Source organism: Meleagris gallopavo, chromosome 1 (genome assembly GCF_905368555.1).
Source record: "Meleagris gallopavo chromosome 1, MGAL_WU_HG_1.1, whole genome shotgun sequence".
NCBI lineage: Eukaryota > Metazoa > Chordata > Aves > Galliformes > Phasianidae > Meleagris > Meleagris gallopavo.
The window spans coordinates 119,902,384-119,971,689 of NC_139404.1; the positions used below are offsets into that span (position 1 = coordinate 119,902,384).

General features: G+C 37.8%; 2 protein-coding genes across 2 annotated transcripts in view; one reads left to right on the plus strand and one right to left on the minus strand.

Moving 5' to 3' along the window:
- ACE2 (angiotensin converting enzyme 2) overlaps positions 1-959 on the plus strand; it is a 22,084-nt gene extending 21,125 nt beyond the window's left edge. The window contains exon 18 of the mRNA XM_085211698.1: positions 187-959. Coding sequence (XP_085067824.1) covers positions 187-304 — 118 coding nt within the window. The 3' untranslated portion in view covers positions 305-959. The remainder of the gene's footprint in view (positions 1-186) is intronic.
- Positions 960-2,828: 1,869 nt separating this feature from the next.
- Positions 2,829-30,234, minus strand: BMX (BMX non-receptor tyrosine kinase). The gene is made up of 19 exons (XM_031557169.2): positions 30,135-30,234; positions 29,351-29,497; positions 28,284-28,388; positions 26,132-26,213; positions 24,790-24,909; positions 22,994-23,055; positions 17,569-17,747; positions 15,533-15,595; positions 14,443-14,499; positions 13,496-13,550; positions 12,561-12,640; positions 11,738-11,865; positions 11,238-11,312; positions 10,521-10,692; positions 9,423-9,639; positions 7,769-7,833; positions 6,802-6,920; positions 4,647-4,804; positions 2,829-3,948 (listed from the first exon to the last, which is right to left on the minus strand). Exons 2-19 carry the CDS (start codon positions 29,486-29,488, stop codon positions 3,874-3,876), a joined length of 1,950 nt encoding a protein of 649 aa, XP_031413029.2. The 5' UTR covers positions 29,489-29,497; positions 30,135-30,234; the 3' UTR covers positions 2,829-3,873.
- Positions 30,235-69,306: the final 39,072 nt, after the last annotated feature.

Here is a 69,306-nt window from a genome sequence, read left to right on the forward strand (position 1 = left end):
TCTGTTAATGGGATTTCTGAGAATGTAAGTTGGCTTGCTAGAGTTCCCCTTAAAACAAACACAAAATCACTTTTGGTATAAATATACCCAGTTAAGAATTGTATTATTTACAATAGCCTATTCTGTGAATCCGGAAGGACTTGAGCAGCACAAGGGCTTGTAATATAAAAACAATTTTCCTTACAGGAAAGCAAGAGAAAGAGCAAATGAAGCAGGATCAAACTGTGAAGTGAACCCTTACGATGAAGATGGAAGAAGCAACAAGGGTTTTGAGCTATCTGAAGAGACACAAACATCCTTTTAGAAGACATGCTAGCTTGTTTTTGTTTTGTTTTGTTTTTCATTTCACTTGTAAGAGTGGTGTCTAGCAAGGACCAAAAAACTATGGATGTCGTCAGACACAATGACTTTGGGTGGGCAATGGTTATTTAATCTGCTGCTTATGTGGTAACTAGAAAACATGCAAAAATGCAAGACCTTCATGTCCTGTGGCTTTTCTATGAATTGTTTTCATGATAGTACACACTATCTGTGCTACTTTTCATAGGTGTGCTACATCCCATTTATCTTTGTTTCCTCTGTAATGAGATAGAAAATCTTGAAGTATAGAGTTGCATATAGCTGAAGACAGATGAGAGTAACTCACATACTTGTGATGCCCCTGAGGAATATCTTGCCAGATGAAGAGCTCAGAAGTCTATCTAACAGACAAGAGAAAAAAAAAATGGCCACCAGAAGAATCTTGGTGATGAACTCAGTTTGGTATGAATTAAGAGCAGTTTTTGCACCTTCAGGAATCTGTGTCAACGTATAATGCATGCTGAATGATGACTAGCAAGCACTGGAACTTTGTTAAGAGGCTGTAACGTAAGTTATTTTTTTTAACTAGTTGCTGGGTAAGTACTGTAAAAGCCAAATAGTGTACGTTCCCTCATAAATAAATAAATATATAAATAATCTGTGTTATGTTTGCATTGAAACATGAAATAAATTTCCTTTATACTAAATGATTAGGAAGTCTGCTATTGCCTCCATGATACCAAATACTGCATTACAAATATGGCATATTACAAATATAAATTGTACAATTACATAGATACTATTACTATAGTAAATTTACTATATTTACAGTATATTATAATTCATTATTATTTGCACTACAGTGTAATTATTATTACAAATGAGTATTTCACAGATATAATAGCAGTATAGGATATCTTGAATTGGAAGGGACCCAAAAGGGTCATGAAATGCTGTCACATAATTTTATATAATAGTTTTGGGAGTATATTTTTTAAAAATGTATGTATGCATGTGCAGACATATGCTCATATATGCAAATATATACAAAAGTAGGAGAAACCAGGCCTGGAGCTGGGCAGAAAATAAGAACTCTACTTCATGGAAGAGTTTCTACATTTCATCATTTTGCATTGTTACAAAGTTAAGAGCTTCCAAAATGCATGAAGAAGGCAACCAAGAAAAAAGACACCTTCACCTTACTTTCACTGCCTCTATCAGGAACTTCAAAAAGCGCTGATTTCTACATTGAATGCCTAATTCATATGCTTGAAGTTAGATAAATGAATCCCCTGTAGTATTTTATCAAGTAGCATATCATGACTTTGTCTCTTGTCCTGGGTTCCCCATTGGATATCACTGCACGCAATAACATTGTCCCGCACATGTCTCTAGCCTTCACTTTCATCAGCCCATGTATTTTATGTAGAATCTCAGATATGTCTCACGCACTTCACAAAAGAATTAAGAAGAGGCAGGTTGCAAACAGGCAATCTTAGCACCGTGCTCTCACGACATATAAAATAAATATTATTAGTGTTACATGTTACCCTTGGCCTTCCTATGGTATCCTTGGCTCCATCAGAGGAGGTGTGAACATTAGGGACAGGGAGGTGACTGTCTCTTGCTACTCTGCCCTCTGCCATAAGATTACCTAGCCCAACTACCAACCCATCACGCCATGCCCATTAACCATGTCTCACAGTGCCACATCCACATGGTTCTTGAACACATGCAGGGACGGTAACTCCACCACCTCCCTGGGCACGTGGAAGAGGGAACAGTTCCCCCAGGAAATAACCAGAGACCTTGGGTGGTGATTAGGTAGCTATAGATAGACATTGAACTGTGTGATACCCTGTCAACTCCAGCTGCTCTTGTGGTGGTGGCATCAGAAGGAGTAGATACACAGCAGAAACAAACAGCAGAGCTTCAGTCTAGAGGGACATGAATAAACTTGAGGATTGGGCCAGCAGAAACCTTGTGAAAACAAAGAAGTGCAAAGTTCTGCATTTGGTTTGAAATATGTAGTGTGGCAGCAGACTGAGGCTTGGGAGGGTCAGCCTGAATCTAGAAAAGTAAAGCTATTTGTGAGGAGGGTGTTACAGGGCTGGAACAGGCTGCCTGTTCCATGCTATGACAGAGGCTGTGGAATCTCCATCCTGGGAAGTGTTCAAGGCTTAAGGAGACAAAGACATGGCTGGTAGAGTGGTGAGGACAAGAGGCAATTGAAGATGATTCAAAATGCTAGGTAGATGAAAGAAGTAGTTGCAAACTGTGCAGGCATATAAAGTTGTCTATGCCACATATCAGATTGCCAAAATATCCTCAAATCTTAGTACTTAGCTAGACTTTAAGATAAATAAAGATACATTATTAAAATAAATAATTCAACTGTACGTGTTTTACCCACTTACAGTACATCAACAAAAACAAGGAATGACAAAAGAGGAAACAATGTAATTAGGCATAACAGCCACCCTCAGATCTGTTTTCAAGATTAACATTTTCATTACAGCAAAGCATCCATTTCAAAGGAGAGAAGTTTTTCAAAAATTACTTTATTTCACAACCTCTGCATTTTTTTGTATATATTAGATTTTACAAATGTCAGTATGTAACTTTAGATTCTGTTACAGTGATGAAACTTCAAGTGTATTTGGTATATCCAGATGGAATGAAGTTGCCCTTAATTAGCATAGTGCTATGCACGTTTGAATGTTGGGTGTTCTTATTTAACAGTACAGTATTAATATCAATAGAGAATGTTCTGCTGCTCAGTAGTAAAATACCTAGCTAAGCAACTATGGTGTTTTAAGTTTTGTTCAAATTTTTACTATTTTATTTTTACTATTTTATACAGATCTGCCAAATTTAACATTGTTGCAATGACACATAAAAAAAAATGAAAAGAGAAAAAAAGTGTGGAAAGAAGCAATAGCTCTCTAAGGATCTTCCTGTATGTAGCATAGTTGCAAATATCTTAGATACACAGCTTAGAATAAATTCAAAATCAGACATACACCCCAAGGGCCAAAATTATAGTCAATACTACTAGTAAACAAACTGATGTAATATTTTACTAATAGCAATTTCTAAGTAATTGAAAATGAAGTGATAACTACTTATGTTATTATTACTTGCAGCAGTTCTGCATTTGACCTGAAGCATCAGCTTCAGGGAATTACAAAGGAACAATGCATTCAGATGAGTTGTGATAATCATAAAGCCTAACTAGCATGTATTTCCTTGTTTATATTTCCAGCTAAGGCCAAACAGTGACAGCTTGGAAACATGAAAGAAGTGTATACAGTTGCCATATATCTCAGTGTCTGAGGAGTCCTTTGAGACAAGGTGGACAGAATGAATTACATTCTTCCACAGCATCCTTCTAGGTACTGTCACCTGCAGAGTATCATAAAAGCTTTCCCCGTATACTTCTTGGTCAAATCCCTAATTAAATTAGAAACTAATAGGTGGCTCATGTCAGGAAGAGTTCAGATTTCACTCTCTCACAGAAGACAGATGATATGGAACAAGTATGCACAGTCATCTGTATGTGAATCTTCTTTTTCAAGGCCTGCTGTCTTCTCTCAGCACCTCGAAAAATGACAGGAGCTGATGAAAGGCAGGACGCTTTTCTGGCAGCTGGATGAGGCAAAGATGATGGATAAAGTTATTTAGTTACAAATGCATACAGAAATTCGCAGAGACAGTGGTGATTAAGGGACAAAGAAAAAAATTATATTTTTTTATATTTCTTCTGTTGCAATAATTTATTCTTCTTTCTTTGCATTAATGTTTTTCCCAAATTTCTGCCAATAATATTTAAAAAGTCTGTAATCACTGTCATTTCATGGTATCACCAACAATATGCCAAATGGTTCTTTGCTGTGGGAGAGGGACAAGTCATGGTCCATAGACAACAGACTAAAATTTAGTTGAAGAGAAACAATAAATCAGGATAGTTCTTGGCACGGCAGACACATCTCTGAAGATAACATCAGCATGATCAGCATTTGACTCCTGGAAGACTCACAGATGGGATAACTTACTCCTTCCATTTTAAGGGTGTTTTTTTTTCATGCAACTTCAGCTATCTAAAGAGGTAGAGGTCACCTCCAAATTAATTAAGATACTTATATATAAATAGAAATAACACATATTCTATGGTGGCTAAAATAGATGGGAAAAATGGTCATGGGGAGGTACGACTAGTCATTCTGTAGTCATAGGAATTTAACTCAGAATTCAAATTTTAAACCAATAAATTTGTGAGAAGAATCTTACCCTGTGTCCTACACTGACATTGAAGTGCATTTTAATGTACATGCAGATACACATACCTCATGCCAGCAGTTGTACATTATCTGGTAGGTGATGTCTGAAACCAGTTGCGGTCTATAAAGTCTGTATCCTTGAGAAACTTTCTCAATCACCTGCATGTTATCGTACAGCTCGTAGGGCTGCTTTCCCAAAGTGAACACCTCCCACATTAAGATACCTGCAGAAGTATTCACAGCAATGGAAGGCAAGAAACAGAAGATAAGAAATGAAAACCAAGAAATGCAAGAGAATCCTTCCTTCCCAAAACAAGATTCACATGCAATACATAACTGACTCCATGGAGAGTAATGTCCAAAAATACAAACATCCCCTTATGTAAATGTGTATGTATGCACAGTGTTAGAGAAGGAAAAAGAAATTCACTGTTACAGTTATGCATATTTTTATAGAGTAAATCATAATGCATTTTTTAATGATCATTCGAGTGTTTGAGTGAGACATAAACTTCTTTGGCATCAGAAAGATTCCCAAATGCTTTGTGGTCTCTACTACACATACATATAAAAAGTGGAATTTACTGAAGCAATAGAAACACTGGATAGTATAATAATAATTAATTCACAAAGACTCCTTTGCTTGAAACTATTTTTCTTGAAACTAAACAGATTGATAGTTAAAAAAAAAAAAAAAAGTGAAATATTTATTATTCACAATATAGAATCATAGAATAATGAAGGTTGGAAAAGATCACAAGTATCATCTAATCCAACCAGCAGCCCATCACACCATGCTGGCTAACCATGTCCCTCGTGCCACATCCACACGGTTCTTGAACACCTCCAGGGATGGTGACTCCACCACCTCCTTGAGCAGTCTGTGCCACTGCATCACCACTCTTTCCAAGCAGAAATTTTTTCTAACATCCAAATTTATTATTAATAGTGGAATTATTATTTTTTTCAAAGAGAAATGTACTGGATCTTTAACTTCCCTCCAGCTTCAAGATCGGAGCTTTGCAGTGTCACAATGGGATCAGAATAAAATACCTGAATCTCACCTTTCCCTGACGAGAACATGAAACAGCCAAGATTATTTGTCCTCAGACATCTGCTTCTGGGATGTGAGTACATTGGTTCAGTTCTTTAGCCCTTCAAAGACTCACTAATTTAAAGCAGTCAAACCAAGACTGACAGATCCATGTCTCCCCTTGCTTCCACTGCATCAGTGGAGAGTGGTAAAATGAGAAGAGACCCTCTGAGGGAAAACAGTGTTTTCCATTGAAGTTAGTGCTGATATTGAAGTTAATGACAATAATGCCTGGAGTCAGGATTTCATCCGTAAGAACAAAAAGAAAATTTATTGCCAGAAAATCCATCCTTTGATTTAATTGCGTATATTATAAAAACCTTGTGAAGAGCACAATTGAGTTGTTTATCCGCTAGACACGTTAACAATATTGGGAGACTAGCTAAAGTTAAAGATAAAAAAGAAGTATTGCATTTTGGAGGCACTTTCATCTGCTTTATTCACCACTGTTCAATCTCAAGAACAATGGGTTGCCAAACTTCCATCAAATCATCCGCTGCTAACATCATCCTACTGAAGGAGCAAACCCATGTAAGTGGATTTAAGGCCGCTCACAAATGGCTCCCCTTTCTTTGCTGCTTTTTTTCGGACTTTTAGAAACACTGAACAGACCCTGAGGATTTTTAAATCATATCTTGAAAACCACTGAAGTAGAAGTTCAAATGTTTGAAATTCCTGCATAGAAAGTGATCTGCAAATGCATTTTATTTTTTTTCCAAGATGCAGTGACCCAGATCCTCTGGCACATCTGGCCCATGCACACTATCCATTCTGACCTCTTGGACTAATAGAACAGCTCTTTGATTTGGCAGCTAAGATTTATGTTCTACAGTCAAAGACACTTTTTGATCTCCAGTGCCAACATTTCCCGTTAGTGCAGCATATAAAACACATATAAAGCACCTGGGGAGTGGTCAAGGTTTCTGTATGCCTAGAAGAAAAAACATTGGGCTAAAAATTCCAAAAATTCCTATTTTTGATTCATAAAAATATTAAATGAGAGCATAAGCTGTAATTGCTTTATGTATTATTTCAGCATGCATGTAGTATTTTCGTATACTAAGATAAATAAATTCAAACATGATAACATATACACATAAGCATTTATACACAAAATTCCATACATACCGAAGGCCCATACATCAGACTTGCTGCTAAATTTGGTGTAATGAAAAACTTCTGGTGCTGACCACTTCACTGGAAACTTGGTTCCTAGAGAACTTACATACAGATCATCCAGGATATACCTAAAATGGAAGAAATGAACTTGGTTGTGGCTAGTTGAAGGAAAATTCTGGCCAGGAAAATCCCAGATGGAATCCCAAACTTCCAAAGGATATGTGGTAGAGACATCAGCTGTAGTCAATAGATCAGATAATTGTTATCAACATATTAGAGAAATAGTCATAGAATCATAGAACTATAGAACGGCTTGGGTTGAAAGGAATGTCAAAGATCGTCTAGATCCAACCCTTCTGCTCTGGAGGTTTGTACTGTGTCCCAGTGCTTCCTGTTGCACTGTCACCTTGTGAAATACCTTATGTTCTTCAAGCTTGAACTTTCTGAGCTGCAGTATGTGGCCATTTCCCATCGTTGTAACATCTGACACTGATAAGGTTTACTTTGCTTCATCAGCTTTGCAACTGCAAGCAGCCACAGTCAGCTTTTAGGTATTTCTTATCCTCCTCATCTTCACCAGACTAAGCAGTGCCTGTCCCCTCAGCCTATCCCCAGAGGACTTGAGGCTGCTCATCCTCTCCCACTTCCTTCTACTGAGGCTGCTGATGCAGGTGTTTAGCCCATTGGTCGAGTGCATATCTTCTAGAAAAAGCAAACTGAGATTTCCTTAACAAATATGAGTGGTGAAATTTCTCAGCTGTGCCTAACCTTTAAGCATTGAGTTTTTGAGACAGAAAAGTGTCTTTATTGTAACTCCATAATAGTTTAGAAACTACTTTATGGATAGGAAACACAAAAAGATGTAACACACTGTGACTTAACTTTACTAATTGCCTGTTCTTAGCTGATCACTACCAGTAAACTATAAGATATACTAAAACTGCAGCTCCACAAGGCTATCAGTTCTCTTACTTACCTTGTCATCCCGAAGTCAGATAGCTTCACGGTAAGATTGCTGTCAACCAAACAGTTCCTAGCAGCCTTTAGTAGAAAAATTAGAAGATAGATGAGTAGAAGAAGACTAAAGTGGAGGAAATAATGTCACGTCTAAATTTCTATCCACTAACATTTCAAAGAGTAATGAAATGCTTTGATTGAAGCAGTTAAGTTGGAAACTGTAAGGGATTAGTAAGTAACTCTCTTATTTGGCTTGACTACTGATTGAAAAACATTGTTTATCATTACCTCAGCTTTACAAATGAGGATGATGAGAGATGAGTAAACAGAGGTGAGAAACTCACATTCACCTGGACGGACAGCAACAGATCTAGAAAGTAAACTCTGTCTTGCAAAGTGCATCCTACTACAGGGTCTTAGCATTTACCAAGGCATCAAAAGCAAGAAGGAAAACATTGATTTGCTTATCCACAATACATTATAAGCAGAGTAAAACAATAAAAATTGATATAAACAGTCTGGCTTATGAAAGTTTCAGTAAGAAAACAGTTCTACAAATGGTCACCAGGGAACACTTATCTAAAGTTGTATTTTGTGTCTCTTCATGCTCATAAATTTTTGTGATACACTTTGAATCTACAGCTTGAAATCAAACTCATGTTTAATCTCTGTCTTCCCATGGCATACAGACGGTTTTCAGAGACTGACTTCATATTTACTACTTGAACACTGTTAACCACATTGTCTGTCATTCCTCATTTCTGAAGGAGAGTGTGAAAATTAGTGATGTATGGATTGAACAACTTTGTTTGCAAATAGAAACAAATTTTTGAAAGCATCATCAAGACAGCATTTAAAATAGTACCTGAGGAGATGAGATCCCTATTGGAAAATTAATCAAGTCTATAACATAAATCATTACCAAATATTCCAATGTATTTCTGCCTGGAGTTAGAAGGCAAAATACTGCTACTGACTCTGAAGTTTGTGTTTGTTCACTTTTAACAGGCTCAAAAATAACTGCTTATTTCCCCAAAGACTTATGCTACCATTTTTTATAACTACGTTTTGCATTAACTTTGGGTCCAGGACCTTGAAATGACTGAACCTCACATTGAGAGCAACTTGAAATACAGTGACTTATACATGCATTTAAAAGAGAAGGCAACTCCAGACTTTCAAGTTCTGTTCCTGCTTGCAGTGTGCAAGAATAAACTCCCATTTATCCTAATAACATTCGTACTTGTTAAAAGAGAAAAGGTTCCCAATTAGATAAATTAGAGATTTATTTAACAGTGCCCCTCATCTTTAATGCTGCACCTCTATCTCCTGGAGGACTGAATCATCAGTTCAGATTGAACTTTTTGCTTTACTGATGCTACAGTTGTGCTGCAAAGTGCTCATAAATCCCTAAACCTAGAGCCCATGCATGCAGGCAGCACAGTATGCAGTGCTGGGGACCTGCTAGCACAGAAAGTTTAGCTTGTGGGCAATACTGTCTACATGTGGCTATAAAGCTCCTAGCCCAGAGGTACCTTGTACTGAACCAACCAGGTGTCTCTGCTTTGTAGACCATGACACTTTTCAGGTGAGCACCAGTGCAGCTGTACCTGAACTACGGGTCAGAACTGTGTCGGTCTTTCCCATTTCACTTCTCCTGTGGGATAGCTTACCAAATTTCTATGTATGAGCTGACAGCTCTCCAGAAAAGCCATAGCATCACAAACGTCATAGCAGATTTCCAGAAGCTGAAGGGGCTGTAATTCCTTCCCATGAATCTGTAGATAACTGAGCAAACTGCCATTTGGCATATATTCCATCACCAGGTAGATGGGATACAGTTTTGAGCATACTCCATACAGTCTAACAAGTTTGGGATGATTAAGTTTCCTGAAATAAATGCAAATAAAACGGTAAGAGACAGAATAGATATGATTACTACATACTAATGCAGCATTCTCTGAGAAATTCTTGAGAATGAATGCAGTCTTATCTTAGACTTGCAAGAATTCATTTTCAAGAGGAATTGAGACTCCTGCTCATTACTGTGAACCTCAGTATTGATTACAACCAAAAGAAGTATTGATGAAATGTCAACTTCATAGTCAAAATCTCAAATAGAATTTAGCGGAGAAAATGTGCAGCCTTATTGGTGGGAGAAAATGGAACTGAGCGGGTAGGGTGGTCCCTATACCTGAAAGTTTTCTACTAAAACTATGCTGCAAAATTTTTGGATTCAGAATGGTGATTGTATCAGCTAGTTGACAGCAAGGTAACGCATACCTTCAGGACATGAGATAACAGAAATGTTCTTGAATTCATGTGCTTAATATCACTTAATGGAATTTCACTGGATATTCTAATACAATTATCTCTTTAGATTCAGAAACTAATACTTCAAATCACATCTTTATATTATTGATATTTCCCAGTCATTCACTGCATTCCTATCTGCAGGATGGCAACAATGACCTTCTAATCATTTCTGTATATGTGCTAAGGAAAGTAGTTTTAAGTGACATATGTGGAACCTCTAATGTTTTGGAAGAGATGCTAGCTGAAACTTTTTGTAGGTGATCCCATCAGTTTGTGTGAAATTATTTTGTTAATACTCCAAATGTTCTACATGGCTACCTATTTAGCCCATGTCTAATGTACTCAACATTATTTAAAGCTATTTTTAAGAGGAAATCCTTTTTCCGGTGTCTGCTTTGCATCACTGATTAATGTTTGGAGAAATCATTGTTTCCAAATACGTAAGCAAAGCTTACATCATGGTCTGAGCTTCTGCTATGAATTCATCTTCTGACATTACTCCCCCTTTAATCATCTTTACAGCCACATCATATTGTCCCTTCCACTTTCCCAGATGCACTGCTCCAAACTGACCACTTCCCAGCTCTCTCAATGGCACAATTTCCTCTCGCTTCAGCTCCCAGATTCCTAGCAGGACAAAGAAATTCTCTTAAGCAAAACAAACAAACAAACAAAAAAAGCAAATGCAAGCATAATGTCTGTCAGGTGCAATGCTGTTGTTTTCTCTGAAGGGCTACAAAATCATGGTGCACTGATGTAACATACCTGTCTCTCATCTCAGCTTTATGTTTGAAGGACACTAAACTTCCTACAAGTATTTTTTGCTACTGCTTAGGTTTAAGCCTTATAAGTAGTTTTGAGAAAGATTTATGCATCAAATGATAAATATTCCTGTAAGGGATTGGAAAACAAGCATGATTGTGCCAGTTAATATTGCAAAGGGGAAAAAAAAAATGGGAAACTCACATGATCTTTCATGTTCAATATAACATTTGACATAGAGTGTCTTAAAAAGGCATAACATCATTGTTATGTGGGCAAACTAAAATGGCCACAAAACAATGAGTTCAAAGATTCTGCAATCTTCCACAAGCCTGAAAGAAGTAAATCATGATTTTCTTGTCTTGATTTCATTGATGGCCATGTCTGACATTATAAAATTATTTTCCTACCATTTCCCAATGAAGCTGTGGCTGGGACTTTATTTATTTGTGTTGATACCACATGCCGGAGCCTTGGCACCATACCTACAAACAAAACCCATTAAAGCTCTCAATATATAAATAACTCCTCTGGATCAAGTAACATACAGGAAATTAATGCACAAACACAAAAACACACACCATCCAGGTAAAGACAACAATTTTTAGCAGCTTCATCATTTCACAAGACTAGGCACTTCAGGGTTTTCTAAACAGTTTTTTTAAACAATTTTTTCTTTGCAATACCTTCAGCAGAAGTATTGCAAGAAGAGCCAGTAAATTATCAAAAAGTTCTGTACAGAAAGCAAAGCAACTATTTTGATTATGAATATGATAGCTCAAGTCCCACCCAAATTCTCCCAAAAGATGTCTCAAAATTTAGAACATTCAGCATTGGAAGTGGTTTGTGTTAACTCTGCAAAGCGCAGAAGACAAAGCCAGAGCCAAGTAGAAAGAACACATAGGATTACCTGCTGAGTTGTGTTGGTGGTGGTATATCAGTTTGGGAATTGTTTCAAAACAGTGATTTTCAGTAAGGTAATACTTATTCTCAGGGGTTTTGTGCACGTGGTAGTGTTTGACTATTCCTTTTTTACTTCTGAAAAACACAACGAAGTGCTGTGTATGTTAGAGCCTTGCAAAGTGCCTTCCAGCCCATGCATTAATAGATTAGTTAGCTGTGAGACAAACTACAACATTCCAACCAAATAACTAAATAAATAGCAGATCTGTTCAGGGAGACTGTTACGTTTTCCTCTGTCATATTTATCCACCCTTTACATCTGCTGGCTATTTAGAACAGACTGAAGCATATTACAGAGTTTTGCTGTGTACTACAATATAGCCTGTATTTGTTTCTCAACATTGTCATCCAAAGTCAATAGCTTTCATGTACTGCCCTCACAATGGCTCTACATCTAATTCTGGACACCTATGAATAAAAGGGCCACAGTTAGAATTAGTTCTAGTCTGCCCCAGAAGTCAACATTTCCACCTCTTCTTCTGCTTTCCAACTTCTACCGAGCCCTTCCCTTCCCTTCCCTTCCCTTCCCTTCCCTTCCCTTCCCTTCCCTTCCCTTCCCTTCCCTTCCCTTCCCTTCCCTTCCCTTCCCTTCCCTTCCCTTCCCTTCCCTTCCCTTCCCTTCCTTCCCTGAGTCAGTTCAAATAACCAATATGACCTGAAAGTGCCTGGGGTTCATCTTCAACACAAGAGATTTTGTTGGAGACAACTTACACCAAATATAATTTCCCTTGCATGCTCATAGAAAGGATATTCATTCTTTGAATACTCACTCATGAAATTTACTGAGTACAGACACAGTATAAATTCCTGCCTGGCTAGATTTCCGCACCACAAAAGCACCTTCTTTTCCCTAAATGAAAAGAAAAAAAAAAAAGAAAAAAAAAGATAAAATTACAAGAATCTATGAGGTTGGGATTCACCTCATTGAACTTTAGAATTTTACACTGGAATGTCCATAGATAAGAAAAGATGTGATTTATCTGACGTCCTTTAAGAACTACTTTAAGACAAGACAAACTTTGCCTCCGAATTATTTATTTCTCCCCATAAAGGAGGTCTAGATAATTGGTTGTGGTACCCCAGTGTAGATGTTTAGAGTTAGGTGAATTGTACACCATCCCAGACATGAAACGAATAGTGTGCCATTTTGGTTTGATGCAGGCACAGATTAACTGCAAGGTAGACAGAAAGTAGTTAAACTTCTCCTCCCTCCTATCCCTTCCAGAGGCTCCATACATTCCTTGTGAATAAGTTCTTTCTCTGCTATACTCAGTAGTTTCACATAATTCATTAGACAAATGTCATTTTTTCTTGCCAAGGTATTTTTGAATGGTAGAATAGCTAAAAAGATTTTCATTGCATATTAATATATTTGGAATATTTATTTATGTTTGGTGGTATTCCAGTCCTAACTTTCACTCCTCACTTTTACTTCTGTGAAAACAGCTTACCACTCTAAATTAGATACTCTGTTTTTCAGAGTTCGTTTTTGAAGTGTATAATCTGCTCATCTGTACAAGAGAAACAATGCATCCAGACATTTTTTGGAGATCTGTTTTTCAATTCTAATGGAGTACAAGAGTTTCTAGCAATGTGTTATGCAACAGCTATTTGAAGAGCATCAGCATCCTCTAGCTACATACTACGGCAAAGACAGAAACTTCTCCTTGACTGTTCATATACAAGCAATAGGGGTATGTAGTACCTTCTGATGGAGCAGCTGCTCAGATTGGGCACGGGAGATACCAGCAGCATACCAACTGTAAGAGAAGTATTAGGCTCGTTACTGACAGGCTGATTTCTGAGTAAGGCACAGCAGACTCATGAAAAATGCCATACATCTAAATATTTTTGAAAATGTTTCTAAAAGGTAGAGTTGGGACTTGTCCTGCATGTGTAATTTTAGGCTGTAAAAAGAGAGAAACCACTAGTTCCATCTGCTTCCAATGGACTTCTATACCTTGAGATATCTGGGCCCATGCTGTGATGCTGGCTTTTTATAGTAAATCCTTACAGGAAGATCCTGCAGTCTTGGAGCTCTACCAGAAGTAGCTTGTTTGTCCTGGATCAGGACATGTCCATCTCCTTAACAGCTATGAGTTGCATAATTTCTCCTCTAATCTTTTGTTTTTCACAATATTTGAGCAAAGTGAGAAGTACCCCATGGTGGAAACAAGACAAACATACTATGTCAGATCATTTTGGGGAGTTCATGTAAAGCCTTTTTAACAAAAGTTCGTTTCATGAAGGATCCTTTTATAAGTGTAGGAGACTGATTTGTCCAAACACTTGTCTTTTTCCTTTCCAAAACCAAATTCATATCTATTGTTGGAAGTCTGTGACCAGTGATCTTACTGATGACCTCAAAGCTGATGGCCCAGAGAGGTGGTGGATGCCCCGTCCTTGGAGACATCTGAGGTCAGGATGGACATGGCTCTGAGCACCCTGATCTGGCTGTAGGTGTCCCTGTTCATTGCAGGGGAGATGGACTAGGTGATCTTTAATGATTCGACAATTTTATATATCTAATTGTTACTATTAATATAACATAAGTATATGGAATGCCATTGTTCTTTGTACATGCAGAATGGAAATAAAACTTCTATATAAAGAATCTCTCAGTTCTCATGAAGATATATCCTACATACTCACTCATGCTGAGCCATGCTCTGTTCTTCTGCTGTCTGCTCACTGACACTTGAGTTTTCCCTACAAAGACAAAACAATACACTGAAATGATGAAAAACTAGTCATGAAAATTGTTAAATGCCACACTGCATATATTTTTGAGTAATTGTTTCTATTGTGCCATGTTCCAAGGTGAATATTAAAAAAAATGAGATATATTTACTTCTCTAGATTTTTCTCTGACTTGCTAAACACTTACACAATGCCACTGTACAATGTGTTGGAAAGAGAAATATGTTCTGTGTGTTCTGCAGCAAGCAATGAAACTACGTCTTTACTGAATTTACTCAAAGATTGCATCTACCACTTCAAAATTTACATGGAAGATTTCCAAAACTGTACAACCCTAAACTTCCCAAATAAATATTTTTAGCATGACAGTCAATGGAAAGAATTCTAAAACAATTTATTGTGCAAAAATAACAGAACAGTGATTATGATGTCTTTTACTGAATATTAATAGAATAGTGGCTTTTTTATTGTTGGTTGGTTGGTTGGGTTTTTTGTTTGTTTGTTTTGGCTTGTTGTTGTTTTTAAAGTAAACCTCTGGATCCTATCTAGTGTGGTTTACTATAAGAAAATTTGTGAAGTTTCTGTAAGGTTTTCATTCAAACACTTTGACATACACTTAATGCTTACAATGTCATAGCATCTTGCCATCTTGCCATAAAGAAAATTTGAGACTGATTTATAATAGAGTTGAACTCACTCTGTAGTGGAATGCTTACATACATACAAATGCATGAGCATGCTAGCAAGGCTGACATTTTAAAACTGAAATAAAAGTATAAAGACTGAAATCCCAGCATATTGAAGACAGTGGCAAAACCCTACTGATTTAAATGAAAACAGGTGATGGGGAAAAACTGATGTTTTTTGCATTAATGTATGAGTCAAGAAGACAAATTGCATTTGATTCTACACCTTGCAGTAAATTATATGCTTAGTACTCAGAAGGTTACTTAAGAAGAAAAATATTCCAAAAAATTTGCCCAATCTTTTCTTGAGTGGTGAGGAGAACATTTAAGCAGTGGATGGCTGCATATTGATTCACCTTGGCTCATCCTCATTCAAGAATAACTTTCTCAAGTAAGTGCTTGGTACAAAGCCTTCATTCCTGCAAAATAAACAGTTCACAGTTCAGCTATCACATATGATTGCATCTTAAAATTGGTCACTTAAAATAGGAAAAGGGATTAATCAGACAGACACTTGTTAGAATGCCACTAACAGAAATGCTCATGGTTAAAACATTTCTGTACACGACATGGAGAAAATGCAGAGGTAATTTGTTTTAGAAGACTATATTTCAATGAATTATGCTTTTCACTAGTCACTGAAATGGCTTATTTCTCAGTGATTGACATCAATATATGGGAGATTGGAGCAGCTGTTCAACAATATCATTACATGCCATCTCCATTGCTGTGATGAAGGATGCAAGTGACTAATAGGTGCCAGCAGAGTATCCAAGGTCAGACACAGAAAGTCAGCAGGTAGGCTCAGCACTCTTTCCCACACAGTGCCACATGCAGTTGAGAAGCTAAGCTAAGTGAGTATGGGCAGCTGAGCTAGCATATGAAGCAGCTGGCAGCATGGCATGTTGGACTAAGTTATGAGGACCCATAGTCATCTTTAGCGGTAAGGGAATGGGCTGTATGCTGTGCCCACCAGAAAAATAAACTGGGGGAGTAAGGTGTATATTTGCCTATGAATTGAGACAGAAAGGAAGGGTTTCTTCACCACAGATCTCAGTAGAGTGAGAAGAAATCCAAGAATGCATGAAATCTGAAACAGGTAACTGCCAGCTGTTTGTTCCTACTACATTCAGAACTCCAAGATCTTTGAAGTTTCCAAGAAGAACTTTAAGATTTTGCTATGCTATATATGGAGTTTTTCCTTGCAGAATCAGTGCTGCAAAAGCCTCAGATTCACAAACCAGAGAAAAAACTATAAATGCTCCCCATTCTCTTGATTTTGTTTTGCTCCTTCATTCATCTCAGAGCCCTCTGCTCAGGCTCTATTAGCAGAGCTGCCTATATTATATGCTTTTGCATAGCCATCAAGTTTTCAGTGATGACATTTAGCAGCGAATCTCAGCTTACTGATTTATCATTGTCTTTGAATTGCTGGGGTTGTGTGCTGCTTTCTTAATCCAAACAGCATGCCACTCCTGTCAGCTATAAAATACAGACACTTTGACTTAAGGTTGATTTATTTGTTTGCTCACTTGCAGATGTAAACTTAATCAATGAGTTATGAGTGAATCAACTAATTCCATTCTGTTCCAAACCAGTTTGGATATCCTCTTGCTTAAAAATTCTTCCCTTCCACATTTCTGTCATGTACATGAAATCAAATTCAGAGAGTATCCATCATGAGACAGACAAGAAGTCGTATCTCTTCTAGGCAGCTCCTGTTTGTTGTGTTGCCTTTGTCTCCAACATACTCTGAAAGCTGTTTCTTATTTAATGACTTGGGAAGCAATTTTCTTTTCTGCCCCAGCTGGATGTTAATGAAAAATTTTGTATTTTAAGCAGTCAAAGGGGATTCTTCCAGTTGTGAACCTCAAAGAGAATAATTTAATGCTTCTGTTCAATGCTGGATGGAAGTGTTTCAACAGTTCTCACTGGTCTCCAGTGCTGTCACTGCTATTGCAATAGTGACGCTGTTGGTCTAAAGATGATTTGTGCATACATGAGAGGCAAAGTCTGTGAGGAGAGATGTTATCTTCTTATTCACTGAGACTAAATAGTTGGAAATAAATGGCCGGCTTCAGAGTGCACAAGCCCTTCCTCAGGCACATGACAGAATTAAAGCCATTGGATATTATTTTTGCTGGCACACAGGCAGTGACTATAGTAAATCTATAACCCAGTCTGGCAGCCAAGGATGATAATGAATGTGGAGCTGTACAGAACACAATGAGGCTTCTTTAAAAAGGTTTAAAAGCTACTAACATAGTTCCAAGCTAATGCTAGCTCTATAGATCCTGTAAGGCACTGGGACTGCCTGCGATGCTGTCTATGAGGATGAGACACATAGAAGATCACGATCATGGAAAAGAAGTATAGTGCAGTGCATACTTACCCTTCCAAATCTCTTACTTTCCACCAGGCAAAATCTTCCTCTTGCAATACATGGTATTTATTGCTTTTGACAAGACGGATAGCTGAATTTCCTGAGGGTTCATAGTTGCATTGGGCCACAGCCATATTTAGAATTCCCTTGTTTGATGATACAACCTGAGGCAGGCTTCTACGTCTCAACTTTTGAAGACAGAAAAAATAAAATGATAAAGAGATAGAGCACAGAATAAAGTAAGAAAAGAAAAGCGACATACATGATCATATATATCTTCAAAATGGATAACAATGTAAGAAAATTAATCAAAGCTAAGAAGATGGGCACAGGAAAGCACCTTTTTTTCTCATTCGTGTAGAAGGACATTCCAGAAACTGTTGTCCATATTTGTGACACGGGTGAAAACAGAGCCAAGTTCCATCATAATGACACCCAAAGCATTACCTGGAGTGCAGGCTGACACAGCTGTCATAGTAAGCTCTCATTAACAAGATGACATAATAGACTGTACTCATACTAAAAGCCTAACATCATCTGAAGCTGATAGAGTTTACTGAGCAATTGCAATTCATGTGCATTAGACACCATGTGAACAAACAGTTTTACTATAACTAAGTGCAATGACATCATATTGTATCAGAAAACTCTAACACAGCATCACACTATTGTAACCTACATATATATGTTTTAATGACTGTTGATCAATAATTAATGATTACTAATAATCATTAATTACCATAATAATTACCATAAAGCACAAGAGATATTCATCAGTCGTTTCTACTAATCTCTGAAAGAAAAAGCTACGTGATTCTAAATTGTCCCCTTTCCTTATAACATTTTATTGACCACATTGGATGTTTCTTTGTTAAACTTATTAGATATAAGGAACTCCACTTGGTTCCTTCTCTGTGCAGATTTAAACAAGTATAGGAATGTAACTATAGGATTTCTCTTTGACCCACATCTTCAGGTGAAATGTGTCTTCCTACATAAGTTTCTACCTATCACCGCTATTTGTTTAGGAGGTCTACAAAAATAACTTGGGTGAGAAGCCCGACTTTAAAGTTAGTTTACAAGAATCTAAGCATAGGCAAAAAGGCATCTTAGATTTAGGCACTGAAATGTATTTAGAAATTGGAGAAATGTCATAACTGAGAAAATCAAGGCATTCAAATTCTGTAATAGTAGGGAAAACTACATGTGAAACACTGACAGCAAAAGATGGGGAGAAATAACAAAGACTTGGGATAAGAGGCTCCAAGTGCCAACTATTTATCTTATGCAATCATTTTATATTGAAAAGCACTGTAATGAAATACTGGGTAAGAATGCCAAGTGTTCTGAAGCAGGCTGTGATTCCTTTAAACAAATCTTAGCAACCACGGCATTGTGTGCTTGCTTGTTTCATCTTCATTGATATTTCTTTACTTAATTTAAGCAAAGAGAAACCAAGAAGCCAACTGATTGACACTGTGGATCCAGAAGACATGCAGGATCTTTTCCAGTAAACACAATGAGCCTCAATCTGATCTCACTGAGTTCCCATGGCGATGCTCATCTGTAAAGAACAGAATACCCATTTGCCTAGACTTAGACCTGTTATTCATCAAGCGTTACTGCTTCAGCACAGGAAGTCTGGTTCCAGTTGGCCATGCCTGACTTCAGTGGAAGGGAGCTTTTAGCTTGAAGGCCTTTGTTAAGCATGATCCAAGCCTTAGGCTGTCTGTTTTGTGGATAATGTCAGAAATAGAGTGGCCTGAAGCTACTAGAAAGATGGAGAAAATTATAATGCATTTTCATAAAAGCATCTAGTAATATTAGAGCAAGTAAATCTTTAGTGAATGTATTTATGGGCTGATTTGTATCTCTGAGATATGGCTTTGGTAATTTTTTGAGATTTAACTGTTCTTTCTTAATCCTCCGTTTTGTTTATGGAATGATCAGGGTGTCATGCTTTGAGGAAGCTTTCATCTTTTTGTGAAACAGGAGAAAGTGCAAAGTGTTGGCCAAAGTAAATGGCGGAAATAATTATGATCAAATAAAGAAGCTTTGTTTTGTCCAACCAGACAGGGGAAAGATCCAGCCAAAGATGAGCACATCAGATTTGCATCTCTTTGGGTTTTACTGTTGGATTTGTACTTGTCTTTTGCAATATTTCTGGATGGACTTCTGTGTAACCTGGTACAGATTAATGTTTTGGTTTGTGTCCTTACATAATGCTTTCCATATCCAGCACTGGTTGAAAGCCCTAAAGCCTATACTTTCCTAATAGTAATTGAATACACCTTGTTACTTCCCTTATGCTAGCAATGATATTATTGTGATTTCCATGTTGATGACTTTATCAACCATCTAGAGAGAGCTTTAGGTGACAAGCTGAGATTTAGGTGTGATGGGCAAATGTAGTATACCTACCATCTGCAAAACCGTGTTCCCACGGTACAACTGGAGGTATGTGTTGCTTCATTTACTCTTCTAAAAAAACTTGTCAAAAAAATTAGCATGAGGAGATATATGTGTGCACTCAGTGGACTTCTACCTGACCTACAGAAAGTATTTGACATTGCAAAGACAGTGCCTGACAGGCACCAGCAGAGATGAAAGTGTTTCTAAGACAGGAAGATCCTGCTTATCAAAGCACAGAGGAAATGCCTACTGGTCCCTCTGAAGGCATGGTGTCACCTATACTCTCTGTAATAGTATCACTCTTTAGGAACTAGCTCTCCTGTGGAAATGGTGTAATGTTCAACTGATGAAAGGGACAGAGACATCAAAGGTGTAAGCTGTAAAGAGAAGAACTAGTGCTTCTGGTCAATGGAGGAAGGAGAAAAGAAACAAGACTCGCCGGGATTGGAGAGGTGAGGGATATGAAATGGGGATATGAAATGGGAGGTAGATGGAAGGAAGACTGGCAGTTCAGTTGTGCCTTTGATGATCAGTCTGAGTAGGTGAAATGACAAAATAGAATGTGCTGAAAGCTTATAGAAGTAGCTCTGGATCTAAATATAGATTGCTGACTACTCCTCGCCATGAAAACTCAGTATTAGCCTTATAAGTCTGATCTGTATGATACAGCTTGGGGAAATGAAGTCAAATTGTTCTAGCCAGATGTGGTACTTATTATATCTGCATTTACTGAAACTGTTTTAGAAATATCAACCTTAATATTGTCACATTCCTGCATTTTAAACTTCCCTTCCAAAATAACACCTTTGAAATCAAGCAGATAATGAAAATAAATCATAAAGACCTAGCAGAAGCCAGCATGTTCAGCAGAACATTTGCATGACTGATGATCTCTCCAGATAGACAAAGCATCTCTTGATGGAAGCCAGGCAAGCAGACCGCAGAATTCAAAACAAGTTATGCTGCTGCATGTTCACAATGCCATTACTTTCAAGTATTATTAACAGAAAAAATATATCAAAAGCTTCTTTGATCATAGCCTGTTTTCAAGGCTTTATTATTATTTTTGGAGCTCCATTTTATACCTCATGGTTTTGTCTTGTTTCTTGATGCAAATCTTAAAGCCCTAGTTGTTATGTCAATTGTATACATAAGAATTCAAGCTTTTCTTCTTTTTTTTTTTAGTTTCTTTCTGATCAACAGAGAGAAGCAGGGAAATGGGCCCAGAATGCATCCTAAAGATACAAACCACAAACCAGAAGACAAATGAAAAGAAGGCAGGAGACATAATTTTTTAAAAAAATCTCATGATTTTTTAAATCTAGTTTACTTTTGGAGGAGGTTAGACTAGCGATCTGAGAATACGCAGACCATTCTGCTAGCCATTTCTTAAATACATGAAGATCAAACAACGCTGTTCTCTTCTATTTCCTTGTCAGCTTTACCTTCACCTCACAAAACTTAGTAACTTGGCTGGGCAATGAAATTAAGGTCAAAAATAGTAGAATAGCCCTTACATTTGTATGAGAGGAGAAACATAGGTTACTCTGAAAGTAATACCTCCTATTTATTGTCATGGAAACTAGAACAGTTACAAAGAACACAATAACGCTGTTTGAGAGTGACACTTCTGTGCCAGTTTGTCAGGCTGCCCCTCTGCTACCATCTTCACAGAGTGTTGGCAAGAAGATTCAACCTCTACTGCCATACCACCCACAACTGCCTCTAACATCATGAGTCAACATAATAAAACAGGATGCATTATTTTCAGTACACCACTCATAGAAGAGGAAATAAACACAGAAACAGATCTTCAGTCTCCGCTTTATTCTTATTCCTTCCAGCCTTTCCCTTTTTCATCACGCACTTTGCTAAACTGCTGCATGCAGTGTTTGTTTGTTTGTTTGTTTGTTGGCATTCTGGTGTCTTTTTTGTCCTCTGAGTCTGTTTGCTTAGTTTTCACAGATGCACAGAGAGCAAGGCACACACTTCTGGTTTACTGTCTGGTATAAAGTCAAGACATAGGTAGGAGTACATATATATCTCAGAAACACTTTTCAATTCATTAACTTACAGTATGTTTCTGTTAAGTTGAGCTAAACAGATGTTCCTGAAGAGGCACTTGTACTCCTGACCCAGCCTGCTGGAGCAGTGTAACGTGGGAATTGCCTGAGAAAGTGCAGTTTATCCGCCATTTCTCACTTAAATTAAGTCATAGAATCATAGAATCATTCAGATTGGAGTCCAACCATTGACCCATCACCATCATGCCCACAAACCTCAATATATTTGTCCACAACTTCAGTTACTATGTTTTCTCCAAGTACTAGAAGCACCATTTTCACTGGCAAGTGTGGTAGAGTGGAGTTTGGGACATCTGTAAGAATAAGACTTCCTATGCTCTAGAGAACTAATTTTGATGGTATTCACTAAAAGATGTCACTATAAAGGCTGTAGTCTCTACTACCACCAGCTTGTTAAGTGAACTGGAAGTGGCTGAGGCTTCCTCAGTTTGTCTTTTTCAGCACACTGAAGACAGGGTTGTGTCCCTCCTCCTGATAAGCTGCTGGACACCAGATTGCAGTACCTTGATTAACAACTGCTTGAATGGGTTGGTAGTGATACGAGAAGGAGGAATGATCTTAAACTGAGACTGGGGAGGTTTAGGTTAGATGTTAGATGTTAGGAGGAAGTTTTTCACACAGAGGGTGGTGACGCACTGGAACAGGCTGCCCAAGGAGATTGTGAATGTCCCATTCCTGGAGGCATTCAAGGCCAGGCTGGATGTGGCTCTGGGCAGCCTGATCTGGTGGTTGGCGACCCTGCACATAGCAGGGGGGTTGAAACTAGATGAAAATTGTGGTCCTTTTCAACCCAGGTGATTCTATGATTCTATGATGACCATATATTAGAGATTGAGACCAACTTCCAGGGACAGCCTGCAGTTCTCCCATCTTATATGACTCCATATCATCATTATCGAGTCTTTCTCTACAGGTCGATACTCAGAAGTTTGACCTACCAGTGTTTGAGGGACTGGAGGCAGTGGTTTCACAGACCAGGTTGTGCAACATAGAGTCACATCTGAAAGATAGGGATTAAAAAACATACTGTGAATTTCAGCAAGAATTTATCTCTTGATGCTTTCTCACTTGTAGAACTATATAGTGGCAGCAACAGCACTGACATTTCTTTTCCCTATGATATAGAACTGCTTTAATTCTGTACTTTCCAACTTTCTCTTAATTCATCTCAATATCTTTTAAAAGTCCATAAGCCATTGTTCTCATCTATGCCAAGTTTCTGAAAAAGGCACTTGTAGTCTATGAAGTGGTGATTAAGAATACTGCCATTCCATTACCTATCAGCCAGAAGACTCAGGCTGTCTGGAGTTTCCCCTGCACAGGCAATCTTTCCCTGTGCTCTGCATGTCTCCACTAACAACCTCCGGAACTCATTTAGGAACAAATATAAAGTAGACACAGCACAATATCTTGCACGCATTATTATCTCTGGCAGAAATGAAGCGTTCAATGTATCAAAATACTCCTTGTAATTCTTCTCATGGATAAGTCATCCATGGCTGACAGTGAGGTATTTCCTTGTCCTTACAACTGACTGGGGGTTTCACGGCCCTATTGGCTCATGTAACAAACAGTTTGGAAGCTATATGAAGCTATTCAAATTACTGTTACAAAACAGCTGACAACTCTTTACATTAGCCAGTGTTCCATAAACTGTATTGAGAGCAGATAAGACTATGTTTTCAAAAGCAAATGCTTCAGTGTTACTGGGAGTGTCACAGACACAAATCAGGTTGCAAACTATGCACATCTACAGCTTTTGATTTGTCTCTTAATTTTGGGTACTTACATTTTTGATTGTGATATTAAATGCTCAAGACCAAGTTTTGATCATGATTGAAATTAGTAAATCTATGAGTGCTCTAAATTCCAAATAATCCAGCTTTAAAAAGCTGAAACCTAAATATTCATAATTCACCATTGTGTTTTCTTAACATGAGTTGGATTTCCATTAAGCATGTATACAAGCACAAGGGAATTCCCTTTTGACAATATGAAATCTGGGAGTGTACTATTCTGTAGATTTTCCTATCTCAGTATTCATAGATAAAATATAGAAAAACTCAATAATAACTATGTTTTATGAAAATACTTTACAAAAGGATATTAAAAGAATATATATATATATTGCAAGTTAAATCACATTGTTTCTACCTGTCTGGTTGTGGGAACCTCATCAACTGAGGAGTCTTTGAGCATAATGCTACAATTTATCTAGAGATCTTAAGCATAAAGGAGAAAATACATCCATTTTGATTATTTTGTGGGTAAAAATATCACCATCTTCTTAGATCAAACAAAACAGATATCATTTTCATAGAGTCATAGAATTATTTGAGTTGGAAGACCATCTAGTCCAATTCTTCTGCAATGAACAGGAACACCTACAGCTTGATAAGGGTGCTCAGAGCCCTGTCCAGCTTCACTTTGAATGGCTCCAGGGATGGGGCACCCAACACCTCACTGAGCAAACTGTTCCTTACTACCCTTATTATAAAAACCTTCTTCCTTATATCCAGTCTAAATCTCCTCTCTTTTAGTTTGAAACCATTTCCCTTTGTCCTATCACAACAGCCTCTGCTGAAGAGTCTGACCTCTTCTTTCTTGTAGCCCCTTTTCAGAAAGAAGGGGACAGACTCTTTAGCAGGGTCAATATTAGTGTTCCCATTTGGATTTGGCATATAGTGAAAAGCATCACTGAGACTAGGTAAATAGAAACAAAAGAAGACATTACATTTCTCCCAAGTTGTACATCCAGGGGCCGTTTTACAAGTCTGATTGCAACAGAGAAACCTCCCATTGGTGAAGAATCTTTTATGATATTTGCTTAGTAAATTGGTATTTTCTTTAATTTCTGGAAAGCATAAAGAAAAAAGAAAACACAGTAAGCACAAAAAGCTGCAACACTGAAATCTTACTTTTGTTTAATAGAACCTGCTGCACTCAATTGTGGGACTTCTTAGTACTTATTGACTCTTAGATCTAGCCACACATCCTCACATTTCATTTTCCATCGTATTTTGTCCTCTATATTATATTTCTTCAAATATGCACAAGTCTGAATTCCACACCCACCAGCTACCTCTTTTTTTCACATCTGTGTGTCAAGAAAGACACAGTGCAGTCCTATGAAACAATCAACAGACAAAGTAGGATCCAACAGCTATGATTCCAAATCATGTATCTTACAAAGATTTCACAATCAATAATAAAAATAATAATAAAAAAAATTATATCAAAATATACTGAATATTTTCCTAGAACTATCCACTGTAAGAAAATGATACTCCGTGATACTCAGTATCAGATACCCAATACCTGAAATGGCAAATCCAATCTGTTTATCTGCTAAAATATATCTAGCATTTAAGCATACCAAAGGGAAATGCTATCAAAGAAACATTTAATTTATAATCCAAACATTGCTTTACTCTACAAAACTAGCCCCAGTGCAATTACTGTGCTAGTGATATATTAGTTCTGCAAGTCATAACAGCATTTTTGGCTTCAGAAGACAGCTAAAAGAAGCGTAGGATGAGTAAAGTGAGACTTTAAAAACTGATTGCTTCTGGACAGGGTTCCAAATCTCCTGAGGTGACCCATTTTTAACCCTAAATCCTTGAACACGCAATAGAGTACAGAAAGGAACAGTACACCTTTGGTGACCAGTACTTTCATACACTTATTAAAAGGCTTGAAGGCAGTGAAATGTTTTTGCCATTATTTGCCTTATGATCATTACAAATGTATCACTCACACAATCATATTCTTTGCAAATTTTATTTTAGAAGATTTTATTTCAGTATAACAAAACTCTCTATTAACTTGCACTGGCTGGAAGATATGTCAAAAATTGGGAAATTTTAAAATGTTCAAAAATAATAGCAAAATAAGCTTTCATCTTTTAAAATTTCTAACTCATTCTTGAAAACACCAATGCATTTCAACCAAGTATGAATAAGACTTAAAGAAGGTGAGAATGAGTGGCATAAAATGATAGTGCAGAGTACTTTCCTATCTGCCCTGAAGTTATTTGGTTATTTGGATACACTGGCACACAAAGGGCTAATGTTTACCTCTATGCAAAGCTGCAAGCCACTTGTTCCGTCTCTCTTCATCAGGTGCATAGACATAGAGCAGGCCATCTTTGTACACGATCTGGAAGAGGTTGCCAGCATGGTGAGAGTGTGCAACCCAAAATCTTCATGCCAGAACTTGGAAACCAAAATTAGGCCTTGAAGATTCGCTGATATCAAACTTCCACAACCTAGCAATGTTTTTTGGAGGTCATATATAGTACTGTCATCACATAAGCCTTGCGTATACTACCTTAACCACCATGGATCATATCCAAAAGAACCACTGAAGGAAAAAGGGGTAGCATAGAATATTTATAGATAGACCTGTCTTCTATATACAAAAGACCTTACAATTCACAAAGAAACTCATTTTTTCCACTTCAGTTTTTCCAGACTCCTCTTCCAGCTTCTGGCTGTTGTTACAAAGGCTAGCACCTGTCTTCAAGTACTCAGAAACAAATACTGAGGCGGAGCAAAAGCTTGGGGCAGTTTTGAATCAGGGAATTCTAATCCAAAGGTTATGCATTCATACTCTCTTGCCTTGGATATATGTTTTTCTTCTGCAAATTAATTCAACTGCCTTTGAAAGCAAGTAACTAGTATTTACAACCTCCCACAGTAAGTAGTCCAGTAACTTAGCTATACAATATGAAAAATCAGCTTATTTTTCTTGTGTTCAACATACTTTCTGCTAGCCTCATTTGATGCCTATCTAATAATTACTAACATCTGCTTTGCTGTTTGGTTGATGCTTAGTATAGGCTGTGTGTATGTGTTAAGTCCAGGGCTTCCTTTCCCTTGTACTAAACATTGCTTTTCAGTCATCTGCAATGAATTTCAAGTATCGCTTTATTGCTTTGTTCGTACACTGGAGAGCACTTGTTACTAAATGTGTACTCCCTCTCGTAAGCATACCAGACTGATCAATCTATTTTCTGTCTCTTTATTTAGTTAAATGGTGGAGCCCTGTGAGCTTTTCTCTTTAAGGCATGTTAGCCAATCCATTATACACTCTCCTCTGACCTCCCTTCAGTTTACAACATCTTTCTTGAATTAGAGTCACCAGAACTAGACTCAATATTCTCCTGCAGATCACAGTAGTGTCAAAACAAAGACAGTATAGCCTTCCTGCTTTTATTCAATGTGTGCCTCTGTCAATGTCCAAAGATGCCATTAGCTCCTTTGGCCCCAGCATCACACCTGAACTGATGAGAATCAGCTATCAGGATCTTAACCCCCCTCTTCAGCAATACAGTTTCCCAGAATGGAGTCCCCCATCCTGTGACTATAGTGTGTATTCTTCTTCCCACTTATCTGAGTAGTGAATTCCTGAGATAAACACAAGTGCACCATTTGCTGCCACAAAAGTAGTGAGGGAAAAGGGAAAGGAAGAAAGGAATGACACTTAGGAGCAAGTAGGAAGTGAAAAACTAAACATTTCTCAAGAGGATGCCCTTGGCCGTGGCAATTTTTGCAGGGTCATGGATTAACACGCTATCAAGCAGCCTGCTGCTGCTGACTGTGCTGCTCCAGGTGGCACTCCAAGGGGATCTACTGCCTGCCTGTGCTCACAGAACTGATACTGATGGAGGCTCTCGGGAGAACGTGTTGGGGAAAGAGATAAAAAGCAGCAAATCTTAAGTTATGGTTTCCTTATTTAATTCCTGAACAGTGCTTTGTGCAGCTACGTCTTCTGGTACGTGCACAAAGCATAGCCTTGAATTTACTAACTGAGGCCTAATAAGAGAATAGTAATCAGGCAGTCCTGGGTCAAAACCTCTACTTGGCATTGGGCAAAAAGATGGGAGTGGAGACAGTGGGAATGAAAATGAGATTTTTTAAGTCCCTAATTATGCTTTAAAAATGTCATAATCACATAAGTGTATTGATCTTTGTATTAAAGCAAATATGATAGAAATTTGAACATAAGAGAAAAAATTCTAGACCCAAATTTTGTCCCAGCCAAGTAAAAACATTTTAATAAGGTCACAACTTCAGTAACAAGGACAGATTTTCTATTTTTTTTTTAAATACCTATGGCACTCAGCTGTAGCAGGTATCGGCAATTGGGACAGGAGTGATCAGTGTAATCCTAGGATGATTTGAATATTTCACATGAAATGAACATGAAACAAATTTCACAACTAACCTGAAAAGGGTATTGTCTCGCAGGAGGTGTTGATTCCTCAAGATTCACTGTCTCAACACATCGAATTTTCTCAATATCAATTGACCCCTTCTTTCTTCCTCTTTTCTAAGGGAAAATAAAGCAGATTGTAAACTAATGTTAACTCAGTATGCAGTATTCTAGATTTACTGTTCTGTTCAATTTCATGTCTCAAGCTGGATAAGCCATAGCTTCATGGTTGTTAAATTTTAAAAGTAAAAAACATGTTTGGTGCCCTAACCACATTTATATATCAATCAAATTCCTTTAAAAGTCAATTACAAATTACAGGACATGGCCCTACATCTAAGAAAACATCTGCTGCAATTGTAAGAGTACAGCTGCAGAAGGGGAATGAGGGGAGAAAGAAGAAAGAGGAATGAAGTAGAAGGCACCTTAACTGCAAACCGGAAGCCTAGCTGTGGCAGTTGTATTTTTTGCTAAGGTGCAGGAGCATATTCTCAACGGGCTTCCATGCTGGATCCCAATGAAACTTAACTCATCAGAGGGACCCAAATGTACTAAGGAAGCAAAAACTTTGAAATAAGTTGCCAGGGTAATGTATTTGCATTCCCAACAGGAGATCTTCTGAGTGAAATCTACCCTCGTGTGAAGCACAGTCAGTCTCCAGAAATCGATAGCTTAACCATCTGCTTTATACGAATGAGAGATAAGAATGGGAACCAATTACACCTCACACAAGTAATTTCTGAAGCCACTTACTTATATCACTTCAGAGGGAGGCCTGAATGAGGAAAACATCCCAATTCAAGACAATATGTAAACATATGCCACTGTTAATTACTTGCTTAAGTTTTGTTGTCTTGCAAAGGATGCAGACAGATGCTCAATGGCAAACATAGCTGTAAGCAGCCAAGTGATTTCCTGAACTGAAAATAGAATTTGTTGCACTCTAATTTTTCAATTTTACTCAAAACAAAGTACACCTGCTATTCTAATGCATCCCTCCTAATCAAGTTTCGCACCAGAAGAATGAGGTGATGATCGGAATATCTTTGAATAGTTTACTTAAGAAAATGAGTTTTTACCTCTTTGCCATATTCATAATAAGAAAGGCTTGTTTTTGTCAGAACAAACAACCTTTTCTTGTAATTAGCTGGTGACATTTTTCTCTTCTGTTGTGACTTCTTTAAAAGAAGTTCTTCTAGAATTATCTTTTTCTCCATTTCACTTCCCTAAAAGAATATCATAGAAATTTTTATTATCACTATTAATAAATATGACAACACCAACTGTAGAAACAGCAATAAAGAATATATCGAGTCATTGTCTTCTACACGTGTTTTGAAATTCTATAGTAATACATGATTACAAAGTATAAACAGTGCATAAACAAACGAGGTTGATTAACTTATTATATTATATACTATATTTCTAAATATGGCACTTCTGTTACTTCACTGTCTGAGCATCTCTCCTTCTAAAGCCATGCACGCTTTCTGGCAAAGAGCACAGTCTACTTTATACACAAATGTATTACATCTGCAGCATATTACGGAAGTCATTACAGCAGCAAAGGGAACAACAACAACAAAGAATACCCTTCTATTTACAGACTAGAAAAACAGACCTAGTGCTGACAAGTTTGTTCCCTGAACTGGAAAGTTCCTATTCTTTCTTTCAACTATAACAAATGCACATTTATGGAATGGTGACAGATAGAAAAGTTCAGTAAGTAAAAATCTTGCACCACATGCACATGGATGCGTGGATCTATTTTTCTTAATCTTGATAATCACACAATAGCAAATACTAGGAAGGATGAAATCTATAATATTTCTATAAGCTTAATATGGTTTCAGTTTATCTTACCCAAGTATAAAGACCAAATGTCCTTTACCATGTACGCTCTGGCGCTCCAAGGGAAAGTGTTCTTCTAAGCTATGCACTTCATTGTGCCCTTGTTCACCTTGTTCACAGAGAACACAGCAGAAAGAGAATATTTGCATGACGTTCATCACACCCACATGATTTATCCAATGAAACCTAACTGAGCCCAGCAATCAGCAATTATGTACCAGGAACAGTCTGAAGAGGAAAAGTGGGGCTTTATGAGGCACTGCTCCACACCTCTGGCTGCCCTCCGTGTGGACAGTATGCCTACAAACACCTACTATCAACTCCCTTTTGGATACTCAATGCATATTAGTGCTGCTGGTGGGTCAGTATAAAGTCAGTCTGACAGATGGCATCAGAAGGAGTTATGAGGTTGGGGTAGATTAAAAGGCATTGGAAAAGCAGAGGAGTACCCACCCTCACTTTGGGAATTTTTGCAGTGTTCAGGGGAGGTATTTGCTCTGACTGTAGAAGTAGTAAAAAGCTACTAGCTATGCTAGTTCAGAGTAGCTTAGGGAAGCTGTCTTTGCATGAAAATATTAGGTTGGATAGAAGGCATAAAAACCTTGTCATTTCTACAGTAATAACTGTTTTTTTAACTTCACGCCATCTTGTTTCCTTATACTGAGAAGCATCTAATTTTGAGCTCCAACACACTGAAGTTCATGGAGCTCACAAAGATACTATAGGCTGGAAAAAAACGGATGTGTTAGATGAAATTTTAGATAATTTATTTAAAAGCATTATTTACAAATCATTTTTTGTGGAATTGTCAACGTATGATCTTTATAAAATTTCTTAACTGCTACTGCTTGAATTAATCTGAACAATTTCCTGAACTCCCAGGATTCATAACATTGTTTACGTGAGAGAAGTCTAATTCACTCTGGTTACAACACTATGACCTCTAGAAGCCCCAAGAATGTCATATAAAGCCGTATGAAGTGACTACAGCCACATGAAGCAACTTAGTGTGGTTTAGAAAAAAGGCCAAATACTTCCATTGCTACTTGTAGAAATGCAAACAAAACTACCTCTGGTTTTGAAAAATCTGTGCCATGACTGCACACCAAGAAATGAGTAGAGGCAAAAGGAACACAACATGTAATTCTGCTGCAATAGTAGAATTTTGGATTCTGTAAACTTGCTATACTTATTTGAAAGTTAACAGTACTAAAAATACAATAATATTAAATATATATAATATAGTGTCTATACACATTAATATATAAATATATGTATATATAAAAATAGTATGATGTTAAATATATATAAAATACAAACTATTAAATAGTAGAAGTTTGTTAATGATTCAGTAAACACAAATATTTATAATAGCAACAGTTTTGTTTTCTTGTTATGGAAAAAAATACTTTTTTCTAGACTCATCAGCTGAAAGAAACAATCTGTTAAATTCAGGAACTCAAAGTCCTTGGACATGTCCAGCAAGATAAATACGACTTTCATCTTCTTGTCTGCAGCAAGCTGATGAGGTAGTTCTAAGAATGCAATTAAAAGTAAAAAGTGTAGGTGAAGAAAAACAGTTATAAGACCTGAAAAATCCTACAGAAATTGTTACATTCTTTGGTTTCTTTACCCTGGAATATTGAGTATTCAATTTTTGAGGAGACAGCTGCTTATATTGCAATATCTACAAGTCATTTCCTTACCAGAGTGCCTTGGCTGTACTTAAAAAAAAGTATATATTTTTTCCAGATTCTGACTTTTCATTACAATCTGAGATAGGAAACAGTTTCAAACTCTAAAAGAAGGTCTTGACAGCTAAATGACTTCCTGTCTGGATCCACTGCACAATACCCTTCTCTTTCTACTTGCGGAAGAGAAATCACAATAACTGAAATTATGCCAAATAAAACATTCAATATATTTTTAAGCAAGATTATTGCTGCAGGAATAAAACATGTTGCTCTGCTTTTTCCCTGCCCAGGCTGCCCCTACTCTGTGAGAAGACTCTTGTGCTGAGCTACAACTTGCACCAAGCATTCCATCATGCCAAAGAGGGAATGCTGTGGGGCATACTTTAGGGAAGAAGGACTACAGAGTGGTCTTTGCTGTCTGCAAGCATCTGCCTGCTGAGAGAACTGTGAGGTGTGGTGTCCTCCATGTTTGATGGATGGAGCTCATTTCCTTCAACTATGAAATCTAATATCTCTGGAAGAAAAATCTTTATGGGATTAGACACAGACATTTGTTCTGTATGGTTTGAAGAGGTATGAAGGATTTGTGAATCTCTGATTATATTTTCATGCTTGAAATTTGCTGCTTTGTGTTAAGAGTTGTGCTTGTGCACAGAATCATAGAATCACTAAAGCTGGAAAAGACCACAAAGATCATCTAGTACAACCATCAACCTATCACATCATGCCCACTAACCATGTCCCTCATGGCACTCTGCTCCAGGTGTCCTGCTGGGGCAGGGGCTGTGCCTGATGGACATGAGGTCCATGTGGTTCTGTGAACAGGAACACATGCTGTATGGAGCTGCAAGTCACTAAGGAACCTGGTGTCTACACTCTCACACAACCACTCCTGAGCCCCACCGTGGGGCAGCAAGCTTTGCTGGGACCCACTCTGTAAAAAGTGGAAAAATACCATTTCACTTTGCAGAAATACTGTGCCTTTTACAGGCATTCTGTAGGTTCAGAGGGAGTCCTTTCTTCATATTAGCTACTTCAGCTGAGTAAACTGCTCATTTGGAGCTCTGAAACAACAAAGGATTTGAATAATACCAAATTTCCTTTTCCAAATAAAGTAGGTGTAGAGAATGATAACTACTGAACACAAATTTACAATCTGTGTGTATGATATGCAAAAACAGTCATCTCTTATAATTTGTATCAGTTCTTGTGACTCATCAAGTTCTTAAATTTGAATGTTTTTATAAACTGACCTTTTTCCAATGTACTACACTTGAAAGACATTGTAGTTAATTAAACCAGTTCAAAAACACTACCTTGGTGTTGACAATTTATGATTAAGGTGACTCTAACATAAGCAGTGAAGAAAATTGCAGTGAGACAAGCAATTTATTTTTAATAAGAATGTAAACATAAAAAACAGAAAAGAATTCAATGAAGACATGGTGTTATGTAAATTTAAATATTTATGATGCATCCTCTGGGCACTTATTTTAGCAAGTTATATTTAGGCTAAGGGATGAAACTGTTTCCTGGTTCTGGTGTAATGAAAATCAGTAAAGGCAATAACTCAAATGCATATGGGAATTAGTTCTAAGTATCAAACCTTTCTGTCTTCTCATTTTAAAAGTTTATTTAAAATGATGGTTTAAATTATCCTGCATATATTCTTCACTTTTCAATGAAAGTGATCTTTGTGATCCTGAATATTTTCCTCATATTAAAGGGGATGTGAAATATTTGTGTTATTATATTTACTCTTGTATGTTAAGTAAAATCATTACATACAGCAAACCTATCTGTCCCCATGCTGAACGCTTTTGCTGTACAGTTGAAAATGACTAAAGTTCAGAATCATGTGTATACAGGATATATAAACAAAACTAGCTTGAGGGAAGCATGTCACAACTATTTGATGTTTATAAAAGTATATTAGTGAGCTGCAGCCTCAAGTCCTGCAACATATTCACTGAATTTAAACATATACATTTCATTTACTCTCGGTATTAGTTGCTTGTTTATAGTGCACCAGCTGACTTGCATTTGATATGATATATTCACAGAATCACATCATGGTTGACATTGTCAGGGCTCTCCGGGTCCATCCTCTCCTATCCCTGTGCCAGCAGGGACACGCAGAGCAGAGTTCCAGGCCCACGTCAGGTGGCTTTTGGAGATCTCCAAGGAGGAGACTGCACAGCTTGTGACAGTGCTTCCTGATGTTTGGGGGAACTTCATGTGTTCCAGTTTGTGCCCATTGCCTGCTGCTCTGGCAATGGGCACCACTGAAAAGTGCCTGACTCTATCCAGTCTGGCCAGGTTGATCAAGCCTTATTTCTCATTGGTGAATCCATGCTGATTACTCCTGATGATTTTCATGTCCTTCTTATGCGTGGAAACGGTTTTCAGAATTTGATGCCCCATCATCTTTCCCAGGTTTTGGAGTGAGGCTGATTAACCTGTAATTCCCTGGGTCCTGTTCTGCCCTTGTTGAAGACAGGAGTGACATTTTCTTTACTCCCATCTTCAAGTACTTTTACAAGTGGTCTTGCAATGACATGAACCTCAGTACTCATGGATACATCCTATTAGGGCCCTTTAAGTAATTGCTAACCCAGTGTACATCTTTCTTGTTTAATATTATCCATAGAGGGATAAACAGTATTCTTACTTGTTCATATTATGTTGTCACACATTACCTATGTTCTGAGTTGGTGGTTGAATTAAATCACTCCCTAAAGGTCCTTTTCAAAATGAATTATTCTGTTTCTGATTGTTGTTAGCATCATGCAAACAGCACATGTTGCAGGAAAAGGAGCTGTTGGAGTCGGTCCAGAGGAGGCCATGAAGATGGCTGGAGCACCTTTCTGACAAAGAAAGGTTGAGAGAGCTGTGCTGATCAGCCTGGAGAAGAGAAGGCTTTGGAGACAGCTTTTCAATATTTGAGGGGAGCTTATAAACAGGGTGAGTGACTTTTTACATTGGCAGATGATGACAGAACAAGGGGGAACAACTTTAAACTAAAAGGGGATATTTAGGTTGGATGTTAGGAAGAAATCCTTTGCTCAGAGGTGGTGAGGCGCTGGCACAGCTGCCCAGAGAAGCTGTGGTGCCCCATCCCTGGAGGATGGCGCTCAAAGCCAGGTTGGATGGGGCCCTGGGCAGCTGAGCTGGTAGGGTTGGGGCTCAGTGGGCTTTCAGGTCTCTTCCAACCCAAACCCTTCTATGATTCTGCGGTGGAATCTCCTTAGCGAGAGATAATCAATATTTAGTCAGAATATGTAGGGCTTCAGGTTATCTAATCTAAGGCCAACATTTTCCCCAGGACAGTGGACAGAATGATCTCTAGAGGTCTCTGTCATCTGAAGCACACCGTGCTTTTTGAACCCTCACTGTTCTCCGGAGAGCCAGCAGATGGCACCGTTCAACAGCAGAAAAAAAAACATCAGCAAATGGCCGTATGATGCGTTTCTTCCTGAGTTAAATATTAAAATTTTTGTCAAGTTAGGAAAAAGAGTTTATAAAGAACCACTGCAGCTTCAGTCAGGAGTCTTCAGAATAGTAAACAAACAACAAAAAAAGTTAGTGTTCATTTTTGTACTAGTAATGTGGCTTTTGTGTTCAGTGTACGGGCTGGCTTACTCTGTTATGCTTTCCTGGTGTAAAGTCTGTTACTTGGCTCTGCCCTTCTGACAGAAAGACCACTGATCTGCTAAAGGCACATCTTACAAGAACCTTGTAGGTAGGGTAGTCTCATTACCTCATGTGTGAGTTTGTTGGACTTTAGCCTCCAGAAGATATGTTACCTGTCAGCAATGGGACCAGGACATGGCCTTTAGGAAGAGGCATTCAGGGCCCAGCTGTTTACAAGTTTACCCTGCATTGCATTCCTCATGAGTGTCTGTGTCCTTGGGAAATACAACTGCAGGGAGCATTCTGCACTCTCTTTGTGATCACCTAAATGTGAACAGAAATGGCTCTTAGAGATGATTAGGCTCCATCTCATTTCATTGTTGATGTATTAAGCTGTTGGTGATACTGTATTGTGGTACAAGCCATGAATATATTAAAACAAATACAAGCTTAACTATTCCTGCTGATGCAAAAGACCTCTGGTTAAGGAGGATTTGTATTGGTAAACAGATGAGAAAGTTAGCAATTGTAATGGACTGTGCTCAGATGCATCTGGTACAAGTGAAAGTGCAGCTGAAAGTTTTTCACAGCTCTTGTCAGCTTTTATGTATGCATTACCTTAATCTTAGGGAGGAGCTCAAGGAAATTAGAGGATATGTAAAATAAACAGTTTTTATAAGCCGATGACTGTTTGTACCTGAAAGTTTTATGATTACTCTCAGCTTAGAAATTTTAGTCAAGTGCTTGGAATGAAAACTTACTTATAGAATCACAGAGTCATAGAATCATTAAGAGATTGAAAAAGATCTTTAAGATCACCAAGTTGAACCACCAACCCATCACACCGTGCCCACTAACCACATCCCTCAGTGCCACATCCATATGTTTTTTTAACACCTCCAGGGATGGTGACTGCACCATTTCCCTGGACAGACTGTGACACTGCCTCATCACTCTTTCCAAGAAGAAATTTTTCGTAGTATACAGCCTGAAATCGTCTTAGCATTGAAATGACATTTCTCTCCTAATTAAGGCCAAAGATGCTGATCACACTGAATAGTTTGGAAGTGCTTAGTGTGGTGAATTAACAACATATTTGTGTGATTGTTAGAGGGGGACAAACTGAGTAATCAGAAATGATTGACTAACAGTGACAGGGTGTGAATTTGATGAAAATTGTTTAAAGTACATTCGAAACAATATTCATAGGACTTAGTGCTATTCTCAGAAGCCTTTCCTTCGCAGCAGATTAGCCAGAGATCCATTCTGAAGGAGAGGAAGAGAATGAACACCTTTCCTCAAGTAGTGTCTTTGCTAGATCTGGGGGAGGAATTTGAACCACAGCCCTTTGTTTCCTATGGAATTTGTTTTGATGTAGGCTGCAGGGGAGTTGGTGTGGTTTGCTCTCGTCTTTGAAACTGCTCCTCTGCAATATTTACTGGATTAAGAGGTGAAACCAAAACCTCTCCAAATAATTCCATAATCACCATCACAGATTCAGTCTCTTTCTCTGCGGACAGTGATCAGCATGTTTATGGCTACTGGAACTGGTTGAAGAAGATGGTTGTAATGAGTCTCTACCCTTGCTTAGAGAAAGACACAAAACCTCTAACTCAAACTTTTACTCATAGCAAAACAGAGAAGAAAATTATGAACTATGCTCTTCCACAAGTGTGCTAAGATTGTGCTGTGGAGGACAGGACAGAGGGGCTGTTTCTCTACACTTATGAGCTTCCCCTTATGTGTTACATAAATGACCACAATGAATGAGTTAAACAGATTATTTTCTTTTGAATGTTATTTTTGCCAAAAGTGCTGTTTTTCAATGTTTTGTATTTACATAAATGAGATTGTATTTCAATAAACCCACAAAACCATGGATCTTGAGTCTTGGCAACACTGTAACAGCATTAATGTGGTACTTCTCAACTAAACAACTCACAAATGATGTGATGCTGGAGTAATTACACTGCTGCTTATTCTGGAGCTCATTTGTTGCAGGTTAGTGCTATACTAGATCTTTGAGCCATACTCCATTCCACAGTGAAAGGGTGCACTTGATCATCTTAATTTCTTCCTCATATGTCACACGTGCTTTCCACATTCTGGAAAAGAAAAGAAAAAAAAAACACCAATGAAAAAAACACCACTCCTTTTCCTCTCAGTGCTGAGCACTTCCTGAAGTTAGCAGACAAGGTGGGGTTTCAAAATGGAGACAGTTAAATGTGATGTACAGCTTCAGAGGTGGTAGAGCAGCCAGAAATTAAGGCCAAAAGGACAGAGTGTTTCAGTAGAGCTTCATCAAGGTAGAGTCAGGTCAGTTGCAAGCAGATGATGAGCTATGGAGCTCTTTGCCCCAGAAGTGTTGGAATTATTGGAGGTTTGTTTGTCTCAATCTGATAATCAAGTACTCTGACACCAGAACCCAGTCAGAGCAAGGAGTCATGCAGAATAGTATATGACTATTTTCAGTCTAATTCCCTTTCATATTACAATAGTGCTGTTGAATATATCCCAGAGTGAGGACAGAAGAGGAGGAGGAAAAAAAGCATACATCCTTAGAAATGTGATACAGTGCACAGGAAACACAATGACTATAGACACATTCATTCTTCCTGTAGTCCTTCCACTCTCATGTGAGTATGGGAGTGTGCATGTAAAGCAGCAGCTCTTTTTAGAAGAATTAAAATTATCATCTGTCCTTTCACTTACCTATGGTTGTTGATCTTTAAAATGTGACACAAAAAAATTAGTTAAAAGAGCTTGGATTTTTTTGCTGTTTTCTCAAGTGAACCTCTACATCTGAGTTTAGAAAGGTCAGAATGTTGATATTCTCTGTATAATAACTGTAATAATTATCTGTATGATTATCTACAATAAATAGTTGAATGCTGACTTCATCTTTGTAAAAATGCCCAAGAAACTCAGGATGGGGTTTACTAAGTGCTACACAATGTATGACCACAGAGGCAGGTTAATAGAACTTTTACTCCTAAAATCACAGTCAATTCAACAATATTTAAGGAACTCTGCTATTGTTCTGTAAAATGTGCTATCTTCTTATTGGAGTGATTCTGCTGGTTTTCCTCTATTCCTTTATGAAATATCATTCAAAAAGTTTTAATTTCATTTCATGGTATTCATGTTTTCCAGACTTTCTGTGCGTGTCAACCATCAAATTTTATCATTCTTGTTTACTGTCTCTGGACTACATCAATGTCCTTTCTCTAAAACACTGCCAGATGTCAAGCAAAGTGTTATAAATGTTTTAAACAAACTACATTTACTTTTGCAACTATATTGGACTTAAGCAATCTCTTCACAAGGATAACATACTGATAAGTTTTTAAATTGCAATTCTTACAGAACTAAAATAGTAACTCTTTGATACTTCTATCTAAAGTTTACAGATTCCACTTTAAAGGAAATTTTTCACTTAGGAGATGAAAACTAGAGTCTGTGGAATGATAAGTCTTCATTCTGGGTGGATCTCAACAACTCCTGATGCCTATGCCTCCTGGGAACATATACAATCTCTTTGCAGAAAGGGAATATCCTTAGTCATAGCTACCAGGGATTGTGATACTACTTTGTAGAGTTTGAAAAGCTTTATATTTTTCAGTATTTTTTTAATTGAGGTTTTTCTTACTGTATCAGGCTTTCAATTTAAGCAAAGCCAAGAGCTGGATTCTTCTCTCATACTTAACCCATTTCCGATCGTATGATTTCTGATATGAAGCAATACTGTGCTCAAATCTTTTTTGTTTCCACAGCAAAGGAGTAACTCTGTCTTGGAAGAGCTGCAGTCGTCTATGCTGAAGCTGAAATGCCTCTGGAGCATATGGCTATACAATAACAGCTAGAGCCTTGCACACTGGAGGAACTTGCTGCTAGTCATGGACAGTGGGCATACTGCTGGGGGGAAGCTGATAAACATATTTCTGTGTTTATCCTCCAGTTGCCACGCAATTGGTTTCTGGTTAACTCAAACAACTCAAAATCAAGGAAAACAGAAAGAAGTTAGGCTGAAAAAACTGGATGAAGTTCGTGAACACTAGGAAGAACAGCACCATTTCCAATGACATGCCTTTACTGCATGAGTCTCTTTTACAAGAAAGGACTTAAGATAAAGGAGAAAATGATCAAAGTCACTCGGAATGCTTTCTCCTTTACTGAGGCAGTTGGTCCACAGTTTTACTTCTTCCCTCTAACACGTTTCAGGCCATGTCTTTTGCTTCCTCCTTTGTGTCAGTTCTGGTACTCAGTGAACCTCCTGCCAAACTGCATTGATCCACTAAAGCAGCAGAAATATCTTCATTTTTTTCCAGGTAGTTAATGCAGAAGTTACAGTGGCTTGTGGAGAAATCTGATGAGCAACAAACATATAACTAATACATCAAGCCAATAGGCAGTGTGCAGCTGGTGAAAGCAAGCTCTTATGGTAGTTCACCAAGTTTTGTGAAACTGCTTTATCAACAGTGCTGGTACCAGAACATGGGAAAGAATAGCAGATATTCTCAAACTTCACTGGCATGGTTGTTACCATCAATGGTTCTTTATTCAGTGTTCTGCTGTACTTCTTGTATGACCTCACTTGCATCCAGGGCCCCAAAGACATTATCACCTTATCTTCTTACTACTTGCCTTGTGCCAAGCAAAAAGAGGTCCAGCCATTGCCATCCCCAACCTGCTCTGCCTCATAAGGAGATCTCATATCTTTTCAGCCCCTGTACCTCATCTGACTTCTATGTGGTAGCCAAAGCAGGTTATAATAGAAGCACCTGTACCTTAAGCAGAGCAGGTTTGGGTGCTGCTGAAGATCCTTGGTGGCTATGGGCAGGGGCATCTGCCTTCCAACTTGGATTTAGGTTGGCTTCTAAGGCCAATGGAAACTGCTACTCCATGCCATATCAAAGTGGTTCTATATGTGTCTGGTTGTATGTGTACCATTGCATGCAAACCTTGGCAACAAAGTTTTGTGTTGTCTGAGGAAGAATTAGAAAGGTCCTGTCTTTGTTCAAGGATAAAGGAAATATGCTCTACTAAGTATATATGTTCAACTAAATCTCTCATTACACCAATTGACAGAAGTAAATGGAGAGAGCAAACAAATACAATATCTATCTTCTGGAAAATAAGAATATATTATTTTGAGAAGTGTGTGTATGATAATTATGTATCTACAAAAAGCCTAAACTTTATCTGGAATTTTCTTTCTTTCTCTCTTCTCTTTCTCTCTCTCTTTCTTCCTAAGTAATCAATTCCACATTTTGATTGTGTATTCAATCTGGGCATGGATAAAGCCAGTGACTTTTCTCTGAATTTTGTAATCTGCTTTATTGTTGTTATTTGCATGTGTGTATACAGAAAAGCACCTCTGTTTTTGAGATCCATTCATATTATACAGGCATAGGAAAATTGATTTGGTAGAGAGAAACCATGGGAAAAATGAGGGAAACTAACCCTATGTCCAACCTAGTCAAATGCAGATGGGAGTGCTGTGTTACACATGTTGAGCCTTATACTCATGAGGCTGGCCAAGAAGTCATGAAATTGAAGTATTAAAAAATTATTTATTTTATTCAGTTCTTTTCTTTCTAGATACGTTGTGTCATTATTAACATTAGCAAATTTGCCTTTCAAATAAGTGCTTTGTTTGTTTGTTTGTTTTAACGTAAGTGAAATTCTCTTGATTCCATAGGAGAAGAGCTATCAGAAAATGCCTAGTATTATGAAATTCTCATTATTGTGGCAAATGCAGCTGATGTGGAGAGGGAGCAGATGTGCTGGGCCAAGGCCTTGGGAGTATTTCTGGAGAGCCAGAAGCCTGGCTGAAGCTGGCTGAGCTCTTGAGAGGCTGTTCTGTAGTTTGTTTTCTTTGGAGACAAGAAGTTCTTGCCCTTTCCGTTCTCCTGGCTGCTCTTTCCTATTCCTGCAACCCTCTCAGTTGTGCTAACATAATTGTTTGTGGTCTGTGCTATAAACTCATTGATATGTGCTAAGAAGAAAGCACATTTTCATGATGCAGGCAAGGAACCGGGATGCAGGGTCAGGAGTAAGGAGCTGAGAAGGGAGGAGATGGGAATGAGATCAGATCTTCATATGCCAGAATTGCCACTAAAGAAAACAAATAAGTCAACTACACCCACCAAAGATTGAGAGATAGAAAAAGTACTTTTGGAGGGAACTGAAATAGACCTCTGTAGTTAGTTGCTGCCTGCCTGCCTGCCTTCTTCTTCCATTCTATTCAAAGGAAGCATAAGGAGCATTTCCAGGCTGGGAATGGAGATCATGGGCTTATAGAACACCATGCCTGCCAGGTGCTGGCCAGCTTCATTGCTTATATTTGATTTCTGACTTAAATTAATCTTCTCAGCCAAAGTTTTGATTATTTTGAATCAGTGATTTTGTTCAAGTATTGCAAATTAGTAAATAAAGTATTACTTTTATTGTACTATATCATTATAGTTGAGCTTCATGTTCACTTCCTGCTCCTCCATTTTCAGGAGATGGAGATGTAATCCTTCCAGCTTTTGCTTATTAGCTGTTATCAGAACAGTCTCTCTAATCCTGCTGGCTCCTGCTCTTTGTTTCCCCAGCCGGGCTTTCTGTAAGAAAAATAATGTCAAAGAAGCATTATTGTTATATGCATTTGCTGGATTCCCATACACAAAAGTAATTCTAACAAAGCACTCTAATTTCCTTTGTATCCCGAGCCCTTTGCTGCTTTGGAGTAGCACTGTGCATCTGTGGGAGAGTGGCTGTGGGGGCAGTGACCTTTTGCCAGAAATGTTGCAATGTGCCTTCATCCCTGGTCTCGAGACAACAAACAGCTTTTATTCTTTCCATTCCTGTGGGGAGAATCTGGTTTCAAATTATGTTAAAAGACTTAGGGCTTTTTTTTTTTTCTTTCCTTAACATAGCCCCAAATAAATATGTTCCATTGGCATAAGTACTCTTCATTCATTAGTTACTATTAAAGTGATTTTTGTTCTCCCTTCCTTCCCTTTTTACTTTGGCAGAATTTCCTGAACCAAAAATGACAATGAATTTGAATCTATGTTTTGGGGAGACCACTCTGTATCTGAGTTACTGGAGACACTGTTATCATATCTGTGTCAGATTTGGCTATAATGAAACAAATTAGTATGCAAAACTTTCTTCAACTACTTCAGTGTGGTAAGCTCTCTTTTGATGTAAAGCTCTCATTCACTGCATTTACTGCTAAAATTAAAAACAAGTACTCTTTCTAGAAGAAGAATTAGCTCTATGTGATGAACTTTATGTGGCACTTGCCTTAAAAATGGAAGCTGCTTTACACATACTTCACTAACAACGTCTGTAAATTGTTCTTCTTGTGCACTGCATTTTAGATGACCTGAGCACTGCCAATAGAAATGCTCCTGTGGAGATAATAATTGTGGAGGAGCAATGGGTGCTTGATGTCTTCCTCATCAAAAAAACTAAGTCTCTGCTAAATCACAGGTAGCACTTGCTTCTCACTGTTAGTCATCTTCACCTGTGTTTTATCTCAGCAGTATTTCATTTCAGCAAGAGATCCACAGTCATCTGTACAGAGGCATGATACTTCTCTGTACTTCTGGTAGCTTTCATACTCCGATGAGAGGTCGCTCTGTCAGTGGCAGCTCTTTGAATGTCACCTGAAAGAGCTGATGTTAGGTCTTCCCATAGCTGAGACATCTGACAGTTGCTTTCTTTCGAATTTATGCACGGTATCTGTGAATGGATAGCTAGGTTTAGCAAAATCCAGGCTAGGTCTTTTAAAGAAAAGGCTATGTGAAGGTTTTATAAAACAGTCTCAGGCAGCTTGTAATGTGCTGGGTTTTTTCATAATGTAATGGAATGAGAGGGTAAAACATAACCTGTATGAAAGAACTCAGCGCGTATTTATCTGTAAAACTTTTATAGGTTTCAGTTCAGTGGCTTGATACAACAACAGTTTTGTAGTAATGTAGCCTTGCTGACTTTTACTCCCTGTGAAGTTTCAGTGGAATAAAAGTAAGCATGGCAGTATTTGTTCTGCTCTTCTTTTTAAAAGAGCAACTCTTCTCCTGTCTTAAAGGAAATAAGGAGACGTAGGCATTAGCTACTGATGATTAAGCCATCCAAACATCAGAGGAAAAATATATTAACTTAAAGTGGCAGGAAATTTAAGGGCAGACAGGTTTTTTATGGAGGGAAGTAGACAAGGCATCTAAAGTTGTCTGAATGAAGAGTTGGAATATAGTGGAGAAATGCTGCCGTTGGATTACTAGGATAACACTGAATAAAGATGCAGTGTTTCGGATTATAATTCCTGTTGGAAATCATTGTTGGAAATCCAGTTTTAACTGGAAAATGATAACCATACATTTTTGTTTTGTAATACATTTAAGTCTTAATATGTAATTCCAGAAGTTCAAAGTGAAGGACTGCAGTGTATGGAAAACAGCAGGAGGATTAGATGTAAATCACCAGATTCTATGTAAAATAACAAATGTACTCCAGAAGCTGCACTTCACTTGACACATTGCTTAATACAAACATCATAAACCACAAAAATCTAACTTTAGAAAGATATAAATGTTAGCAGAGCTCCTGTAATTGAGTTATACATACAAGTAGCTTGTTATATATCTAGGATAAATGTTAGAAGTAATGCAGTTTGAAGCTCTTTGATGAAAAAGGGAGAGCGTTTAACTTCATACATGAGTTGAGTTAGAATATTAATGTGGATATAATTCTGGAGATTGATTAGCTGTCCTTAAAATTTGATTTTCAGCAATCTTTTTATGCAAATCTTGAAATGAAGTCATAGGTTTGTAAGATATTGTCTCAATGTAGCATGTAAAGGAATCCACGGCTGCAGAGCAATACAGATGTTTTTGTCAAAGTGGTGCTAATTTGTGCAGAAATTCTGAAGGAAAAAAAAAAAGAAAAAAAAAAGACTTTTTAACATTTTGAAAACCTTTTTTTTTTTTTCTTCATCTCTACACATATAAAAAATGAACCAAATTCACTCACAGCATAAGTGAGTATATCAATAATATCAATACTCTTTGTAATGTTTGGCTGTGAATTTCATCTTGTGATACTGAGATTCATGCCCAACTTTCATTTTGTTTCCTTATTCCTGCTGTCTATCTCCTGGGATTTTATTTCCTCATTCAGCTTTCTATCTCTATCAATAGAGCCAGAAGGGAGCAAAATGACTGCCATCTTCTTATTTTCTCTCTTACAGACAACTTCAACTTGTATTCTTAAAATAAATAATAATAATAAAATAAAATAAAATATAAAGAAGTTTTCTGCAGTTATGATGAGCCTGGATGAATGTAATGTGAGTGTGCAGACAGAATGAGGAAACAAAAGAGATGGTCTAGGAAGAGGCATAGAGGGACAGACAGTACAGAAGAGACCAGCTAGGAGGTGGTGGCTAACACATCCACCTGTCTCGTGCAGGAAACTTTAGTACAATGAGTGGATGGATCCTCCTTCATATATAGAGAAAAAAGATGTTATTTGCTGCCTCCTTTCCATAATAAGTCTTGAAGGTGAATTGTTTGCTCACATACTGAATTTAGGAGATGTCTTTGCTGGGCGAGTGAAAAGATGTAGTAGACAATCTTTAAAAATATATATATATTTATAAAGCAGCATATTTATGGAGGCCTGACTTATCATTTCTAAATGTTTAAAGGGAGCTGTAGTTGGACTTTCATACGGAGTAGGGTGATAGACACTTTTCAGTAATGACTGTCTCAGTCAGTCCCTGTGTGGGAGATACGTATAATTTAATTGGCTGTTTATTCTAGATGCCCACACATTGGTTTGTATTTGACTTCTAGCCCTCTCTCATGTAATTAGCTTGGCTGAAGCTCTGCTCAAACTGCAATTCTTTTTGGCAATGCTGAGCAACAACATCATGGTAAGCAAAAGCAGGTAGGGAAGCATTCTAGCCTACACCCTGTTGGCAGCTGACAGTAGTTGAGACACAGAGGTGCTGAGCCAGTGGAAGATATTCCTTCTGGCCTCAGCAGTTACATGCAGCCAGCTAGGCAGTTCAGCAGCTGCTTCACTCAGATTTAATTTGCAGTTCTTTGAAAACCTCAAAGCAAGCATTATGGGCTTATAGAAATAGCAGGGTCTGCACAAGAAATCTGCAGGTTTCCTGGCAATGCTTTCCTTCATGTATTGTTGTAGGAAAAATTGCTTGCACTGTGGTGTTCTCTTCTGGTTTCCTCATTTATGCTAGTCTTGGTGAAATGTGTTTATTTGCATTAACCATTGCAGCAAAACCTGTGGTGTATAGATTTAAGTCTTAGTTTATTTCTTCTGCTCTTTTTGCTGCTTTAGAAAAAGAAGAAACAAACAAACAAAAAAAATTGTAGAAGGCAGGAAAAGTAGGAAGATTCAATAAAAAGAAAAAAGAGGAAAAGAGAGGAATAAATAAAACAAAGAAAAAGAAGCGTAAGTTTCACAGCAGGTGTGCAAGCACACATCAGTTGTTTGTGGGAGTGTATTCTCATATCAGAGTGTGTATTTTTATTTTTAGTGTAAAGATTTTAGGCTTGTATTTACTTCAAATGTAGCTAGCATTTGTAGCATTATTCTGTATCCCCTATTCTTCATGATAAAATATCCAAGAAATAGAGGTTTTGTGATCTGTGATGATTTCTTGATCATGTAAGTCAATTGAAACCAGGCTATTTTCAACTAAGACAATCTTCACAGACAGGAATACTTCATATCTAGGAATCTCTTTCTACCTGCTTGTGTGAACTGGGGAAGACCACATCCCAGAATTACTGCATTGTTGCTCCATCTCTCGGTTATGTTGCAACCAGCTGTTGAAGTCAGCCAAAGTGTTGTACTCTGCCTTTACAAATGTAGCACGTTCACATTCCAGATAAATTCTCAACATGCCATGCTTTACTGAGAATCTTGAGATTTGTGCTGCTTAAGTTTCCACCAGCAGTGAATGGTTGTGCTTTCGCGATCTGCTAAAGCTAATTAACATTTGAGTGGCATTTTCCATGCAACATTTCAACATAGAAAAATCAACAGATAGAATAGATGCTAAGTGGTGGTTTACCTAATTTATCTTTAGATCAGATGAAAGCTTCTGCCATATTAGTTCATCCTATAAATTACAATTCTGCCATTTATTTTTCCCTATCCATGCTTTCTCTGATACAGTCTCTCCTGTTGAAGGAGCACAGGGTACTTAAGATGCCCTTCACATTCTGTGTATTCCATCTCTGTCACTTGATACTCTGTCTTTTAGACTTTTGCAGTGATTCTTTCTTACACTTGGAAATGTTTTGTGGGATTACTGTGCTTCTATGATCCTGGGTTTGAAAATTCTGTGGCTGACTTCTGATTTTTCTTTCATGTCATCTGTCAGATTTCTTTCCTGGATGAGATGGACAGGTCTTCAAGCAGAGGTCTCTTTCTTAGACAAACTAGACTACAGCTTGCAAATCTAAATCAATTTGAGAAGACTAAGGAAAACGGTAAGGCTTAACATCATGAAATGAAACCAAAACAATGTCAAAGCCCTGCAAGAACAATAGAATCCCATCCATCACTTCAGGAGAGAAGCTGAGAGCAAAGTAAAGCCTTCAGAGCACTGGAACAGCTGGTAAGTACACGTGTGTGATTTGTGTGCTGTGGAGCTTTATCTTTAGACAAGTTCTGACATAACTCTTTTCTCAGCTTCCTTATACTTTAAGAATCAAGATTCTCTGAATTTTATAAATAAATTCTGTTGTTTGCATGTATGCAGTAAATGTTCCCTCTTGTCACTTCTAATTAGCAAGATATATTTCTTGTAATGTTTCATTTCATTGCAATCATTCCTTCATATGATGCCCAATAAATCATGTTTGTGACAAAGTTCTCCACTCAGAATGAAAATAAGCATTATGTGTGTATGTGTTGTTATGGGAAGAATATCATCAATGTTTCAATGTACAGGGCTTGTCTGTACAACTGTGACTTCCATGAATAGTCCACTGTAGATGCCTATCTGTGGTCTAGTTAATATCAGATTGGAGATCCTAACAATAATATTTTATTATTAAAAAGACTACGAGCATTTCTTTGAAACAACTCATACTGTTGAAGGGTCCAGTCTTGCTGATAAAGGGTCCTTCTTGTGTAGCTTTATATGGGGTGGGCTTTGCAGTCTGGGGGAAGAGCAGCAGGGACAACCAAGTCAGGGTAGTAGGCTGTATGAAAAAGCTTCAGTCTGCCCTTGTTCCTAGAAAACTCATTTCTCCACCATATAGTTTTGATCCTAGAGTGTCTGAGCTTTATCTCTGCTTTGTTGTCACTGTTGTGGCTTAACCCACCAGACGGCTGAGCAGCACTGAGTTGTTTACTCACTCCCCCACTTCCTAGTGTGATGGGGGAGAGAACTGAAAAAAAACCACAAAGTAGAATTTGTGGATTGAGATAAAACTATTTACTAAGATAGAGAAAAGAAAAAAGATGGAATATCCCTTTGGCCAGTTTAAGTCAGCTGTCCTAATTCTCAGCTGACTTAATGTTCCTTCTCAGCTCCTTGGGCCCTTCACTGATAGTGGCCTTGGCTCTGTATAACACTGTATATGTGTCATATGTATATATAAATATACATATATGAATGAATATAGCAAGTGATGCACAAGCAATTGCTCACCACCCCCTGACCAATGCCCAGCTAGTTCCCAAGCAGTGGAAGAGAGTGAGATGACCTCCTACACCTTTCAAAACACCATCTGCATGATGTCATATGGTATGGAATATCCCTTTGGCCAATCTATAAACATCAGTGTATTATCAACATTGTTTTTCTCCTAGAAACAAAACACAGCATCATACCCGATGCTCTGAAGAAAATCACAGCTAAAACTAAGACACTTAGACCTAAGCAAAAGAGGGCAGAATGATAGCCTTTTGGTCCTTTTCCATGTGTGAGACTTGATGGCACAGGCCATTAGAAGGGGCTGAGGAAGGTGGCTTGCTGGTAGTGTCACAATGGTTTCTGGCCCACTGGTATAGATGTATAAAGCGAAACACTGCAGTCAATCTGCTATAAGGCACGCTGCCCTTAATTACTTCAGCTTGGCACATGTATTTTTTTCCCTCTGGTAGGCAAATTATTCCTACTGCCTGTGAAGACAAAATTGATGACCTGACTTTCTATGCTAATGAAAATCCAGTGGTGTGTGACTTCATATTTGATATTTTGTCATAGATAACAGCATGGTACTCTGCCCCTTACAGAATTAGAGAATGGTTCATGTTGGAAGGCCCCACTGGAGGCTGTTCAGCCAACCTACTGCTCAGAGCAGGGTCAGGTGCAGCACTCTGCTTGGGAGGCACCCAAGGGCACGTTACTAGCTCACATTCAGCCTAGCATCAACTAGGATCCACACATCTGCCTCTGCAAAGCTGCCTTCCCTCCTGGGGTTGTTCCTCTTTCCTTAATGAGCTTCATGAGATTCCTGCCAGCACGTTGACGATTGGACTTGATAGTCTTAGAGGTCTTTTCCAACCTTAATAATTCTATGGTTCTTTGATTTCTCCAGCCTGTCCAGGCCCCTCTGGATAGCAGTGTGACCCTCTGCTGTCCAATACTTCTCTCACATTTCTTTATGTGGCTTTGCTTTCCTTAGAAAGTATACAGGTATTCTGTAGACAGTCTAAAGATTCATTTTAGTTAAAAATAGAAAGGAAAAAAAAACAACACATTTTTTCCAAATGTCTGTTCAAATAAGAACTTGTTTTGGAACAATTTATATGGAGTACTAGTTTAGTATGAAGTGGTAAAATTCAAGTGGCAGAAAAATAATAATCCCACATGTAATTTCCTATCCTAATAATTCTTTTGTAGCAAAGTGTGCCTTGCTTTCAAAGAATGAAAAGAAAATGAAAACTGTTTTGTGTTTAACATTCTGTTTCAATACTATTAAAACTGAGAAACAATTCAATCTTTTCCTGTCTTTGTAGCAATTGAAAGAGGTATTGAACATGTATGAGAAGAGCTGCTTCTTTTCACTCATAATTTTGGTGTTGTAATGTAAATTTTTATTAGGATTTGATTGCAAGGTGGAAGAAGTGGTCAGTTTTTTCAGATACAAGGCTTAGGTAAGAGTGCCTTTCTGATCTATAGGAATGTAGTTTGTCAGAGAAAATTAAGCTTTTGTCTGTGCTGTGAACCAACAGGTTGTTTTCATCAAAGAAGATTAGAAAGGAAAAATAAGCAGCACAGCAAGCAAGACAGGTTCCCAGTACCCACACAAGGATCTGGGGAGCCCACTACCCTGTTCCCAGCTTCAGCTCCACTTCTTCATCCACCTCCTCCTTCCAGCCTAACAGCCTTCTCTGTAGCAAATTAAGAGCCTGTAAGTGTTTCTGTCGGAAGTGCATGACTATTTGGCTGTCCTCAACGCAAAGTGGGTTCAGCCACCTTTCCAGTCAAAAAATGGCTTTAGAGGAAAGAGCCTGCAGGGTAACAATGATAAATGATGTCTCCAGGCTGTGCCTTTTTTTAGTCGGAAAGTATTTTTGTACTTCAGTTTTATACATTTCCTGTAAAGCATGTAGGGATCTGTAGAAATTAACTGAACATCTGGGGACTGAAGGAAATCGGTGGAAAAAGAAGCACCACCCTCTGCTTTATGCATGTTCTTCAAGGAGAATAAACTAATCATCCAGATGCTTCTTTTCACTGCCTTTACAGAAATGTGGGCAGCAAAACTAAGTTAAAAGCAAGCTTTAAACCTGACACGTAGTTTTAGGAGGCTCATGGCAAGCTGGATGGATTCCATTGTAAACAGTGCAGTGTCAAAGGAAGTAAACTACGCACATATAAGTAACATGGCCATGTAACCATCTCTTCTAGAAAGTTTCTGCTTACAAGGGAATGATACAGAGGGCAAGGTCTACACAGTAGTATCCAGGATAATTGAAACAGGTCTGGAGCAGGGTAGTCTCCCTGTGCAGCACAGTGCCGTGCTGAGGCTCAGGTAAGGTGCTTTTTACCAGTCATACTTGCTGGTATTCATGACTTTATCCATACAGCATCTGGTTCCCTAGTTTGCTTGCTTCCTTGCAGTGGGGACAGAATTCATTTGTTGCTGGGTGCGTAAGTGTGCCCAGAGTGTCTGAGCAGCTGTACAACATGTACAGGAGAACCATTTCCTAACTGAGGAAGTGGAAGATAATGGGTTCCATCTGGAATTGAGGAAAGATAAATGAAGAGAATAAAAAACATCAATAGTTTCAAGCATGTTTATTTTTATTTTTTTTTATTTTTTTTGGCTGTTTTAATCTGTTTCTGATAGATGGATATGAAAAAGAATGCTGGAGACAGCAGATCAGAAGGAATCCAATTTTTCTGTTGCAAGCTGTAGCATGGCACAGGAAATCTTTCCAAGCTGTCCACGAGGGATAACAAGAACATACACAAAGCAAAAACAAAACAAAACTAAGAAATCCCAATCTTAAAACAAAGCAAGCAAAGCAATATAAAACAAGTAAATTAAAACCCACAGGCTTTTTGTCTTTTTTTTTTTTTTTTTTTTTTTCCAAAATGGGTTGTTTTGGAATAGCTTTAAAGGAAGTGCTAGGAATCCCATCAGACGCATTCATTTTATGAATGAGGTGTCTCCTGGGCTTTCTCTCACAAATTTTTATATTTTTTTTCTTTTATTTCTTTGTTCTGTAGTCTTCTTTCTGTTTGCCAGTGGATGTTGTCCCAACAGCACACCTCTATCTTGAAGTCCAGTTGTTTCATACCAATTGAACAACATGTAAGTACAATCACTAAAAACAGAAACTCGGAATTATAAAGTATTGCTTCAGAGCACAGAGCTCATGTTATTCAACAGTCTCCACTTGTAGCAAGGCTGGCCTAATCTGAGAAAATTACTCTTAAGACTAATTTGCATCATTCTACAACTATAAAAACAATGAAGCTAGAAATTCCCCCATGTGCAGAATTGCTAGATACAGTGGTACTTGTGATATAATTCCCAGACAAAATTTAGTTTACCAGGAATAGATGTTTTTCATGTTTTTTTTTTTCCATTCCAGACAGAATATTACCTGACTGGAGCATATTCAGAAATACTAGCGATAACAAAAATAGTCTGATACCTGTTTCAAATTTGGACACGTTTGTATCTACTAGTACAACAAAAATGATCTTCTTATAAGATTAGTCCACCAAAACAGCAGAATAAGGTCTTTGTACTGGTGCTCTTTAACATCCTTAAGTCTGTGACTTGCAGGTATGCAAGCTGTATGAAATGCTGTAATTAATTTTTTTTTTTTTTTCAAAAATGATGCTTTTGGAAATAAGTAAGCTAAATGAGGGAACTATTTTCTTCTGTTCTGCTGGTAGGTAATTGGAGTGGAGTCATTTAACCACAGACAATTCAATCAGAGAAATATTAAAAACATTCAGAAAAGATTGAGATTTTTGGAATGTTCAGTTGCCAAAGGAGTGCTGCCAAACCACATCTATATTTTTTCTGCAAAACATATTGCTGTTGATGGCATCATGCTTAATGACGCGTATTTAATTACACTCTTTCTGAAGCAGCAGTTTCAGTGGAAGAGGTGTAGAGTAGACTGGGCAGGTAAATGAAACAAGCAGTTGGTGATAACCAAAGCAGGGCAAATGTGTAGCACATTTTTTGCTGATGTAATGTGTGAAAGTATTTTTAAGTTCTAAAGCTATGTAAGAAAAGCTAAAGAGACCACTGTATGAGGGCTGCTCCAAAAGTAATGCCTCCTATTTTATTATATTGGCCCATGATGTTAGAGATGGATGTTCGTGGCATGGCAGTAGAGGTTGAGTCTTCCCATCAGTATAAGTGTTTTGGTAAACCTTGGTGTCTTGACTGTTTTAACTGCATAATCATTCTACTAAACAATCAGTAAGTTCAGCAGTCTGCTGTTGTTGCTTTGTAGAAGGATGTGAATCAAAGGGCTGGTAGTATTAAAGCTCATAAATGGTAGCCTTCAAATGTAGTTTACAAAATATAACCTATTTTTTTTCGTAATGACATCTCTCTTTAAAAGAACAGTAACAAGTTGTCAGACTTAAAATTCTTACTAGTTAAATGAATTTTACAGAGATGCAGAGAATATGTAAAGGACACTGAAGTAGTTGAGGCAGTAGAAAAATGATAGCTAAAAAGGCAAATTACAGGATCTAGGTCTACTGCTACATTCAGAGTTCTGGACAGAGAGATGATTGCTTGCCAAAACCTCTTTTTTGACAAAAGAGAAATTCCAGCTACTGGGCATGTGTTGCAGTAGGCGTTAGCGAGTCATTGGGATGTGACGCGCTAGGACCTCCCCTGTTCTATAAGCGATAACGAGGTATCGAGATGTGACGCGATAGGACCTATGTTACGTAAATCATGATGCACACTTGAAGGACGTAGAAGGGGCGTAGACAAGGCACGTAGGATATATAAGTCGCAGTTTAGTTGCAATAAATGCCATCTGCTACATCCTCATATTGGTATCTGTGTTGCAATGGCCCTAGCGAGGGGAGATCGCTAGCTCCCGGCGGACCGGATCTCGAGAACGGGGACTACAGGCACGTCCCTGATTGAGAATGAGACAGTGTCTCATTCCATTTCAACAAAAAGGAGTTAGTGAAAGATAAAATGAATTTTGAATTATTATTATTTTTTTTTAATATACAGAGGCTTAATAAGCCATATACAGAACTATCCAAAGGGGTCAAACTTCTGTTTTCCAAAACAGAATAATGGCACTTGAGCAGATTCAGGAGCAATTGCTTTTCTGATGTAAAGAGACAAGAAGGGGACACTCAAGTGCAAATGAAATGTTTGCAGTTTGATGAAAGCTGATGCTTTCTCTACCAAAAATATAGTTAGTCTTTGGAACTCATTGCCATTGGCAGTTGTTGATGCTGGGAATATGATAAGATTCATAAGCCATATGACAGAACTACAAGGTTAATAAGAATATTCACGGTTGTAGTGGCTATTGGTTTAAAATGCTGTGGTGCAGAATGCGATTAAAATGTATTCTTCTGTGTATCAGACAGTCTCTATTATAAAGCAGAAAGACAATTCCTCTGTCTGATGTGGGATTTCTCACTCTTCCTCTGAAGTAGATAAAGCTTGTTGCTGCTTGTAAAAAAAATGATACTGTTCAGTTGGATAGATGCTGGACTGATTTCTTTAATAATTTTTTTTCCCTGTGTCTCTATACCTTGTATAATTGCCACCTATGTCTATTTAAAATGATTCTCAAAACAGTTCAAGGCAAAAGCTTCAAGTCCTTTTCCTTTAGTGGACATGTATGTAATGTCTAGCATGTCATGTTCCTGTTAGCATGCTGATCTTTGCCATATGGTGATAGGAAAAGAAAAAGCAGAGCTTATCCCAAATTCAAAGCCTAGAGCAGTGCAAAATCGAGATGTCTGCCTGAATTTTCTTTCGCCTCTTATTTTTTCCTCACAAATTCTCGAGCAGTGTTTGACTGTATGCATTTGGTTATCTCATAGATCTCCAATTGCCTTTTTGAAGCAGTTTCTTAGTAATGATAATAAAGATGAGAACAATTTAATGTGGAGCATAAAAGACTTTAATAATTAACTTGATCTCTCAGATCACAGAATTTCAGAAGAAGATTCAGGTGCTCACTTACTCTTCAAGCTGTTCTTAGCATTTTTGTGGCTTTTAAATCCTATGAATTGCAGTGTATGCATTCATGCGGTTGAAACACGCTTCTCTTCTGTTTACTCTAATAACCCATCTCTGCCTCCACATCAGCTGTGTCTGTGGGCAGTTAATTGCATCCTCTGTAGTTGTGAACCATTACGGCCTATGTCCTGTATCTCTCAGAAGAGCAAAGGCCTGTAAGGCTGTGATAGACCTGCCAGTATCTACACAGCCACCCTCCTGTTTCAGGAGACCAGAGATGGAAAATTAGGCTGACGAGCCCAGGCAGTGTGGGATATTCTGCATCTTGTTTTCATGTCTTCTGTGCCATGGGATCTCTAATGTTGCACGATTCCCATCTTTGTGCATTATTTCATCTTCTTGGAGGCTACAGATTCCAAGTTGGCCTTTTCCAAAGCTGTGCCTCCAGTTTCTTAATGGCCCATCATTTACTGACTATACACTTCTGTTCTTAGGCATTGCTTTTGTTATCCCGTCCCTACCACCTTTTTTTTTGGAACTTAACAGCATTTCCAAAAGGAATTTAGTAGCAGGACTTCAGGAAGATTTTTTAAAAGTTATTATTTGCATACAAACATTTCTCCAGAAGTGTGTTGAAAGTTACTTAAAGAAAACAAAGCAAAGCAACACAGATTGTATAATTTCCATGGTGTGGTTTCACCAAGCTTTCATCCTTTGCTTTTGTTGAAAGGCAAATCGCATGAATCTTATATCTTCCTACTTTCCCTGATCCTAAATGTGTACTTTAAATAAAACCAGATTTACATTAATCCCTAAATCCTCCATTATCTGTCTCGCATGGCCTCTTTACTTAGCCATTTATCACTGTCCTAGGTTTGTGTTCATGTCATTTTTCAGTCTCTCTGACATTTTTAATGCTCGCTGGTTCACATTAATTTTGCAAGTGAGATTTTGTAAGATAGAGGATGAAGGATTTTCTATAACTCAAGGGTGGTATTAGCTGCATTCTTTTCATCTACACATCCTGCACTTCTGACAGAAAGCAGTCAAGAAGAAACAATGTGCATAGTGCTGGAGGACAGAAGGCGCAGCCAAGTTCAAGATGTACAGAATCAGGAACTCAGAGTAATGCAGTAGAAATACTGTTCATAGCCGATGCTTCCACTTAATGCACCCAGAACTGTTTTTCTTCTGCCATTGGTATAAATTCGCTGTCTGTGTGAGCAAATATACCAAAATATCTGGGAGAGTCTGAGGTGATTTATGGTTCCTCATGCCAGATGAAGCATGTATATGTTCACAGAAAGGGGAAGAATGTTTCAAGGATCATAGATGGATGTTTCCTAGGACAGTTCTGGGCTTGAAGCTGCATGAAAGGTTTTTGGAAATTTTCACCCCATTTTAAAGGTCTCTGTTGTCACTCAAGCTGAATTAGATCTGTCAACCTCAGGAAGCAGCATGGATGCAGATGTCTGCTTTTGATCAAATGAAGCTGGTTTCTGGTGCCATTAGAGTGGAGGGGTTTAGTCACCTTTTTTTTACCCTGTGCTATGACAGAACAAGCTGGCAGAACAGGCAGGCTCTCAGTTCTTGGACCAAGACCTAGTTTTCCACAGATCACTTTCCACAATTGTATTTCTGTTGATGCTGTTATTGAACCTGCTTCAAAGTACTTCCCAAACCAATTCGTCCTATCACATTTCACATGAGAGATGAACTACAGTCAAATGTATCTTCCTGTGCTAAGGAGCAGTGCCTGGCCTGGGGGGAGCCTGTGCCATCCTCCTTCACACCTGAGTGTCAGATAAGGCTGAAGTCTGTTTTCCCACACACTTTCAGAGGCACTGGCATGGAACTGGAGCTGCAGTTGCCCCCACTATGAATATAGTTAAAAATATTTCTCCTGAGGATTACACATAAGCTTAGGAGCTCCTATTCTTTATGTTAATTTGGAGGATGCTGCTAAAAATGTGTTTAAGGACAGCATCGTCCTTGAAGAAGACTGCTGCCTTCTTCAGCTCCTCTCCTTCTGAAGACAGTAGGTCTTGTAGGCTTAGCAGAATATGAAAACTATCTGATTTTTCCTTTAAAGCCAAACTTCTGATAACATTTTTTTCCATTCAAAACAAAATATTATTGTTTTCTGATTGTCTGCCAATTTTAGTGAGGGCCACAGAGAAGTGTTCTAGAGCTTATATAAATTTAAGCAAATCAAGACGAGAGTCAGCTATTTGTTTCCAACTTAAGACAGCCAGTACTTTTAGTACAAGTGTCATGGGAGTGCCAGAAAGTAATTGTTTCTTTGACTCTCTTTATAAAAGTGCACATGGCTTTTTGCATTTTTCATACATGATAAGGCAATTGCAATTTGTTCTGCCAAATTGTTGAATAGTTAATAACTCCCTAAAATTGAGCATTGCACTGCCACTGATGTAAACCCATTCCCAGCACCCTTGCTGCATGACAAAAGGCAGTTATAGACAGGTCCTTCATATTCACCTTATTTACTTTGCAGCGATACACAACTTTGTGGCTTCATTCTCTTTATTAAGAATAACCTCTATGTGGGGAGGGGAAGATGAATGCATGCTGAAATAACAGGTTTACCACTAATGTTAATTAAATGCCTTCCAGTTTTCCGTGAGTTCTCTTACATGTGATGTGACAGTTAAACACAGAGGTTCTTATTGCATTTAGCTGTGATGCTTCCCTCGCCTATGGGAAAAACATATAAGGTATGGGAAAAGCTCAGGCCTCTTGATGTTTTTGTTCAAGCTAGCACTCACAGATTTGATAGTGGCTGGATGATACTGGTAACTTTTCTGCTGCAACTGAGAGTTTTGATTACCCAGAATGTTCTATTTTATAAACTACTTGAAACATTTTATGACCAAAGTGATAGATCGGCAGCAGTTATTCTCTATTATTTTTAACTGGATTTCTGCAGAGAAACCTCAGAGAAAATTTGCTATTTGTGTAAGACAAGTATATAAAAAGAGTTTCCTGCTCTTTAAAGATTTCTGTAAAGAATTCTTTAAAAACATTTAATATTTTAGTATCTTTAAAAATATATATGTTATTCAGAAGCTGTGCTACAAAGGTAACATGAATTTATTTGCATTACATTTGCCATAGCTATTATTTATTTCTTTTCAAGATAGCAATAAGGTACATTTTGTCTTAGCAGGTGAAAGCCCCTACGTGCAGCTACAGTATGTTGAACCCTTGGTGATGGTCTGCTGTACTCTTTATTAGATTGCTTTAACTTTGGTGAAGAACATTTTGGCTGCCTACCTCTCTAGGCAGACATGATCTATCCAACTTCATCTATTTCTTTATATAATACATTAGAGAATAAGACCATGATTTTGCACCAAGTTCTTATATAGATGACTCTCTGCTGTCTTGTTTTCTGGATATTGATGAGCAGGGTACAATAGAAGGTAGGAGCCTTCACTGACATCTTAATTCATGTGGTTGTTGAATAAAAGCGTTAGTGGTTGGCAGCTGTAGCTACAAATATAGCTACATTTTCAATATGGATTTTATGGTCTACACTGGGACAGAACACAGAAGAATCTGTAGCTAGATTAAAAAAAAAATAAATCTTCAGGCTCAGATCTTCTCATAAGGCTCAGATTTTGTGTGTCCTTGCTCTTTCTCTAAGATTAGATGCTTGTTCTCAATGGATGTCTTTGAAGCAACACAAGAAATACAGCAGCTGCCCAGCCTACAAGCAGAGCATGAATTGTGGTATGGCCTTGATCACCTTTGGCAAATGGCCATTTAGGGTGGTTACTTATACCAGGTTTGTTTGTTTGATGATCTTGCTATTAGTATTAAGGATCAAATAAATAAGAACAAATGAACATTTGGGCAGGATATATGTTTTTATTAGTTTCATTCGTCCGGTGGGTAAAGGAAGGCTCTGATCAAAGCGTAGCCTTATTGCAGGTACCTAAGTGCAGGGGTAGTTTCATTGGTCGAGGATTCGGTCTCTAGCATGCAGGAGAACTGAATGATTTAAGACACTGACCCAAAGGAAAGATAACACACAGGAAGGGGTTACCAATGCTGTGAAGTTTAATAGATCTGAATTAAAAACAGTTCATTTTTGAAACAGGAAGTTTATGAGTGTTGACATTTACTGCCTCTGGCAGGAATGTAGTAAGTCCATGTGGTGGGTTTGTGTGTGTTTTTTTTTCCTCCTTCCTAACAAGAAAAGAAAAGATTACCTTTTTTTTTTCTTTCTTTTTTTTAAACTACTTGTTTGTCTTTAACAGACCAGTAGTGGAGAAAGATGCTTGAAAAGTATCACAAGATAGGAGGAAAATAAGGAACGCTCCACCCATTATGTAGTCTGTTTGTAGAAAAAAAGCTCAGTCTCCCAGTTTGTTCTCCACAGTGCTCTCTTCAGCACCACTCTTTCACTGCAATAGCACTGCAGATTGTTGCTTTGTAAAGTGTCTTCACATGGGTTTCCTTATATGAATATTCAGTCACACAGCAAAAATATATACAAAACCATGTTTATGTTACTGTCAGTAAAATTAATTGTGAAAATATCATTGTCAGGTTTTCCCCATATTAGTATTCCTAAGTATATAGTTTACCTGAAAAACACTGGAGTGAAATTATGGCCATACTGAAGTCAGTAGATATTTTGCCATCACCAGATGAAGAAAGAGAATATTCTCCATTACTGTCTGCCTGAGGCAGGTGAGATTCAGATATAGCTTGATTACATTATGTCTGAATTGTTCTAAGTTGGAACTAAGTCGTGGTTCCTCATTATAAAGTTTCTGGCATTTCTTCTGCCTGTGCACAGAGGAGCATTTTCTACTTCTTTGGCATTAATCTCTGTAAGACATCTGCACCCCATAATTGGCAGGGACTCTTGTTTGCTAAAAAAGGGATGAGGTAATCAAACTTTGAGTAAACCAGCTGATTGCTCACCAGAGCAGGCCTAGCAGGGAACATAAAGAACAAATACTTAGAAGTCACTAGAACAAGTAACTAGATGAAAAATTGGAAAGTATTTCTGGGAGGGATAAGTTGTTGCTATATATTATAATAAGAAGCCTGTTTTGAGCTTCTGATATATGAAATTACTCTCATGTTAGCACATCAATGCTGAGTGCATGGATTAAAAAGAATCCTGCCCTCTCCAACTGTGGCATTTTGCCCTCTGCATATCATCCAGGGTTTTCTCTCATGCATCTAGGAGCAGCCCTCTGTGTACAGAAGAGGCAGTCTGGACTCCATCTTTCATCACAGATGGGTAAGTGTCAGCTGGGAGCTGAACTGTGTCAGTAGAACACTGATCTGTGATAGTGTGCTGTGCTGTGCTGTGCTGTGGATTTATCAAGTTTGTGAAGATAGGCAGCATGACAGAAGTGATATTAAGGTGTTCAGATTGTATTCCCTGGCTACTCAGTCTGTTGCCAGCCTTAGTTGTTTGTGTGCACCCTGAATAGCCCTCCCCATTCATTGCTGGATCAATTTAATAGCCCACAATAGCTGTGTATTGAATTGGTAATTTTTTTTCATGTTGACATTACTAAGAATTCCTTCTTCTCTCCCTTATAAATTGTCTGTTTTCAGACACTGCTAGAATGATTCCTTCTGGGGACCTGGATTTCTCTGCGCTTTTCTGCATTTCAGAAAGCATCACAGAATCTCTGGCAGTTTTTGAGTTACTCACTTCACTGCTATAAAGAACAACAAAAAAATAAATTGCCTTATTTTAAATTGCAGCTCCCTGCTATGAAGACCTCAGCAAACATGTTAAAGATATAATCTACTGCAGTAATGTAATGCAGAAAATAAAAAGGAAGAAAGTAATAATAAAATCCTCCTTTTCAAGAGAACAGCTTTGCCCTGGTGTAAACAAGACCTCTCCACAAATTTAACACATCTGCAGCATGTGATGGAAACTAGTTTTGGCATATTCGGGACACAAAGCTCAGGAAAATGAAATATGTAGTGTGTGAGAGCTTGTTAAGAAGGCCTTGCTGTCACCAAGGACCTAAAGAGGACCTGAGTGTTGTAATAACTTTAGCTCTTATAGTGTTATGTAGCAGATTTCTCACAATGAGTAAGCTTTGGTTCAGCTTCAGACTTTTTATCTTCTGTAAATAACATTAACAGATTTTTTCCCGCTTTACCTAAAACTTCACAAGTAGTTCACTTTTCGCTTCATAGATGTACGATGTTTGTTACCATGTGTGTTTTTAAGTAAAATCAGATAAATATTTTCAAAGATAGATTAACAATTTATCTACAACTTTGGAGACGTTATGATAAATCAAGCTCAGATTTATTATGGGTTGGCCAGTTAGTCTTACTACAGAATTTTTTCATCAACGGTAATTGAAGTATTTATATATGTATATATATATATGTATATACGGCACATGATAAAAGAAAACAACAGTAGTTCTCTGTGTCTAAAGACTGTTTGAAAGAAATATTTTAGTCTCTCTTTGAATGTGTTAATGTTTGTGTGTATCTAAAGACCATACGATTACTCTTTCTGTGCTTTGGAATTTTTGTCTTAGTCCTGTTAATGTTGATTGAGTAACCTAATCTCAGTAGTCGCATACTTTTTTGAACATTTTAGCAGGGAAACCATGAGATGATTTGACATGGAGACTAACCTTTCACCCCTTGGGGTGGTCCAGTCAGGATATAAGAGAAGGAACGTAAGTGGATTAGCGTGTGGAAGCTTGCAATGATGACTGCCTCTTCAGTGATTTCCATAATCACCACATTCTTCTGGTTCTAGCAGCAGTATAGTTCTGCATAAGTGAAACACATCTGTTTGTACTGTTTTTGTACCCGCACTCTGTTCTATCATTTTGTGAAAGTAAGGCTTTGTACTGCATTCAGATGCTCAGTGGATAATAACATCATGTGAATATGACTAATGAAAAGCAGCATCCAAATGGTGTTTAAAGCACCAATGGCCAATGAGTTGGCTATTTCCTGGCAGTTAATGGCCATCTGGAGGAGGTCTTAATCCATCTGGTCGTTAACTGTCAGGAAATGATTGACTTGGATGTTATTAATGATCTTAATAAAAAAACAGTTTTTTTTCCTTCTCAGTCTCCTCACTATCATGCCACTGCCTTGCAGTACTTAAATACTTTTCCACAGTACATTTTTTTGTATTTATTGTGAAATTTTTTAGCTGTTGTTTTCTGCACTTCACAAAATCAGACAGCTGTGATCCCTACCTGAAAAAGTCTATTATCCAAGGTTATAATGTTGTGTATGTATCAACATAGAAAGAAAATTATGAAATTCTGTTAAACTGAAGGGGGTTCTATGTTCAAAGAGAGGTTTTGATCTTTCAGATACAACTGATAGTCTGTGAAACAGGCAAAAATGACATATGTTAAAAAAAGCAGAGCAGTAAGCAGCAGAATGATAAAGAGGGAAAAAATGGTTCATTTCCTGCATTAGAAAAGTGGGAAAAAACCACAGATAAAATGGTGAGTTACCTTGTCTTTTCCCTTCCTTTCTTTCTTTTTCCATTTTATGTTTAAATATGTTCTTGTGCAACATTTTATAATTCATTCTTGTTTGTTATGAAAAATATTGAGGAGAATCTGCATTTCTAAATCTCACTACAAAAACTTGCATCGCCAGTTTGTTTACAGCAATAATTTGAGTTTGTTGCCTGGATCTGAGTGAGGCCTGAATGAATTAGAAGAATGGATTGGCTCAATATAGTGCTTCTACAGAAGCAACAGTGGAGAAAATTTTAGTTCATTTCTATCAAAAAATCTCTTTGCACAGTTTATGTGTTCATGGAATTATGAATGACTTATTCTAGTACGGTATCTGTATATAAATGATTTACTTTCTTGATTCTGCCTGGAAATGTGTTACTAGAAGCAAAACATTTGGGAGGAAGACTAATTCATTTTTTCATAGTATTAAAAGATCTGGTGCTTCATTTCAAATTATAATTTGGTCAGGAAATCAGATAAAATACACTGTAGAAGTTAGAAAATGGAGCAAGTTTGAAGAAAAACATTAAATAAAGATGTCTTTAAATGTGATTGTAGAATAGTTATTTTATATTTGAAGCCACATGTTGAAAAATATATTACTGCTCTAGTATGTGGATCCCATTCCATTTATCCTCTCTTGTTTATTTCACTTTTAAAATTTTATTTTGGTTCCATTTGGCAATAAAAGGGACATTTTGAAAAAGGTTGGTGATTTGCAGAAGAGGAATTTAGTGTGGATGTACATACTCTTGTGTCTCATATTTGTGCTAGGAACTCCAGTGTTTCCCTGTTGGCACAGCTGTGATTACAATAGGCTGCTGAGCTTATGTGTGGCAGTGTCTTTCTTCTTATAATCAAGAACACATTTGCAAATAAAACCCAGGAGATGAAGGAAAGAATGTTAGGGGAGATACAGTTAAAGACTTCTGAATGGAAACTCTTTGAAAGGCATAAAAGATAGTTAATTCTTTATTTCAGAAAGAAAATTTATAAGTCCAGTTGAGTTCTGATGAGTGCATTTTCTGTATTTAGGCTTTGATTTAATCACTATGTAAGACTGATTGCTGAGGGCCAGTCTTATTTAATGATTTCTGAGGAGTTTGGCAGTTCGCTTATTATCTGCTTGGACCAAGGGTGCTCTGTGGACTCCTCTGTTCTCTAGAAGGTTCTTTAGTTTGGAATGATGCTCCAAGACCAAGACAGAGCAAAGGGAATTACTAGTGAAAATCCTGTCAGTCTTCCCCATCCCAAAATAAATGGTGTGGGAAGTCTGTATGAGCCACGGAGAAGGAAACTTGCCTTTGCATGAACAAGAACCTGTAAGAGTACAGCTTCATTTTTGCTGTTTTCTCTATAGATGTTTTTGCTCTTGAAAATTACCTGCCTTTCTTTGATCCATATGTAGAATTAAATCTTCAGGTATATAATAAAATGTGTTAACCAGCAAGCAGATCGGAGCTTAATAGGCTATTTGTGCATAACCCAAATAGGCATTTTCTATTATAAGTATGGATTATAAGTGTATATTAACTTTAATGATCGTCACATGCAATGGAAAACAGACTAATAATGTCACAAAATCTAACAATTCTTTGTAAGGGAAAAAAAAAATGAGGCATGTCAGACAACTTCTGACATTTTCCCAAACTCAGTATTTTTTTTGTAATCTCAAATGCTTACCTCTGCAATATTAGAAGCTGTTCTATATCATGACTTTAATGAGGACAGATGTTTGCTTAGATTCAATAACCAAATTCTCTATAAATACCCCCAGTCCAACTGGCTTCAGGTCTCCAGAGGTCTGTGATGGGCACAGTCAGGCACTCCCCTTTCCTGTGTGTTCCAGGTTGGCAGGCACAGATCCACATTCAAAATAGGAGACACAAGTGCAACTAGAGAGCACAGGGTTTGGGTTTCCAAGGCATGTGCTGAATGATGTGTCTTTGGAGTTGGGCATTGCATTTGTAGGATGGGACAGAGCCATCCCCAGCAACTGACCACAACAAACTGAACCTGGGGAGAAAAGGCTACTTGCTTGGAGTAGGTTAACTCTTGTGGTGGTCTCCTGCTTGGGTGGAGTGAGGCATAAGCAAGCTTCCAAACCTCAGCTGCTATCTAGAGAAGACATGCAGCTTGGGTAAAAAAAAGAAAGGCCCTGATGGAGCAGGGGCTTCAGTCAGGCATGGATATTAGGAAAAATTTCTTCTCAGAAAGAGTGGTGAGGCGGTGGCACAGGCTGCCCAGGGAGGTGACGGAGTCACCATTTCTGGGGGTGTTCAAGCAACGTGGAGATGTGGCACTGAGAGATATGGTCACTGGGCATGGTGGGGTTGGGCTGGAGTTGGACTTGATAATCTTAGATCCAACCTTAATGATTCTGTGATTCTGTGATTTTGATGCCCTGGTGTAATTGTAAGAACTGGAGCAGGTAGTCCAGGGAGATGATGGAGTCTCCATCATCAGAGATACTTAAAATCTCTGGACTCAGATAAGTTTTCTTCATTCAGCATGTATGAATAAAGAATGTACTGTTGCAAAGGTCTACAAGAAGTTATCTGTAAGGAATGCGTTGCTGTTTTGGTTTTGTAATTTCTGTAAAGTTATCTTGGTAGTATTTGGATAAAATATTTTATTAAAATGTCAACTAAAAGCAACTGCAATGTGCTAAAGTGCATAACTTAGTTCCAGAACTTGTCATTGTTTATCTGAGGGTCCACAATGTTCTGTCCAGACAGTACAGGGTCTCTGTTTAAAGTCTTTTGCGAATGACCAGTTTAGCCCATTACCATGGAGCTCCATATGTTCTGATTATGGATGGTCAACCTGTTAACCATAAGCAGCTGAAAGCATTCTGCAAAGACCAGGAAAGTTCTATGATCATGTGAGCTAGCACAGAAGAAGGGGAAGCAGTGCTCCTTCTTCACCATTGTCAAGGCATTTGTGGCCTGTATATGAGCCTTGTACAAATGTGGTGAAGCTTTCTGTGACCCGTGAGGAATCCAACGAGGAAAATACATTATTGGATAGCATGGAGATGAAATAATAACTACTTTGTAAAGACTTAACAATAATGACTTCACTTCAAAAGTTGCATTAGCTTTGAATTGACATCTAGAGCAATTCATGACTCTTGAAGAAGAAATGTGATTCTCTATTAAGGTCAGTTAAACTTGTCACATGAATTTTTTGTTTTGCTTTTGCTTTGTCCGTTAAATTCAGTTGGCCTGCAAAAAAGGACATGAATTCTGCAGCAATGCTACCAGGAATAATCCCTAAATTGTTCACTTTGTAAAGAAGAATGCTCCACTAAAATTGCAGATTGATCAAATCCAGTAGCAGAATTTCACAGAGGTGGTGGAAAATTTCCATCAGCATTTAAACCTTGGCCAGTTTCTGCTGACCTCTTAACTCTATTCATTACAGCTGAATGGCTTAATAACGGGGGAGTCCCTCACAGGAACAAGCTGGATTTCTTGTATTCGATGGTAGAGAGATGAATTTAGGAACACCTCAGGGCTATTATACAATACATCAGGAAGTTCCAAAGAAGCTTCATTGTTTTTTTGTTTTGTTTTGTTTGTTTGTTTTGTTTTTTTCCTGGGGAAGACAGATGTATATTTTGGAAAACAAAGGCTTCTAACTTAAATGTACTTAAAATACTTAAAATGTCTTTTTATTTGGCAGGGGGGTGGAAGGGTGGGAAGGAAATGAAAATCTTTTCTTATGTACATCTGGAATTGCCTCTTAACTGGATATACTTCCAAATAAGAGTAAGCCAAGTAAACACCCAGTGGAAAAAATATTTTACAGCTTTGCTATTCCTAGTGGATATTTTCATTGGTTTTATTTATTCAAGTTCTAATCACATCACTGGCATGGAAGAGATTTCATAAATACTACTGCGCTTTGCAAAGAATTTTCTTTGTATAAAACTGTGTGAGGTAACTTGTTGAATACCCTCATTTGCCAAAGAGTATCAGGCCAAGGGTGGTGACTCTTCTAATTTGCTTGTAATCTGTGAACTTAAGTTTAATATATCCTGTGATGTGTAATAGGGCCTAAAATTATAATTCTTCAAAGTTTCTCTTAATTTTCTTCACAATGTGACACCAACAAATCATGTCCCCATAAATGCTGTTAGTTTCTCTCCTGTTTCAAATCCCGTTTACTTCTGAAGAGTTCAAAGGTACATAAATACTTTGAGAGTACAGAGAAAAATGATATTGTGCAGCTGTTAAGCAGAAAGGAGAGACAACTGCTGTCTATAAGCTTCTTCCTTTATGAGGGATGTTACATCTTTCTACCTAGTGTACCCATGTGAAGGAAATGGACACCTTTAAAACAAGCAGAGTGAGGACATGTTTTAAATATTAACCTCAAACTTTTCTACCTCAGCCAGGATTCCCATCTGTTTTTTTTCTGTTTGATGCCTTCGCTTCCGGTTTTACTATGAACTTTTCTTCTTCATTCCCACATTTTGTTTATGCAGCTGCCATTGTAGTTACTATTACCACAGCCATAATGCTACTAATGTGGAAATCTTCTTCAACTACTCTTTTGTTTCTGTAGGATATTAATTCAGAGGAGCAAAGGAAAACACAGTGGCTTTCAACAGTGGTCCTACGCATTTTTTATTTTTTTACAAGCTAGTCAATTTGTTTCACAATAACATTAATCGCTATGTGTATTTTAATAGGTATGTTACAGTTAAGAGAGCGTGACTTCAAGCTCTTCAACAGTCTTCCAAACTACCTTTTCTCTGGAAAACAACAACAAAAAAGGCAGTGGAGTAGCTTGCCTGTACCTCTACGTGTATTTCATCTCTGATGTAAATAGAACTCTGTGCCTCTTATCTCCCCTTTTTATCACTAACGTATTTGTTATTTAATTCTGTAACAGAACAGTGTATATCTATAAAACTCTTTAAAATACACTTAATGCAAAAATGACTCAGCTTCTCACTGAGGAATGATATTTGTAGAACCTGACTAGTATATAACTTCTTTCTTCAAGTTCAGTTAAGTGGCATTCACAAAATTAACTTAATGTCTTACCTGTTCGGTATAGCATGTTAAAAATAGCTTCCACATATGTAAACAATATTTTTCTTTCCTGGTTCTTCCTTATAGACATAGAACCATAGAATCTTTAGGGTTGGAAAATACCACTATGATCATCTAGTCCAACCACCAACACAACCTATCCACTTGGTGGAAGACGAAAAAAATCAGAAGCAAAGGTGAAATTGTCAACCATATCAGTGGAGTGGCATATCTGCATACTTTACATATCTGCTGCATCAGTTTGAAGACAGATGTTTGAGCCAGTATCTGCAAGAAGGAATTAAACACAGACAGCTCAAACAATACCATTATTTTTGTGATATTTCAGATATGTTGATGCATTGTTCCTTCTTTATTTGGCTTCTGTGGATTTGTTAATTACCAGACTGCAATTGGAGGATTAATTACAGATGCTAGAGGCAATCAGAGATATTCATGTATGAACCTACTACAGACTTTGAAACAGAAACACTGTAGGTTTGCAGTGTGTACCTACTCCATTCTGAAGTACTTAATAATGTAATAGTATTTGCATTCCATCAACATCAGAGAATTCACACAAAAGTGAATGGGAACAAGAAATATAGGGTGTCACAGCGCCACTAGATAGGACTTTTCAGGGAACTAGTTGTTTTAATTTTATTAATTTAAAATAGGTACATCTAAGAGTTAAGCATCTGGTCAGGGCTTGTGCTGTCACTGAAAACAGATGTTTTTGCACAGTGTGAAGTTAACTAAAGCAAGCCTGTGGGTTTGGAAGCAGTACATCCCACATGGCTTGGAAAGAAGCTGGGGCCACATCCTGCAGCCTTCATGCATCTGATAGCTCCTCTCTTGGGAGTAAGTCTCTACATACTGTGCACAGTCATGTCAGTCAAAGGTTGCCCTTAGCATTAGCAGAATCTCAGCACCACATAATTCTTCACATTCGAAACATGTTTTTCCCTGCTAGTTGCATAAAAGAGAATTCACTGTTATCCACTGGAGTGGTTTTGATTTGCATAATAAATCAATCTTATTTGCAGTACAAGATGCAGTTGTTAGCTGCATTTACACTGGTGAGGAAAAAGATGGTATCATGTGTACAACTGTGTAACACCACTAGTGAACTCTTTTGCCTTTATGGGCATAGTTCACAAATTACATATGAGTACAGTAATAAAGGTGGGAAGTGAATCATCTCAAATTATGCATTATATGCATCATGTATGAATAGTTCTCTAGTTGAGTGGTCAGGTCTGTATTCAATTGCTGTAATCATTTACCAGATCTTAGCTAGCAGAATAGACTGGAGGTGGACATAGCATATAAAGTAACAGTCACCCAGTGAGCAAATACATTGAATTTAGCAAAGGGTCAGAGTAACTTGGCTGTTATTGCACGACCTTCTGGTTAAAGGTGAGTTAGGAGGTGGATCCCTTAGCAGATCATTTAAATCACAAATATACTTACTTGTGTTCTTCTTGCATAATAGAGTTTCCATGCACATTAGTTCACAGAACTGTAGTTTCTAAGCCAGCTCTCTGTAAAGGCACAAATACAATAAGTGGAGGTATTGTAGTTGCCATAAAGTAAGTTAATTTTGACCTGTTGCTTTTGAGGTAAATTTGATATCATTACAACTTTGAACTTAATATCAAGTAGATAGACCTCAATTGACTAAATAATTGCCCTGTGTTGCTTCTTCCTCTGCCTATTACCTTATTCACATTAAGATAAACACTTAAAAAAATAAAAATAAAAAATAGTGCAGTGAGATATCCTTAGGGATACCTAAAAAGAATCAGGTTTGATTTAGCTGATCATTTCTTTTTGAAATTCTTTTGCACATACCAGTTAAAACTATTTTTATTTTGTTTGCAAAACGTTTTCTAAAGAAACTGCATCTCAGTGTTTTTTTGTATTGTAGCTCTTAGCACGTTAATTTTGTGTGTACTGAAGTGTACTGAGGGGGAGATGCATTTTGCATTTGATTTACCACAGCCACTCTTCAGTGAACAGTGTCCTGCAAAATCTACTTCCAGCATTTGGGGAGGTTTAAAAAAATATACACTTTTGAACCTAAAAGCACTGAAAGTGCTTCCATAATTTTTTGAAAAATGTAAGACTTTCCTACATCTTTTTAGCCAAAATGTCATAGTGCTCAGTTAAATGATGATGATATAAAACTGTAAACAAGAAAATAAAGATATTAGTAGAACTGAAGGAGGCTGATTTATTTTGATTGCTCAAAGTGGGAGAAATGCAAAATCATTAACCAATCCCACGTAAAGTTAATATGTCAAGTCCTTTCCATTTTCATAATCAACAGGGTTGTTGATTCCCTATCATCTGATAGGGAAGATGTAAGATGTTTCTTTAACCTGAAGTAGCTTTCTAAGAGTAAATCCTCTGGGAGGATGCTGTACTCTTCTCTGTGATAATACCATCTTTGGAGGTTTGAACTATCTTAACACTTTTAGGACATGATAGAGAGCTGAGTCAGCCAACAGTACTGAGCCAACACCAACTGTCTGTAGTTTGGCTTGAGGACATTGACTAGCATCCAAAATCAATTTATAAGGTAAGAACAGAAGTTGGTTAGAACTGGT

Bases quoted from the DNA above. Each gene is read 5' to 3' on its own strand.
- BMX (XM_031557169.2), bottom strand. From the start codon at position 29,488: ATGGAGAAAAAGATAATTCTAGAAGAACTTCTTTTAAAGAAGTCACAA. The intron at 14,500-15,532 runs GTGAATCAATAT...TTGTCTTTGTAG, and splicing joins TTGAATGAGGATGAGCCAAG to GGAAAACTCAAGTGTCAGTG. The intron at 6,921-7,768 runs GTAAGTAAGAGA...CTTCCATTTTAG, and splicing joins TCTGACTTCGGGATGACAAG to GTATATCCTGGATGATCTGT.